The sequence below is a fragment of the Ctenopharyngodon idella genome, chromosome 17 (assembly GCF_019924925.1).
Source record: "Ctenopharyngodon idella isolate HZGC_01 chromosome 17, HZGC01, whole genome shotgun sequence".
NCBI classification, from domain to species: Eukaryota; Metazoa; Chordata; class Actinopteri; order Cypriniformes; family Xenocyprididae; genus Ctenopharyngodon; species Ctenopharyngodon idella.
In genome coordinates this window covers 29,564,540-29,636,628 of record NC_067236.1, presented here as the reverse complement: position 1 = coordinate 29,636,628, position 72,089 = coordinate 29,564,540, and the positions used below count along the sequence as shown (strand labels likewise).

At 36.9% G+C, this 72,089-nt stretch overlaps 4 protein-coding genes across 8 annotated transcripts in view; 2 read left to right on the top strand and 2 right to left on the bottom strand.

The window, feature by feature from the left end:
- The window catches only part of gnmt (glycine N-methyltransferase), a 12,874-nt gene extending 10,918 nt beyond the window's left edge, over positions 1-1,956 (bottom strand). The window contains exon 1 of the mRNA XM_051867862.1: positions 1,640-1,956. Coding sequence (XP_051723822.1) covers positions 1,640-1,845 — 206 coding nt within the window. The 5' untranslated portion in view covers positions 1,846-1,956. The remainder of the gene's footprint in view (positions 1-1,639) is intronic.
- A 131-nt stretch (positions 1,957-2,087) lies between these two features.
- On the top strand, positions 2,088-13,230 carry LOC127498491 (uncharacterized). Of its 3 annotated transcripts, none has more exons than XM_051867861.1 (9): positions 2,088-10,283; positions 10,475-10,569; positions 10,734-10,784; positions 11,046-11,403; positions 11,498-11,635; positions 11,848-11,931; positions 12,053-12,177; positions 12,444-12,529; positions 12,617-13,230. In XM_051867861.1, exons 1-7 carry the CDS (start codon positions 10,022-10,024, stop codon positions 12,088-12,090), a joined length of 1,026 nt encoding a protein of 341 aa, XP_051723821.1. In that variant the 5' UTR covers positions 2,088-10,021; the 3' UTR covers positions 12,091-12,177; positions 12,444-12,529; positions 12,617-13,230. The 3 variants fall into 3 exon arrangements, 2 of the variants coding, with proteins under 2 accessions (XP_051723821.1, XP_051723819.1); XM_051867859.1 differs by having other exon boundaries at positions 11,848-11,961; XR_007925904.1 differs by having other exon boundaries at positions 2,088-8,867; positions 10,092-11,403; positions 11,848-11,961.
- Positions 13,231-23,076: 9,846 nt separating this feature from the next.
- On the top strand, positions 23,077-28,255 carry khk (ketohexokinase). Of its 2 annotated transcripts, none has more exons than XM_051867726.1 (8): positions 23,077-23,318; positions 23,491-23,607; positions 23,926-24,060; positions 26,017-26,089; positions 26,227-26,373; positions 27,448-27,536; positions 27,679-27,836; positions 27,932-28,255. In XM_051867726.1, the coding sequence occupies exons 1-8, from the start codon at positions 23,227-23,229 to the stop codon at positions 28,018-28,020; spliced, it is 900 nt and encodes a 299-aa protein (XP_051723686.1). In that variant the 5' UTR covers positions 23,077-23,226; the 3' UTR covers positions 28,021-28,255. The 2 variants fall into 2 exon arrangements, with proteins under 2 accessions (XP_051723686.1, XP_051723685.1); XM_051867725.1 differs by lacking the exon at positions 23,926-24,060 and adding an exon at positions 24,295-24,429 and having other exon boundaries at positions 23,078-23,318.
- A 2,927-nt stretch (positions 28,256-31,182) lies between these two features.
- Positions 31,183-61,053, bottom strand: emilin1b (elastin microfibril interfacer 1b). Of its 2 annotated transcripts, none has more exons than XM_051867723.1 (8): positions 60,469-61,053; positions 41,211-41,333; positions 37,570-37,784; positions 35,158-37,305; positions 33,960-34,076; positions 33,636-33,653; positions 33,130-33,264; positions 31,183-33,031 (listed from the first exon to the last, which is right to left on the bottom strand). In XM_051867723.1, exons 1-8 carry the CDS (start codon positions 60,618-60,620, stop codon positions 32,709-32,711), a joined length of 3,231 nt encoding a protein of 1,076 aa, XP_051723683.1. In that variant the 5' UTR covers positions 60,621-61,053; the 3' UTR covers positions 31,183-32,708. The 2 variants fall into 2 exon arrangements, with proteins under 2 accessions (XP_051723683.1, XP_051723684.1); XM_051867724.1 differs by lacking the exon at positions 60,469-61,053 and adding an exon at positions 41,431-41,597.
- Positions 61,054-72,089: the final 11,036 nt, after the last annotated feature.

Here is a 72,089-nt window from a genome sequence, read left to right as displayed (position 1 = left end):
TTTTGTTCTACAACGAACTGATTTGGCTGTTCTTGTGACAGAACACTACTACTAAGTTACTCGTTCTATGATCACCCAGTTGTAACGAAACTTTAGGAAAGATGAAATACGGGACAAAACATGATTTTTTTCTTAATAAGTCGGGACACTAAAAATAGAGCTGAAATACGGGACTGTCCCAGGAAAAACAGGACGTCTGGTCACCCTATATTTGGAAGAATTTTAGTAACCAAGCAGGAAACCTTCCTTTGTGTTCAGCAGAACAAAGAAATGTATACAGGTTTGGAACAACTTGAGGGTGAGAAAATGATGACAGAATTTTCATTTTTGGGTGAACTATCCCTTTAATGTAGTAGCCTAGCCTATTTATTGCTTCCAAATGTTGTTTTAGAATATTGCAAGTTGTGTAGGAATTCCAGTGATAAAAAAAAAAGTCTACTTTTTCTACAGTCTACAGTAGTTCTACAACAGAACTACTGTATATAAAGTCTATTCATATGAGCACGTGTGAACTAAAGGGCTTATACTTTAATTAATTTGATACACTACTCCACATAGGAAGAATAGATATGCCAACTAGTTACTGACCTGATACAGACAGACACATAGCTGAAGCGGACTGATACCGTCTTGGTCTGGAGCGAGGTTTACGTGAGGTAACGTGAAAATAAGCGGGGCAGTCCCAATGGCTCTCAATTACAGCGCGCTACAGTGCCATTTTTCACCACAGATTTGCGTTGGCTCTGAGACCGGCTGCAGTGCCTGCCCATAATACATGACAGCCGAATCCATGCGCTTCATTTTAATATATCCTGCTCACTTTGCGACTTAAACAGTCTAGAAAATTCGAAAAATATTTGTTGTAGAATGCTGAACACATTTTTTTTTTTTTTTTTTATTAATTCAGTGTATATAGAGGTCTGGATGAACAGATGAGGCAATTGTCTTCCCAAAATACAGACTGGTCAGCAGCATTAGATATTATTAGACAAGTTAGCGTGTCAACTGGCAAGGAGCAGAAGTTCCAGTGGATCACATATTATTAATAATAATAAAAAAATATAAAAAAGAACAGAACCCTATTTTCATTACTTTGTATTACTTTGTTGGTGTCATGCAGATTTATCTGCATTCAAATTCAAATGTCACTTTTGTTAGAATCATCTTTCTAACTGTGGACTGCATCAGTTCAAAAGTATATATTAGACCATCTAAAAGAAGATTTAAAAATACACTGGCTTTGATATAACATCACTTAAAATACAGCAATACAGCTGCTAGTGATAGAAAGCACAAGCACTTTTTCATCTTTGGACTCTGTCTGCAAAACTGACTTTGTGTAGTTTGGCCAAAATGGCATTCCACTTATCAAAAAGCTTCAATGCAAAACCACATGACCCAGATTAGAAGGGGTGGAGCTGAGTAAACCAAGACAGTAACAAATCTATCACTATATCCATAAGGCTAAAAGCTTTGTGATTAAATCCGAAATGACTGCAGACAGATCAGTCGGACAGATGAGCAGAGTAAATAAGTACTACAGACAACCGCCCTGGCCTTGCACATCAGATATCATGTGAGGGAGATGTTTTATTAATTTTATTCATTTCTTAATTTGATAGTTTTTTTTAGGTCATACCCTGTGCCGCAGGCTACATCCAGCACCCTCTGAACCCCATGTTTTCTGAGCAGCGACAGCACCCAGCTCTTGTACTCCTCTGTCCTGCTCCGAGTGTCTCCGATGTACAGCTGCCACACTTTCGCTGCTTTACCGTCGGCATACTGATCAGGAAGACCGACTGCACCAACACCGAGAGAGCGTGTACGGTAAACACTGTCCACCATACTGAATTATCACACCACGTGAACTGTTCGTCTTCCGGATCTTAAATAACCTCCTGCCTGTTTTCTGTCGTCGGCTGTTTGCGTCTCTTTTTCATGCTTACAACGTCTATGTTGATATTTATATTGCGTCTGTGTTGAAACGGAAACTTTTGACCAATCGGACGCCCGTATACACTTACGCCTACATTGCTATTGGCCGAGACGCGTGACGACGTGGCCAGGCTGGAAGACACACACCCGGTCTGTGTTTCATCATATTTTTAACAGGTTAAAATTAGATGCCAGGAAGAGAGTGATTAATATGATAATGTTGTCGATATGTCGAAATGTGGGTCTTAGGAACTAAAAGATTTTTTTAGAACATTTTGCGTCTGAAATTGTGCTTATCAAAGTACAACCTGTTTCTGAGGGGTTTTAAAATGGATATTTATGGAAAGAAAAAAGTAATTAGCTGTTTTCTATGTCCACTGTTTTCATTCGTGAGTTTGTCTTATGTAAGATAATACAGTGAAAAGTAACATATGTTACTTGACATTTTGATGAAGGCTAATTGTCCAGTTACAGTCTTGATAAAGCTATGAAATATATAATCTAACTGTTTTTCGTAAATTAGTTTTGTTTAGTTGCAGCATAGACAAAGTCTGGACTCAGCACAATTGTTTTTTTTTTTGTTTTTTTTTGCCACTCACTTGCATTCTTGAACAGATAATCTCTTTACACCCCCTCACCTCTCTTGTACTCAGTGACACCAGATTGAGTGATTCAGTAGGAAATAGTAAATTAGCTGGAGTCACACCAAGCACAATAGCACTGGATGAAATATAACAGTTATGAAAACTGAACTGTCTGTACTGTCTGATTTATGTTGACTGTTCATGGAATCAGTCGATTCAAATTAAGTAATGCAAATTGCTTTGCAAATTATTGTTATAATCTAATACGTATTTAACCCCCAAATGGTATTTTTGAAATTACTTGATGAATCAAATATTTGATCAAATCTCTCCCTCAATTGAGTGGCCCTTGTAAAGTATTAATTTACAATGTGAAACATGTTATTTCTGACAAACAATTAAAAAAAGCTGTATGATATGACTTTATGATATAATATGATAGGAAATGATGTGATATGATATATTAGGATGTTCGGGATGCCCAAACAAATAGAACAAAAATTATTTTTCAAAAGAATCAACCTACAAATGACATCCTTATCGTTGTTTCTGTATTGTAAAATGGGATTAGAGAAATGCTTTAACATCAAAATTGCACACTTTACCTGTAAGGAACAAATAAATGAAAATTTCCAAATGGAAATGCCACATTGTTATCAAAACTGCTTATAAGCATGACCAGGTGTCTTTTTCATACATATCGAGATGTATGCTACAGGAGAAAAGAGAAAGACAAGCCATTCAGAAGACATTACACCATGTAAGGATATTCAGTTTACATTTTCTCTTTCCTCAATGGTGGGACATTCATACTGGACAAAACATTTGTTTTGTGTAATTAAATTATTAACTTAGCCATGGACAAACAGTAACATCATTTCAACCTTTGACCTCCTGCACTAAAAGAATGAGGTTAAAGAGTAGCTGAAATTAAATATTTGTTTTGATCAAGTGAGGATTGATAAATGTTATCTCTATACAAATGCACTGCATGTATCAACAGAAAAACAATACATTTATGTTTTATTTAAGACAGATAATACTTTTGCAACAGCCACAAGGTAAAGGTCTCAGTTGTTGTATTCAGCCATATGTTAAAAATCTAAACATTGATTTTCAATACTCATAGTTGCAAGAATAAGTTTTCAAACCCTTTGATTATCTGAATTTCTGCACTATTAACTCATAAAATGTGGTCTGATCTCAATTTACTAACAATTATAGACAAACACAATCTGACATAACTAATAACACACAAACAATTGAACTTATTTGGTGAATACAATAGGTAATTATTTACAGTGCAGGGGTGATGTAAGTGAACCAGTGAACCCTAGTAACTTCTACCATGTTTTCATGTCTGGTTTGGACTTTTGTTTTATTTCCTGTTTCTCTGCCATGTTGGTAGTCCTTTGTAGTTTTTCATGTTGATTGTTGAAGACACCTGTTAGTCTACAAAGCTGGAAAGAGTACTGAAAATACTCAAGTAAGTACCATTACTTTCCAAAAAATTTAGTGTGAGTAGAGTAAAAGCTTGTACAAAAAACTACTTAAGTAAAGTATTAGCTAATTTAAAAGTACTCATGTTCAATGTTCAATGTTCAGAAAAGTGCAAAGTATACAAGAATTAAAAAAAAAAAAAAAACAGAATTACCAATGATTTGCTCTTATCATCCGATTGTGATTGTATCTCTCTATTTGTGTTAGTGGATCTTAGTGCTGCATTTCATACTATCAACCACAACATTCTTTTGAATAGACTCAAATAAAGCAATAAGCCCCAAGAAGCCTTGGTTTACAGTGAATTTATAACAGCTAAGGGGCATTGTTAAAAACCCCTAAAACCCCCTTATCTGTTATAAATTCACTGTAAACCACAGCTTCACAGGGCTTATTGCTTTTATAAAACGGTGAACCCACAGCCTGAAGTCACAGAGAAGCAGAATGAATGTCCTTCATCTCTGCTTCACAGTCTGCTGGGACAGACCCTCTCTGATGCTTCAGTTACGCCACATCAGTCAGCCTGTGCCATAGCTGAAGAAGAGGTGACCTGTTGTTGCAGTACCCCACCACTCTCTCTATCTGAGGACCCCCTCAACTGGTGGCATGTCAACAAGGTGTCATTTCCTTTGCTCTCCAAAATGGCAGAGGTATTTATGCATTCCTGCAACCAGTGTCTCTGCAGAGAGAGTGTTTTCCACTGCAGGAGATATTGTCACAGCAGGGCGAAGCACACTTACTCCTGAGCATGTGGACCAACTGCTGTTCCTACACAAAAACTTAAACTTGACAGTATAATAATATTAATAGATAAACTATGGTAGGCCTAGATGTTGGATATTTAAGTTCTTATTTAATTTGTGGCATAATATTTTTTCTGCATTATGCTTTGTGAAAAGGCTCTAAACAAAAGAAGCTAAACATATTTTAAACTCTACAAAATTTATTTAGAATTTTTTTATTATTATTATTACAATTTTTGTTTTTAAAGAGATTTCTTTGTTAAAAGGTTCTAAACAAAAGAAACTGAAAAATACTCTGTTTGTTCTTAATAATTGTTCTTTGTATGGCTTTTCATGTTTTGTTCATCCTGAATATAACTTTGTTAATAAAATAAAAGTATTGAAAGAAATCTTCATCATAATTTTTAAGATGGCAATACTGTCATACAGAGATTCCAACTATAAACAAAAAGTATAGAAACTCCCAATTTTGGTTAAAATATAAAGTTGATGTATTTGCACAGCAGAAGAATTAATTAGGAAAAAATGTATATCAAGAATCGTTTTGGAATCGGATCGTGACCCCCAGAATCGGAATCGGATCGGATCGTGAGGTGACAAAAGATTCCCACCCCTAATAGAAACTAATAAATGTGTGAACAAATGACCAATTTCAGCCACAGCTTAGTGTTTAGTGTAGGAGGGGGGCAGGGACTGAAGTCTGTGGTGAAGTCATGAAAATCCATGATTCATTTTAGCGGAAGTGAGAGACTGTAAGTTTTGAATGTTTATATCTCTTAAATACAGATTTTGTCATTGTTTTGGAACACACCAGCGTATTCATAACCTTAAGGCTAACATATTCATACTAAAAGCTAAAAAACTTGATTTCACAGGGACTTTAATGTAAGGCTAACATTGACAGTACCATAATGTCATATTTCTACAGCTTTAGTAACTACATGGTAATTTTCTACAGCTTTATCTGCATGGTTTTATGGTGGTGTTGTATGTAGGCTATTGAAAAGACTTGATCGCTTTTTTCAAGGATGTCAATGCAGGCAGATCAAAACATTGTTGAATATCAAGTGTCCCCAACTAAGCAAGCCAAAGACGACAGCGGCAAGGAACCCAAACTCCAACAGGTGACATCAGGTGGCAAACAGGTGTTAAAATGGAGAAAAAAACCTAGGGAGAAACCAGGCTCAGTCAGGGGGGCAGATCTCCTCTGGCCGACAGCGAACAGTGCATGATTATGATTCAGGCAGCTATCATAAGTCCGATTGGGATCGCAACAGTCAAAGTATTTATTCCAGTTCCATCTAATTGAGGATCGTATTCATCACGCCGGTGTGGGACGGTTTGTTGAGGATCTGTGCCACTGGCTGTCGTGTCGATGAGGCCTTCACAGTGGATGATCTAGTTGACACAATCTCTGCTGACACTTCAGCGTTCTGCGTTGTCGCCGTGTCTAGGCGCACGTCCTCGATCTCACCTGGATACGGACCGGATCCGGCTGACTACAGTAAACCTGGGGATAAACAGAGAGACTAATATTAGCGTAGATGCCATTCTTCTTCTGATGTAACGAGTACGTCTGGTGTTATAGGAAGTGTTCCCAGTTCCGGCTGACCTAATTTATGCAGCCTATAACAATCCTTTAACAGATTTGAAAACATAAATTGATAATGTAATTAAGTGTATGCCAGGGTAAAGAGATGCGTTTTTAATCTAGATTTAAACTGACAGAGTGTGTCTGCTTCCCGAACAATGCTAGGAAGATTGTTCCAGAGTTTAGGTGCCCAATAGGAGACCTGCGGTTGATTTTGATATTCTAGGTATTATCAACTGGCCTGAATTCTGAGATCGCAATAGATGTGAAGGATTATAATGCATTAAGAGCTCGCTCAGGTACTGGGGAGCTAAACCATTTAGTGCTTTGTAAGTAATTAGCAAGATTTTAAAATCTATATGATGTTTAACAGGGAGCCAATGCAGTGTTGACAGAACTGGGCTAATATGGTCATACTTCCTAGTTCTAGTAAGAACTCTAGCTGCTGCATTTTGTACGAGCTGTAGTTTATTTATCAAGTGAGCAGGGCAACCACCCAGTAGAGCGTTACAGTAATCTAGCCTTGAGGTCATGAACGCATGAACTAACTGTTCTGCATTTGTCATTGAGAGCATATGTCGTAGTTTAGATATATTTTTAAGATGGAAGAATGCAGTTTTACAAATGCTAGAAATGTGGCTTTCAAATGAAAGATTTGTATCAAAGAGCACACCCAGGTTCCTAACTGACGGCGAAGACTTAACAGAGCAGCCATCAAGTGTAAGACAGTATTCAAGGTCAGTGATTCTCAAACGGGGGTACGCGTACCCCTGAGGGTACGTGAGGTGACAAGAGGGGGTACGCAAACAAAATGCTGAGTTTTGCCATTCATTTAATTCTACCCCACCTTAAAATAATTAAAACAGAGCATGTATTTCTAACAGGCAAAATGTCATAAATACATGAGATCCAATTTTTGCGGTCAAAACTGCATCCACACAAGAAGCGTGCAAATATGTTGCATGCAGAGTAGTGGCGAGGCCAGAAATCTTCAAGTGGGTGGACCTCTATTTTTTGTCTTTATATATATATATATATATTAGAATTAATAATTAAAAAAATGTTTGAATGAATGATTCAAGGATTCACTCATAAAGACTTATTGTGTCAATACTGGACGAATGAGCATTTTTGAATGAATCTCTTGAATAAATGATTAAATAAAAAAAAAATTTAACAGTTACTTGTCGCCACCTACTGGGGTAACAATAGGAATTGATACAATCTTTATTTGAAGCGTCTAGTTACTTTCAAAAAGATTTAGGCCTACTCAATTTTCGCTACTGTAGACATCAGTTTATATCTGAAATATAAACTTTTATCCAAGTATATTGTTCTATATTATATATCTAATAATTCGAGTGTTTGTTAGACAGAAATAATGTTGAGAAGACTTTGTGTTTTTATTTATTTCTATTTTGAATAAGCCTAAACAAGACACATTTAACTTATAGTAAATATAAATAATAATAATAAAAAAAAAACTAGAATATTTCTGTATATGGCCAAAATCATTCACAAAATTGTACTGAGGCTCAAAGCGTCTACGCCAATAAGATTTGCTGTCTTATAAACCAATGAAATTGTGCCCCGCCCCGCCCCGCCCCGCCCCGCCCCATCGTCTGGCTTGGAATCGAATGCACGCTCTGTGACGACACAGTGCGCACAGAAGATACATAACTCAGCCCAGCTATTATCGGCATTAGAAGCTGCTATGGTCACTGGCGATCGAAGTGTACAAGAGTACAAGTCTACCGCTATAACCAATAGGCAAACACAGTGTTCACACAGCTCGTTGAGATGCAGAATCTGACGGCTACAATGGACATCATGTTTGCTAACTTTCCACTGGAGTTGGAAAGTTGCAGCAGCTTTGGCTCGTTTGAGGACGCTCAAGTTGAACCGTTGAGCGGCGCTGTGATGCCGGCTGACAGGCCCAGCAGCAGCCGCCCAACGGAGGCGCCTCAGCCGCCACCGTCTCTCCCTAAGGTCGTTTGGGAGGACGACACAACCGGTAACTGACAACGTTAATAAATCAAAACTGACACACGCACAAATATATATATATATATAATGTAATTGTTCAAGTGTTCTTGTAAATTGGTCAGAAACTATGCAAAACCTGCTAATTATTCACATGAACTCAAAGCATTAGAACAGTTTTACTTGTAAGTCATTTAGCATATGTGTTAAATCAAAATATGTTTTATATTAAATATATTTTTTGTATATTGTTTTTTCTAATTTACTATCTGTTTCTTGTCAATGTCATTTTCGTATGTGTAAACAGCTCTTTCTGACTCTGATTTTGATTGTTTGCAGAAAAGCACACACAAGGGTGGAAATTTCTTGCTGGCCTCCGGAGAGTATGGAAGGCTATAAAAGGTTCCATCCATACCCAGGAAGAAACCCAAGTGTGTGCTTTTGTGCCTGAGGATCCATCGGATGAGCTTCCACACACATCCAGTATAGATCCGTCAGGCACAGATCCGCTTGAGTCCGAACCAACAGAAAGTGAGTCTCCAGATATTACCACTCTGGTTCATGTCCATGTCAGCCTGATGTTTCTGGGTTTAGTTTTCATTTTTCCTTCTCATCTGCTGGTTCCTCACCTAAAAGACCACCAAGGTCATTTTTGGTGTGTGGGTAAAGCCCTAATTACTAAAAACTAAAGTAGCCAATCAGATTTCTTTTTACCCATCCCACAGCCATGCACACACACACACATTTGACTTTACAAAACAGAAACACACACCTTTATTAAATATTGTTATTTCCTATTTATTCTATTTTTATTATCTGTGTCTTGTCACTGTCATTCTGTCTTGAATGCAGGGTTTCCGCCGATCCTTAAAAAGTATTAAATTAGATTTTTAAAATTTAAGGCCATAAAAAGTCATAAGTCTTATTTTTACTTATGAGAGGTCTTAAATTATAGATGACCCTTTGATTTGATATTTTGATATATATAAATCATTTACCAAATTAAAAATCTATTAGCATACACATTTTTTTTCTTTGTGGATTTACTTGACAATTTGCGGGCCTCGTGGCATTTACGACAGCGTATAATAAATATAACAAATCCACGTTTTGAACGAATCGGTTTAATTAATGATTCAATGACCCATTCAACAAAGACGGTCACTTGCTTCATTCCTGAATATATCAGTCATTTGAACAAATCGGTTGAATGAATGACTCACTCATTAAGACTTGCTTCCACCTACTGGCAGTTTAGTTTCATATTGAAAGTACATTTCAATTAAAAAGTTAAAATTAGAAATAATTTCATGTTTAAATATTGAATTCAATTTATTTAGAAAAATTGTAAATGCTGTGTAAATATATTAATGCCACTTCTCATAATGATTTCATTTGATTGGTAATAACAGCCCTATACTGTACTATTATTCTAATTGAATTTAATTTGAATTTTAGAATTTTGACATAAAAGGTGATGCATACATCTAATAAATTTAGAAAAATGCCCTTATGTAGGTAAAAATGCCCCTGGAAATCAATTTAAGGTGGCAAATATTGCTTTTGAAACAACTTTAAAAGTATTGAGATAAAAAAAAAATGTTGTCACTATTGCACACCCCTAATGTATAGTATTAATTTTTATTTCTTCAGGTCTTAAAAAGCCTCAAATTTGACTTTAAAAAATGTGCAGCAACCTGGAATGTGTAAACATATCTGGCATTAAAGCCTTTTCTGATTCTGATTTTTTTGCAGAAAAGCACACACGAGGGTGGAAATTCTGTGCTGGCCTCCGGAAAGCATGGAAGTCTAAGAAAGATTCCATCCAAACCCAGGAAGAAACCCAAGTGTGTGCTTTTGTGCCTGAGGATCCATCAGATGAGCTTCCACACACATCCAGTGTAGATCCGACAGGCACAGATCCTCTGGAGTCCGAGCCAACAGAAGGTGAGTCTCCAGATATTACCACTCTGATTCATGTCCATGTCAGCCTGATGTTTCTGGGTTTAGTTTTCATTTTTCCTTCTCTTCTGCTGGTTCCTCACCTGATCTGCACAGGTGTATTTCATCATAAGCAGCTGCTGCTGGAGTTTGTTCTCATGCTGTATATTATTAACATGTTGTTGTGCATTTTTCAGGATCCTTTGAATCTCTTTATGATGTGGGAAAGAAACTGAAATCGAGACAAGGTGTCAGTTATCATGTAGGATTTCGAAACTCCGATGACAAACGAGTATGTTGCTCTTTCTGTATACACCAAACCTTTTGCCTCTTGTTTCCTTCTGTCTTTAGTCTTTCAGTCCTGATGTAAACATCAGTGTTTACAGTTTTACCATGTACACAAACAAAAATAAATCAGTTTACTTTTTTTTTTTTTTTTTACTTTTTTTTTTTCAGGTGATCATCAAATTTATTAAGAAGAACCGGCCTGAGAAACTAGTGGAATTGGTAAGTTGAAAAGACTTTATTCTTCATAAAATGGTTTATTAAATTCTAATTTGGTAATTTGATAAATCTGTATGTAGACAGTATAAGATATAATTGAAATAGCCTAAAAACATCAGTTGTAAAGTACATTGCTTTCATCTAGCCCTAGAGTATACTTTGAAAGGAGCTAAACGTGGAAAATGAAGTATACTCGGGCCTTTAGTTAGGAAATTTGAGATTAGTTAGGAGTCAACAAACCTTTTGTCAATCTCTTTTCTTTAGCCTGGGTATTCCAAACCTTTAAGTCAAGAGGCAGCTGCAATGTTGATGGTGCAAAAGCCTCCAACTAGCGAGCATCTCGTACAATTATATGATCACTTTGTCATGGAAGATCGAGACATCTTGATTATGGAGTATTCACATTCCTACATCACCTTGTTTGAGTATGTCCTACGAAACAGAGGTAACCTGACTGAAACCGCGGTGAGACACATCATGCGGGAGCTCATTGTTGCTCTTCAGCACTGCGTGGGTCATGGTGTTTATCATGACACGCATATGAAAAGCATACTTGTCTGCACAAAAACCCTGCAAGTAAAGTTGATGGACTTTGGAGGCGCACTGATCGTCGAAGAAAGACGTGAGTTGGCTTTTTCAGCACAGTTCACTGATGACTTATTTACTACAGTTCACTGGAAATGTTTTACTAAACACTGAGAATGTATTGCTTACAGGAGAAGACGAACCTATATTAACCAGTGCAATCAGAAAGTACGCTGAATGGGCAACAACTGACGACATATGCAAAGTGCTGGATGTGCTGGTCCCAAGAATAAGTCGTTGGTTTTGGATAAGACCACGCGTGTCCAAAGGTGAGATCAATAACAAATATGCAATGGAAATGACATTGCTTGAAAAACATATAAAGCCCTGACATGAATGAATGACAGTAAAATTATTAGTGGGCATCCAGAGAAAGTCATAGTTAACAAATGCATTGTATTTCATGGTAACATTACCTTACATGAACTACATGTCTCAATCAAACATGACTAATCAGATCTCTTCTAAAAAACGTTTACAGAATGCCGGGATCTTTTTGAGCGCCTTCATGAGGAAGAGTCACGGATGACGTTACAGGCTATTTTGGATCATGACTGGTTTAAAGGTTTAAAAGAAAAACCGAAGCATAAGAAAAGTAAGCATAAGAAAAAGAGATGTTTTTTTTGATAGATTCAGGCCTTCTTGGCATCTCTTGATCTTAATACCATGCTCTCATTGCTTGCTAGGTTCCCCTGCGTCGGCAGCTCCTCCACAGGGCCTATAGCTCAGCTGCAGGGTCATCAGCTGGAGACCCCGGGGACGGTTCACGCCTTTAACCCCGGAACGTGGATAAGACCACGCGTGTCCAAAGGTGAGACCAATAACAAGTACAAAATGGAAATTGCTTGAAAAACATATAATGCCCTGACATGAGTGACAGTAAAATTGTTAGTGTCGAACCTTGATGAGTGTAAAACACGGGAGATTGACAATGAATGTTTAGCAATGAATAAATGTTCATGGGCATCCAGAGAAAGTCATAGTAACAAATGCAATGTATTTCATGGTAACATTTCCTTACATGGTCTACATATCTCAATCAAACATGACTAATCAGATCTGTTCTATCTTCTTAAGCGCCTTCATGATGGAGAGTCACGGATGATGTTACAGGCTATTTTGGATTATGACTGGTTTAAAAGAAAAACCGAAGCATAAGAAAAGTAAGCATAAAAAAAAGAGATGTTTTTTTGATAGATTCAGGCCTTCTTGGCATCTCTTGACTTTAATATCATGTTCTCATTTGGCAGGTTCCCCTGCTTCGGCAGCTATAGCCTATGGCCATGGCCTATAGCTCAGCTGCAGGGTCATCAGCCGGGGACGGTTCACGTCTTTAACCCCGGGATGTCTCCCTTGCACCCCTGCATGATGACACTGATGGCAACTGTCCTCTACTTGTATCCTGTCTGCGTGCCTCCAACGTCTCCACAAACCTATTCAGAACATTATCACGCCCCACCGATAGCGGCTTTGTGCAAGCCCCACCTTGCAGCCAGACAGGATGTGCTGGAGGCTTACATTTGGACTGCGTTCTTCCGGGCCAGACCACTGTGTTTTAGACAAGCATCGTGGCAAGCCCAGCCATTTTCTTGAATTACTGTGGACAGTGGATTTCACAATGATTCATTGTCCACACAATGTAAAACCATGCCTTATACTTGCCTGGAAGCTGGCTTTGGTCAATCCTTCCCTAGTGAAATAATAGCAAAGCACAATTTATTTCAATGTACTTAAGCATAACTAAAAGTATTTGTGGCACACTGTAAATTGGTATACTTAAAGTCTGTTAAATTGGAGCATTTTAGCAGTGCTGAAGTTCAACTAAAGTTGTATTACACACTTGTTTGTAAACTTGAAGTGTGCCAATGGCATCATTATTGTGTGCTTCTAATACAATAAACTTATTTTTATAAATAATGGCACAGCTTAGGAATTTGCCTTATATTTGTGGAAACTATGACTTTTCTTTTTATTATTTTCTGAATGTATAGACAATACAGCATAAACATGAGTTTTGGGGGGCTCTTATTTTTGGAATTGATGCAAAAACTTGAGATAATGAGATCCAGGCAGCCCAGCAATGATTATGTCAGAGATCAAATTTGAATAAGGAATAACAAATTTATTAATTAAAAATTATAGAGACAAACAAATAAATTAAGTAATCAATAGTTAATAATAAAATCTAGAGTATTGTATCTAATAGATGAAGATCAGAATATAGAGCAGAAAGAGCCATGGAAAATGCAAAGAAAAGCCAAACTATCAAAGACCCAGTCCGTTTTATACCATAAGCATAGGAAAACTTACATCACACCCTTCCAGGTCTGTTTGGATAGATAAGAGAGGTCAGCTTAAACCTTTCCATTGTTTTGAAGAATTTAAATAATTTATGACATTTTATGGTTTCCTACTATCAAAACACTGATTGGGTAATTTTATGGTCCTGTGACTGTTTACATTACCAGATAGAGTAAAAAATAGCACCGAAAGAGTGGGTTTAACACCTTTGTCGGAATGACAGAGCACATTTCAAATATCCCCTTTCATTTGAATACAAAATATTATTGCAGGAAAAGGTACATCATGTGCACCAGAACATCAGTTCTGCAGTACTTGGCAGGCGTCCAAAATCTAACCACAAACGTGTCAACATGACCTGTCACATTGGAACACTTTGAAGAACTATTGAATATAGCAAGCATACATACTCTTAAAGATAAAAGAAGAATAACCATAAAGGAGTGCATGAATATATGAAATCAAAAGTAATATTGATAAATCATAAGCCATAAATGATTAACATAAAATATAAATAAAATGCATGAATATGAATATTGACCATTTTGGATCCACCAGGAATACAACATCAAAATGTCCTGAAACAGTGTAGCTGACACTATGAAAAGATGTACTGTAATTTTGTAATTCAGCAGCAGACAGTGTCAAACTGTGAGGTGTACTATTATTTTCAGGTGACTTTGGCCTGTGAAATTTGTATTTATCTTTATTTATTTAGGCCTTTTTTCCATTTACTCGGGGAGACTTTTATTTTGGAATTCAGCATATCATGCAGTGACAGGCTGTGAGGTGTAATATCATTTTCAGGTGAAATTGGGCTGTAAAATATTTATTTATTTAGTTATTTTCATTTATTCAGACAGACTAACTTAATAAATGAATGTGAAATCGCTTCGACAGAAGATTACTTGTTTTCAGATCAGTTCTCTAACGGTCTTACCGTAATAGCCAGTGTATGCACTAACCGCAAAATATAGTGGCGGCTAGATTGACCGTGCATTTCGCAGTGGCGGCTGGCTTGACCGCAGTGTAAAACTGCGGATTTAGCACTTACTAGCATGAAGAACAAGAATGCATTTTCCCCTTAAATATCCACACAATTGCAAATGTGACATTGATTTTATATAGCAGTTCAATAAAAAAAGGGTAATATTAAGTGATAAACATTTTAAATGGAGTATTTTCAGTGTTGTTTGTTCAATTTTGCAATGAAATAATAGTTCCAACGAAAGCCACAGAAGAACTGCAACATGCAGCGGTGTTTCGTGGATGAATCTGCGACTCTGAACGAATCGTAAGAGTAAATGATTCAATGATCCATTCATAAATGCAGCCACTTGCTTCGTTACTGAAAGAATGAATGAATGAATGAATGAATGACTCATTAAGACAGTGATTTACCGCCACCTACTGGTGGTTTTAGTTTAATATTTAAAAGGATCACTTCGTTTCTACTATCATTGCATATTTCTCTATTGAACCTATTTATTTAAAACATTATTTATTTTAAAAGGGTATTTTTCTTCACTCAATCAAAAAACTATTTTCCCATAATGGAAAAGGTGTGACTGAGAGGGGAAAGATGTTAATAAATTCTTCAGGGGGTACTCCACTCTAAAAGAACCACTGTTCTAGGTTATTATGTGCAGAGGTTTTTGGTCCAATAATTAGAATCTCTGTTTTTTATGAATAGTAGTAGGAAATTACTGGTCATCCAATTTTTTATATCAGCTATGCATTCCGTTAATTTTGTGAATTGGTAAGTTTCGTCAGGGCGCGAAGAAATAGAGCTGAGTATCATCAGCGTAACAGTGAAAACTAACGTTATCCTAATGATATCTCCCAAGGGTAGCATGTACAGAGTGAAAAGTAACGGTCCTAGTACTGAGCCTTGTGGTACTCCACACTGAACTTGTGATCGATATGACATCTCTTTGTTTACTACTACAAACTGATAACGGTCAGATAAGTATGATTTGAACCATGCCAATGCAATTCCATTAATGCCAACATAATTTTCGAGTCTATTTAAAAGAATGTTGTGATTGCTAGTGTCAAATGCAGCACTAAGATCCAGTAACACTAATAGAGAGATACAACCACGATCTGATGATAAGAGCAAATCATTTGTAACTCTAATGAGAGCAGTCTCAGTACTATGGTACGGTCTAAGTCCTGACTGGAAATCCTCACAGATACCATTTCCTTCAAAAAAGGAACACAGTTGCGATGATACTGCCTTTTATAGTATTTTTGACAGAAAAGGTCAAGATTGGCCTTTAACTGACTAATTATGTAGGATCAAGTTGTGTTTTTTTAATAAGAGGTTTAATAATAGCCAGCTTAAAGGTTTTTGGTACGTATCCTAGTGATAAGGATGAATTAACGATTTTAAGAAGAGGATCTATGACCTCTGGAAGCATCTCTTTCAATAGCTTATGGGGCATTCACACCAGACGCGATTTCGCGCGTAGTTGGAGGCTTGAACATTTTGAGTTTACAGTTTACAATTGCTTCATTCGCACGTGAAATTCACTTCACAACAGACGCGAATTCGCGTCATGAGAGGGGCTTCTGCCAGGCGGCTCCAGTCTTGTTTCTGCACACTTCCTCTGAATAAACACATCAACTCATCAGCGGGAAAGTAGTTGTAAAATACGGCGAATAAGCCCAATTTGCCGGCTTTAGCTAGCTTGTAGTCTCAATATGTATATATATATATATATATATATATACAGCTCAAATTGAGTAAAGAGCATTTTTTACAACTTACCAGATTGTCCGACCTCCTCACTCCCTTTCTTCCAAGCAAGATCCTTTTTATTCCTGTTTCTATAAAAGTATGAAGATGTATCGTACAGCTCCGGGTATCCACATACAGTGATGATGATTTTGTCCTCCATTGTTGTTTCGGATTTCTGCCTCTGCTCGCTACGTCGTAATCTACTAGAGCAAGCTTCTGATTGGTTAACGCGGCGCGAATATTCGGATTTTTCAACTCGCGCGAATCACGCGTTACGCGCGTCAAACGCCGCCGCCTCATTCACGCGAATCACGCCGCAGGATGTCTATCGTGTCTTTGCATTGACTTAACATGTAAATCGCTGGCGCTTAGCGCTTCATTGGCGTCTGGTGTGAACGCACCATAAGTTGGTATAAGGTCTAACATACATGTTGTTGATTTTAATCATTTAACAAGTTTACACAATTCTTCCTCACCTATAGCAGTGAATAAATTGAATTTTTCCTCAGGGATACTACAATGTACTGTGTACAATGTGATGTGATACTGTAGTAGACAGTTGCATGGTTATAATTTTCTCTCTAATATTGTCAATCTTGCAAGTAAAGAAGTTTATAAAGTCATTACTGCTGTGCTGTTTGGAAACATCAGAAGTTGAAGCTTTATTTCTTGTTAATTTAGCCACTGTATCAAATAAATACCTAGGGTTGTGTTTATTTTCTTCTGAAAGATTTGAAAAATTAGCAGATTGAGCAGTTTTTAAGGCCTTTCTTCCAGCTGCGCTCCATTTTTCTGGCTGCTCTCTTAAGGGCAGATAGTCTGCTAAGTATGATAGATGATAGTCTGCTAAGTATCTCATCACTCTGATGAACAGGAAGAGGGCCAGAGCAAATTACATTATCTGACATTGTACTTGCGAGTTCACACACCTCTTTAATGTTAATTTTAGTGATCTCCAACTGGCGAAGTCGAACATCATTAGTGTGGACGTGAATAATAATCTTAGAGTATTTACGATTAGCATTAGCCAGCACTTTTAAATTTGCTTTGATGTCAGGCGCTCTGGCTCCCGGTAAATATGTGACTATGGTGGCTGGTGTCTCTATTTTCACATTCCGTGTAATAGAATCACCAATAACAAGGGCACTTTCAACAGGATTCTTAGTGGGTGCGTCACTGAGTGGTGAGAACCTGTTTGATGTTCCAATAGCGAAAATAGCGACAGAGATTCTAATATAAATCATACGAGTGGATTTTCACACTTCCTGGTGGCTTTGTGGACAGTGTGCTGGCATCTGGTGCAATTGCATCCAAAGGATCCTAGGTTTGAATCCAGGCTTGTGGATTTTTTCAGATCCCGTCTGCCTTCTCTCACCTATTTTGCTATTTAATATCATAATAAATGGCAAAAAGGCAAAAACATTTAAACTGATGTTAAAGTGTATGAAGTCCTTGAGAGTCATCTTTTCCTCAAAATGTTCCCTTCTCCTTCTCAGAGTGCTGTGGACTGTTGGTGATCTGTTTTCCCCAAAGCTATAATGCAGAAAACATCAGAAATTTAAAACCCACATAGAAAACCATCTATCTATCTATCTATCTATCTATCTATCTATCTATCTATCTATCTATCTATTTGTCTGTCTGTCTGTCAAAGAGTTTTATTATCTTACGGTTTTGGGGACAAAGCTGATGTCAGTCTTGTTGGTGCCACTTCGAATGGTGAACTTTGGGTTCTTAACTATGATATTGTCTCTCAGCTCTATTTTCACAGCTGCTGAAACTGATCGAATATCCTTCTACAGAAGACAAAGACAACTCATTAAACATTTCAACTATACCTAAATATAGGAAGAAATGCATTTTTTTTTCACATTTTCTTTTACTGAAGAAGCTGGTTTTGAAGCTGGTTTCAAATTTGGTTGTGGTTTCTTTTCATTTCCTTTCCCATTGTCTTTATTTTTTGGAAGAATGTTGGATTTGGCAAGGACCAACACAATGTGGAAAACTCTGGGTTTTCTGTTTCAGAAAGGGAGGTATGTCAAACCCAAGAAAGCAGGGTAAGTCAAGCCCGTTTCTAAAAGGGAGGTAACTCTTACTCTGAGTCAGTTACCACTTTTGGTAAACCCAGAGTTTCTTTCGGTCTCCTCCCCCTTTTTAAAGTGCAAGTGATGTTTAAATAGTTCATTCATTCATTCACGCTGCAAAAATGCTTTTCTTACTGAGTATTTTTTTTGTCCTATTTCAAGTACAAATATCTAAAAATTCTTAAATCAAGATGGATTTTGTATATAAGGAAATGATATAAGATATTTAGTCTTGTTTCCGGGGGGGATCTAAATTAAGTGCATTTTACTTAAATAAAATTATCAATATCCGCCAGTGTGGTAATAAAAATAATCTTAATGCAAACGGAAAACAAGATTATTCGGAGTGTCTATTACTAAGTGCAAATTTACAGCGGCTCCACTCAATAATGTCAGTGGTGTAGGTAGTAGTGTGTTGGGTGCGGGGAAATAACTTGTGATGCGATTGACGGGGTTCGAATCCGCGTTCTGCCGAGCTCGCTATTCTCCTTTATCACATCAGAAAGGCATTTATTTTCAATAAAAATGAAGAAAATGATCTAAAAGTGGAAGTAAATTGCCTAACGAGTGTTTAATAATGATAAAATCATTTACACTCTTATTAATGCATCCTGTTTAATTATTATTATTTTTTTCTTCTTCTTTTTTTGAAAATGAAAATGAATATTAGTTCAATAACTTACCATTCTGCCAGTTTTCACCTTTGATATTATAACAGTGATAAGAATTAAACTTGCATTGACTCAGAAGTATGTGGACGTCCTTTTGTCACGTGCTGTTGCCATGGTGAATCGTAATATCGGAGCTCCATTGATGATGGCTTTTCATAGTCGTGGTGCACGCGCTTACTACGAGTCAACCTACTCAGAGTCGATTGAACTAAAACTCAGAGTTTTCCATTTCAGGGTAAGTCAACTCAGAGTTCAAGTTTTAACTCAGAGTTGGTTGAACCTCCTTATTGAAACGGGCCCCAGGTCTAGTAATAAAAATAATCTTAATGCAAACGGAAAACAAGATTATTCTGAGTGCCTAATACATGTAATTAACGGGCCCCTGGTCTACTGCATTTGGATCAGCTCCTTTCTCCAATATGTTTATGCATAAGTCTTCACAGTCTTTTGCATTATCACAAGCGAACACGAGCAGTGGCTTCCCTGAGTTAGAAACATTGCTGACATTTGCATTGCTGCTGAGCGCCATCTGCAGGCAGAGAGCATGTTCTTTAGATGGAGAGATACAGTAGAACAGCACCCCTACAAATGAAACAACAGAAGTCACTGGAGTTTCTATGAAACATATTTTGCATCTAACTGAATGTAATATTTTAAATATATTGTTTTAAATGCAGAAATTAAGTGTATTAAAATTATTTTAAATGTAATTATTTGAAGCACATCTTAAGCACAGCTTTTTATGCAATTTCATAATTCTACTGTCTAAAATTGACTTAATTATAGACTTTCATTTATATTTAAGTCATGTATTTAAATACATTTGCAATCACATTTTTGTAATTTTGAATTTGCAATTTAGTACATTTAAAATATTTTACCTTTAATTGTAATGTCAAATAACACACTATAGTTAAAATTATAATCAAATTTTAACTTTTGTTTGTCCTTTTGTTAGTCAGCACATCAAATTAAGTGTACTTCTTTAAAGCATGACAAAAGACGTGATTTAAATGTACTCTAAAGAAAAATGTTTAATTTGACATGACAAAGTGCACTTTTTACATGTGTTACGAAACTTTTTACATGTGTTACACTTAAGAGGCCATATTTCGTTAATATTATTTTATTTGCAAGTACAGTTTTTTTTTTTTTAAACATACTTTTAAGATTTGAAGCAAGTGCACATTTAATACAATTAAGTGCATTTCTTTTTTACAAGGGATATTTTGACACTTCAGCGGTGCATAAAGACAAAATTAAGTGCAAGATCTATTAAAATTGTAGAGTAGGCTATATACATTTCAATGTTCTTACCTTTTCCCTCTTCATCTGTGAGTGTCACATTTGCATTATGTTTGACCAAAAGATACAGAATCTTGTAGTAGCCCAGCTGTGCAGCCAGCATCACTGGGGTGCAGCCCTTCTTGTCCTGTATGTCAGGATGGGCTTTCAGGGACAGAAGGAACTGTACGAGGTCTTCATCATGGTCCACAGATGCCTGATACAAGGCACCGAGTCCCTGTTTGGGTTCAGTCATATTTATCAGGTTGGACACACCCATTTGGACCATCTTTTTTATCTGTGGTTTGTTCTTCTCCCGAACATATTGCAGGAGTTTATAGATCTGGAGGACCTCCACATTGCCTTTCGCCACCATGCTGTTTGAAGTCATCTCCATTCTCTCATCTCAGTGTTTTCCTGGTCTTAAGAACTAATAAATAACATTAAAAAGCCAACTGAAATATCATGTGTGCATTCAAATATTAAGAAATGTCATGAAACTGTCATTCATATTTGAATATAACCATATATATGAAGCTTTTAAATGTAATAGCATATAAATGTAATAATGATAATAGCCTTTATAATTAAAAGAGAGGTATTCTGGAGTACAATAGTGCGCACACAAACACACGTAGAGTATGGTTAATAGGCCAAAGAATTTCTCTATCAAATTTTCTATCAAAGAAAAGTATCAAGTATCTGTTTCATGACCATATACATGTATTAAAAGAAATATGCTCATCAAAATCAAAAAATCAGTATCTCAAATTATTAGAATATTTAATTTCAAGTTCTATTAAATTACCATTCTCAGGGTATAAATACTGGGTTTAGGTCAGTAATCCTAACAGCAGTCATGGGGAAGTTTGCTGACTTGACAGTTGTCCAGAAGACGATCATCAAGACCCTCTACAATGAGGGTAAGCCACAGAGGGTCATTGCTGAAAGAGCTGGCTGTTCGCAGAGTGCTGTGCCAAAGCATCTTCATGGAAAGTTGACTGGAAGGAAAAAGTGTGGTAAGAAAAGGTGTACAAGTGAAAGGAATGACCGCAGGCTTGAGAAGATTGTCAGGCGAAGCCGATTTAAGAACTTAGGAGAGCTTCAAAAGGAGTGGACTGAAGCTGGAGTCAGTGCATCAAGAGCCACCGCACACAGACGTCTTCAGGAAATGGGCTACAACTGTTATATCCCACGTACCAAGCCACTTCTGAACCAAAGAAAACGTCAGAAGTGTCTTACCTGGGCTAAGGAGAAAAAGAACTGGACTGTTGCTCAGTGGTCCAAAGTCCTCTTTTCAGATAAAAGTAAATTTTGCATTTCATTTGGAAATCAAGGTCCCAGAGTCTGGAGGAAGAGTGGAGAGGCACAGAAACCATGTTGCTTGAAGTCCAGTGTAAAGTTTCCACAGTCAGTGATGATTTGGGCTGCCATGTCATCTGCTGGCGTTGGTCCACTGTGTTTTCTGAAGTCCACAGTCAACGCAGCCATCTACCAGGAAATTCATGCTTCCATCTGCTGACAAGCTTTATGGAGATGATGATTTCATTTTCCAGCAGGACTTGGCACCTGCCCACAATGCCAAAGGTACCAAAAGCTGGTTCAATGACCATGGTGTTACTGTGCTTGATTGGCCAGCAAACTCGCCTGACCTGAACCCCATAGAGAATCTATGGAGTATTGTCAAGAGGAAGATGAGAGACACCAGACCCGACAACTGATTGCCTCCATGCCACGCCGCATTGATGCAGTAATTCATGCAAAAGGAGGCCCAACCAAGTATTGAGTATATATACAGTAAATGAACATACTTTCCAGAAGGCCAACAATTCACTAAAAATGTTTTTTTTTATTGGTCTTATGAAGTATTCTAATTTATTGAGATAGTGAATTGGGTTTTTGTTAAATGTGAGCCAAAATCCTCACAATTAAAAGAACCAAAGACTTAAAGTACTTCAGTCTGTGTGCATTTAATTAATTTAATACACGAGTTCCACAATTTGAGTTGAATTACTGAAATAAATTAACTTTTCCACGACATTCTAATTTATTGAGATGCACCTGTATAGTAAAGTACTTTAATTAATTTGTTGTGGCAATTCTATAGTTGCTGTGATAATATAACATCGATAGTAATATAAACAAATTACTTTACCCAATACTGTACTAAGTTTACTACAACTATAGGGTATATTATACTACAATATACACTACAGTTTACTGTAGTAAAAACTAAAGTATACTACAGTATTTATTACAGTTTATCAGTTCACTAGTTAATACTACAGTATGCTGTAGCATTCATTAACAAAGTGTTGTAAATACTATAATATATACAGTATACTACAATTTACTATAGTATGGTTCAAAAACACTATAGTATTTACTATAGTATTTTTTTCACCTGGGTATGAGCAGTTTTATCTTACTTAAGGAATAATTACCTACTAAAATGCAGTTATATTCTTATATTTATAAAGATTAAAATGATTATTAACCAAAGAATATGTAATTTCTGTGTTTTTTAAATAGCAAAATGCATTTAAGAACTTATAACAAGCGTTCGGCTGCTCTCGATAAAAGTCGGGAATCGTCGTGTCCGCTCGCGCTGGCACTTTCGGCCACACTCGGCAAAAGCCGTTAGACTTCGTGTTCATGTTTACCGTGTCCCATTCAATTTGAAAGAGAAACGCTCTCCCGCTCCTCTTCGGAATATTGTGACGTTATGACCTTTCCTCTAAAGTCCACAGTCCAGGATTTCTTTCTGCAGGAAGAATATGGGAGACAAAAAGATACTCAGCATTGGTTTGGTGTGTCTGGATATCATAAATGTTGTGGATAAATACCCGGAAGAAGATACTGATACCAGGTAGGAAATTCTGATAACATTCTACAATTACTGTTGTATTGATGCACACGATGCACTTTTGTGTTAGCATTTCAAAAGCATAACCAGCCTGAACATATAGAGTATCCTGCCGCTATACCCTGCAGTTAATGTTGCATCACAGGTGCCATAAAATAACGCCAGTGGTTTGTAGGTGTTTGTCTCAGAGATGGCAGAGGGGAGGAAACGCATCAAACACGTGCACTGTTTTGTCTCTACTTGGGGCCCCGTGTGCATTTATGGGGTCTTTGGCTCCTGGACCAGTAGCTGAGTAAGTGTTTTCTACCTACTATTATGCAACAACATTTTTAGAGTAATACATTATATGATACAAATTAGAATGTATAAAGAATGACAGTGTGTGTGTGTGAGTAATACATTTATAACGTATATAACATACCAAGATATACTGATATTTGTACGCTGGATGCATTTTCATCTTTTCTTACTCCTGCAAGTTTTTATATAAGCAGAAATACACTACTCTATCTCTTACACATTTTCCAAAAGTCACATCTTTTCTTAGTTTACATTAGCTGCACACTTAAGTTCTGTATGCATACTTTTCCTTGCTAATTTGTTCTTCTAGCTTCATCTTGAATGATTTTCAAATGTACAAGATTGACATCTCTCTTCTTCTCGAGCATGCTGAATGCTCTTTTCCAGCCTCTGTAGTAATCAGCAGTGTGACGACAGGAAGCCGTACAATTCTGCATATGAACAGGTTTGTGTGTGAGAGTATATGTGTAAGTATTACGAAGCTCTTTCCTCACAGGACAGCTGACATATTCCTGACGCAAAACAACAAGTGAAAATGCTGCTTTTTCTGTTTTAAGGGGTGCACTGAAGGTGCATGGTTTGAAGCTGGCAAGCATTGGGAGCCGGCTAAATGTTTCCTGCTCAAATTAGTCAGTAGTGCATATGGGTCACTGCAATACCTCTCTGTTTGCTGTACTAGTTTCATCGTGGGGGATTTTGCACGACGTGGGGTGGACATATCTGCTGTGGCTTGGCAGCAGTGGGGTGAGACCCCGTGTGCCTGTTGTGTGGTGTGTCCTACCAATGGCTCTCGCACTGTCGTGCTCTCAGACACGTAAGAGTAGCATCCAAAGTCACAGTAATCATAACATAGTCAAAGTTCTTCCCATTCTCAAGCATAATCTGATAAAAGTCTTTCTGCAGTGGCACTGCCGTAATTGACAGTAATTTAGGGGCCGTTTACACAACAGCGTTTTCAACTAAAAACTGAAAACTTTTTATGCGTTTTGGCCATTCATTTACCTGACAATGGCATTTTGGGTGCCTGAAAATGCAAATTTTTGAAAACGATACCGATATTGTTTCCACGTAAGCTACAAAAATGTGAATTTGTGAAAATGGTGACGTCATGCGCATGCGTAGGCCTATTACATGTTCAGTCTATATTTTTCTTGACAAAGTGACATCGCCAACTACAGGCCTGGCATGAATAATGCAGCGTTTTTAGTCAATTTCGCAGATCTGTGTGAATGGCGATCGTATTGACAACGTTGTCTTTTGCATGCGAAAAACCCAATGGAAAAACTTTTCCGTTTTTAGTACATTGTTGTCGTGTAAACGGACCCTTAGTCTTAAAGTAGATTCTATTAACAAATCATGACAATTTGACATTGCATGCATTAATTTGAGTGCTTATTTTTTCAGAGATTTGTCATCGTCATTAATTTATTTTTCTATTAGATGTCTGTTTTGTCCCAGGTTATTTGAATCAATTGTTTTAAACAACACACAACAGCACACAATGTCAAAGCTTACTAGGTAACTAGCTAACTTATTCCACGGCTCTCTGAAATACTTGATCAGTTTCCACATTGTATGGCCAAATATTTGTGTATAATGACCACTAAACTATCTGGCCATTGTCCCTGGCAACTGATTTTACTACATAGCATAGCATACTATATACTACACACAATAAAAATAATTTCAGCTCAAATCATTATGTACTTGTATCTATTTATGTATTTGTACATATCTATTTATGTATATATTTGCTAAGTAGCCGTGTAATAAGTGAGATAATGTTCAATCATTCATTCATTATCACAAAATAAACCCCTGCAGAATGATATAAAACATCTCCACTTAATGTAAAGGTGCTGATCAGCCTGCTGAGGTTTATATTTGTGGTTAAGACTGGTTGACTGTACATTATCATTGCTTTGTTTGTAGCAAACTAATATATAAAACAACATTTATTTTCATCTCTGCCTTGAATAATATTTCTTGTCTCTAAAACCTGTTTTGAGAACTTTCAAAACCTTTTCCTTCTTTGCTGAGAAACAGACTTTGGTTTATAATCATAATAATCTTATAATAACAGCCCAAAACTGACTATTTCTCTGTGCTGAAGACTGTTATCAAATGTTTTACTGTATACAAACTGACCGGCATCTGGTCTAAGGGAATAATCTAGGGTTTTTCCATTATAAAGACCTTCACTGATTCAGTTTGTGATTGTAAACATTTTTGTTTTATATGATTACAGCAGATCATGTCACAATAATTGATAGTAATAGTGACTTATCATGTACACAAAGTACGGTCATTACTTATTATTTACTGATCTTTCTTTGAACACTGATTGTTGTAGTCCAACATACAAAAGAACTTTCATCAGCAATTTTCTCTGTTTAATCAGAAACTTGCCAGATGTTTCTGTAGAAGACTTTTCAAAGGTGGACTTGAGCCAGTACAAGTGGGTCCACTGGGAGGTGAGAGTGTCTGCCAAAATATCTTTGACTTTCTTCATAGTAACAGCCCAAGTTCAGACTAGTCACACTATTTAGTTCCTTCTGATCTGTGTTATTCCACAAGTAGAGAGCTGATTGTTTTATGAATGCATTGTCAGGGTCGTAATGCTGACGAACAAGTGAAGATGATCGAGAGGGTGAGAGAGTATAACAGCAAACAGGAAGAGAAGAACAGAATAACCATTTCTGTGGAAATCGAGAAGACCAGGGAACCCCTCTACCAGCTTTTCCCTCTTGGCGATTTGGTATGATTTCACTACAAGTTTTAGACATCAAACTGGACTGAATAAAACGCATTATTTGAACTTGGATAAACTTCAGTCAAGTCCTTATTGTAGAATGATTTTCTGATAACATAAAATATTAAAATTTTGTAATATTTTATTTAAATATATATATTTAAAAAAAAAAAAAAATATATATATATATATATATAAAATTTATTTAATATTATATATATATATATATATATATATATATATATATATATATATATATATAAAAATATTAAATAAAAATTTATACATACTACCATTTAAAATTTTGGAGTCAGTACAATTATTTTTCAGCAAGGATGCATTAAATTGATCAAAAGTGATAATAAATTTTACAAAAGATTTTTTATTAACATAAATGCTGTTCTTGTGAACTTTCTATTCATCAAAGTATTCAGAAAATAATGTATCACAGTCTTCACAAAAATATTAATCAGCACAACTGTTTTCAGTATTGATAATAATAAGAAATGTATCTTGAGCATCAAATCAGCATATAAGAATGATTTCTGAAGGATCATGTGACACTGAAGACTGGAGCAATGATGCTAAATATTAAGCTTCACTGTCACAGGAATAAATTAAATTGTAAAATTTATTAAAATAGAAAACTGTCCTTTTAAATTGTAATAATATTTCACAGTATTACTGTTTTTAATGTATTTTTAACACCAATTTTTTAACGTTTGTTTATAATGACATTTAAATTAAATTTAAATTATATATAGGATAAACTATTTAGTGTATTTTAAAATGTAAAAATATATGTCTGATTTTTTATTTCTTTTTCTCTTGTACAAATAGGTTACTACATATTTTAGGCAGTGATTGTGAAAAATCTTTAGTTAAACAGCTGAAAATACTGCACTGTTACTGGGAGCTGAAGTCAAAATATATAATAAATATGAATATATATATATATATATATATGAACATGCAAGGAACATAAGAGTTAAAGAAGCAGTGGAAGCTGATTCAGTGGAAATCTCAGTGTACTTGTTTGAACACTACACAACCTGTTTATTTGTGACTGCTTTCACTCAGGTCTTTGTAAGTAAGGATGTGGCACAGCACTTTGGGTTTGACTCAGCCTCTGCTGCATTAAAGGGTTTCAGCAGTCGTCTGAGGAAGGGGTGAGTAAAATAACCACTAGATGTCAGTAGTCTCCCAAAAACTGCTGACTGACCATATATATTCATAATAACTGCCTAAGGGTATGTTCTTTTCCAATATTAGCCATTTCATAAGTTTAGGTGAGTTTGGTTGTGTGTCTAGAGCTACCCTAATTTGTGCCTGGGCGGAAAAGGGAGCTGATGCCATGGGTCCCGACGGCGTAGTCATCCATTCAGATGCATTCCCACCTGAGAAGCTTGTGGACACACTTGGAGCAGGGGACACGTTCAATGCTTCTGTGATCTATTCCCTTTTGAACGGTAAGGATGAGGTCTGATTCTGAAACACAAAGGCTTAATGGGTTATTGTAAGTTGTGTAAATCAGTTCAAGCCGGTTTGATTCTCTTTTCTGCAGGGGGCAGCCTACAGGATGCTCTCACATTTGGCTGCCAGATTGCAGGCAAAAAATGCGGTGTCCATGGATATGATGGAATTTTACACTGAACATGGCGGAGAGGTGCACAGCTGGAATGTAGTGCAGACATGAAGCATGCTCTACTGAAACTTACCTAGTATTGTAAGCCACTAGTCATTGTCAAGGCATGATGATAGTACTGAATAATGTAGCTTCACATAGAAAAGACGAATGTAAATGCAAAGGATAAGACTAAATAATGTTGCTATATTCTACTGATTCCTCTGTATTAGCATGATTAAATTAATTGGAGTTTTAAACTTGTTTGACAACTCTTTACTGATGCTTTCAAAACAAACAAACAAAAAATATATGATATATAATGATATCAGAAAGAAAATAATAGTTGATTTTTTAAAAATTTCTTTGAAAGGAGTCTCTTATGCTCACCAAGGCTTCAAAATAAATACAGTAAAAACAGTAATATTGTGAAATATTATTACAATTTAAAATAACTATTTTCTATTTTAATATATTTTAAATAGTAATTTATTCCTGTGATCAAAGCTGAATTTTCAGCATCATTACTCCAGTCTTCAGTGTCACATGATCCTTTCTAGTATGCGAAATTGCTGCTCAAGAAACATCTCTTATTATTATCGATTTTGAAAACAGTTTTTGCTGCTTAATATTTTTGTTGAAACTATGATATGCTAGCATTCAAAAGTTTAGGGTAAGTTAAGAATTATTTTTATTAATACTTTTATTCAGAAAGGATGCGTAAAATTTATCAAAAGTAACAGCAAATATTTATAATGTTACAAAATAATTTTATTTCAAATAAATGCTGTTGTTTTAACTTTCTATTAATTAATGAATTCTGAAAAATTTTATTTGATAATTACGTAACATTTAAATAAGTAACACTGATAATAAAAACCATTATAAATAATTGAGCACCAATAATAATTGATAACGGAGTACCAAATCAATATCAAAGCCAAATCAATAATATTTACTGTTTTACAATAATTATTACTGTTTTTACTTTATTTTTGATCAAATAAAGGCAGCCTTGATGAGTAAAAAAGACTACTATATTATTATTATTTAATTATTCCGAACTTTTTGACTGGTATAATTTGAACTTAATTTCAAATACTTTGAGCCAAATAAGCAATTTATGCGGGCAATTTAGAACGATCAAATCACTACAAATGTTCTGTGTTGAAGAGTGAGTATACTATCCAGCAATGCTTTGATAATGCTTAAGTTATGAGGAATTCAGGAATATTGTTCCCCTGATTGATATTGAAGAGTTGGCAAGCATCTCTGCAGCAGTAGGGAGCACAGGCCTGTGTGTCTGCACTGTATGTAGAGAATAAGAGAAGGAGGAAGACATCTGAATAAAAGTGCACAAAGATGAAAGACAAACAGGATACGTGACATTTTCCCACCCAATCCCATTTAGACACAGCTGGCCAGCACTACACGGATTCTTTTACCACACCCAATATGCAATAATGACACCCTGTCTGTCAGACAATATCTGTCTGAAAGTTATAGGGAAAAAATTACACAAAACTTTTTTCATTCATGCGTCAAAATACTTATAGCAATTCTTTGCATATAAAATGTATTTATAAAATGTAAGTTTCTTCGGGGGAAGAAAAGTTTTGCGAGAGAATGCAAATTTTTTCCTCCCATCCCACATTTTTTCCACCACCATGTCCCTTTAGGGGCGTAATAATGCACCCTTTTCCAAATTTGTGGAAATATTTACTGTATCATATGCCTAGAAATCTGTAGCAATCACTGACATAGTCATGTGTAAATAATTTGATTGTTGTATAATTCTTACTTATCCAGCCTCAACATTGACTCCATTAGCAAAGATTCATCAGTGGACATTATTCCAAAGAAAAAAAAAAAGTCTAATATTTCATCAGAATGTAATAACTTACTATGCATTTGAACCAACTTTCCATTTTGACTTGGCTGCAAACATAAATATGAGCTGAGTAGACAAAAAATAACCAATAGCTAAATAGCAATAGGGAACATAGTTGTTAAAAGTTATGCATCTTTTTATGTTGACAATTGTTAGTCCAGTAAAATACTATAGATCTTAAAAAAATTAAAAAAAAATCATGATTTATCACATTTTTTCTTTTGTTAAATCAACTTAGATAATTAATGTGGTTCAGATAACATAATATTATGAGTTTCTGTTGATTAAACCAATCACCTTCACTGTATTAACTCAAAATTTTAAGGCAACCAGGTAACTTGCTTTTTTAAGTTAAACCAACAACTCTTTTTTTTTACAGTGCATGCCCTGGTAAAAAAGCTTATATTAATGTGCATCCCAATTCGTTTCATCCACTGTCACAATTCACATTCAGCTTTATCTCCATTCTGCACTTTGGATGATGCAATTCCTCATGTTTCATCCTACATAGTTTCATTTGGAAATATGTTACATTACAGAAGTAATATGGGTTGTGAATGCCGTTTTATGTTGACTTTAACAGAGAAAAGAAAAAAAGGACATGTTTGGCCTTCAGTACAGCCTGGATTTAGAGTTGTTAAAGTATTAAAAACAATACAGAAATACGATATTATGAAGAAATGGAAAAACATGGAAACTCCCCATAGTGGCACATATCAGAGAGAGGGCATGAGGTTCACTTACCAGCACTTTGTCTAGACACCAGTGACTTGACAAACGCAAGGTATTATTCATCGTAAACTACATCCCAGTATGACTACGGATGAACACCTAGAAATGTTTTTCTTTCCATTAAATCACAATCCAAACGACTTCTCTGGCTTGCGACGTGGAAAACTAAATGCATTGTGCACTCCTTTCCTTATTCACGCTGTTTCTCTGCACATGCCTCTAAAAATAATTTTTAGAAACAGAAACAGTGGTTCTTTTCTATTTGAGAACATGTTTTCAATCACATTTTGCTTTGACAAATGAGCTAAATATAAGTATTTTCCATGTTGAATAGAAAAATAAAAGTCACAGACAGTCTCAAAACCTGCACCATCAATCACTGACTGGAATTCTATTTAACAGAATCACAGTTCTTGAGTACCAGAACGCTCTCCATTGTGTTTGAGTCAATGAACAGTGGTTTGCTTAGTGTTTTGCACAATGCTGGTGCTAAATTAAATGGAATGTCTCCCAGTAATTCAATATACCTGACAGACCCCTATAATACTGAGCTCAGCAGAGATTAAAATGTGTAAAATTAAATATCTTTATTTGAAACACACGTGTTGCCAATGTACACATTCAAGGTAACAGGTTAAACCATGAGAGGGAACTATAAAATCTTAGATCTGGTCTCTTTTATATGTAAGTAGATGTTTTAATGCTTACATTGCTGCCGTAACGTCCATTTTATGAGCTGGGGAATCTTTTTATAACTAAAAATAATAAATGAAACATAGCACATAAAAGATAGCAGCCTAAATTTTCGACATTCTTGACAATATGAAGTCTGAAAATTCATAGTGTTACACAATGATCTTTCCTCCCAATGATCTGTGAAATTGCACAAGCATGTTTCAAACAAAAAAAAGCAAAAGCCGCGTAGTTCAAAATTCTTTGGGCTGTTGTACAGTAAACAAGCGAGACCACACAGAATCGGTTGATGAATCCTCAGTGTTGTTATTCTTCAAAGGCACTTTGTTGAACCACATTAAGGACAGACTCTGTTTGATAGTAATCTCCATTGAAAGCTCAGGCTGTGAGCTTTGAAAATATGAAGCTGTGGAAATATGAATATGGAGCGAAATGCAACGGTCCACCACTCCAATAGAACTGATGTTTTTGTAAACGCTTCAACAGGATCACAAAATGCATAATGATGCATGTTCAAAAAGCCTTTTTCTTGTTGATTAGAAACCATTGAAGAAACCGTGTGCCTGAGGTTCGAAGATTTCATTGCATTCATCTCTTTTGCGGTTTTCCAGAGGCACTTGTAGAGTTTGCATGGAAAGCAACGATATACATCACTGATTGTCAGGTTGGATAACATTGCATGTTTCCTGAAATCATTAACTACCAACCACATATTTAATTAATTAAAAGCATCTTTGGTAAGAGCAGGATGTTATTCCTGGAAAACTTGGCGCTTGCAATATAGCAAAATAGAAAGAATTGAAATTAAGTCACGTATTGTAGATTTAAAAGTCATCCCTTGACTCTAAGCAGGAAAAAAGGAGCACAGGATTTAAACATTCACAGCAAAAATATGAATTCCTTTCATCAAATCTCTCAAATTCCACACCCATCAGCCTAACCTTTAACCCTGACTGTGAGTCAAGCTCTTTGGCAGAAGAGTATTTACTGTGCACTTGCATACATGGGAAGTCGAATAGACCTCACGGTCATCTTCGGTGCATGAGAAATTATTCATAACTCATGTCTGTGATTCATATATCATGGAAATATCTCAATAAGAACATTGTCAACAACGGTCGCACAAACCTGCAGTAGTATTTGTTACAACACTTCTCCAAAAATGCGGGTTAGGATTACATATCAAGGGCAACAGTTCCTCCATTTAAAACTATATTCTCTGTTCAAGGAGTTCATAAGAGGTCTAACAATATTGGAAACAATTCCGAAGGAAAATCAATGCACGGCGCGTGCATCGCCATCCCAGGCGGATAAAGTCATTTAGAGTGTCTCTTTCTAGCCCCGTCGTTTTGCTGGTTCTTTGAGTCTGATTAGTCTCAGTGCTAATCAGATAAAAGACCCCTACACATCTTCATATAGAAGCATACCACTGAAGATAGTTAGAGGCTCCACTGAATGGGCCAGTTTGCCCATGACCAGGTCTATGCAGACTGTGTCGCCCACCTGAAGGGGCAGGATTATGTTAAAGACAGCCAGAGAACCTGGTGTTGGTTTGGCTTCGACCATTGGTTTGTTTTCCAACCCTTCTGGTTGGTAACCCGCCGAGTCTACCCGAGCCATGCCATAGTTAGACTTGGACAACACAGCTTCGATCTTCTCATTTTTGTGGCCCGTCAGGATAGCACTAAAGAAGTAGCGTCCATCCAGTGGTGCAGTAAAGATACCTGTATATAAGAGAAGACAGAGATATATTATGCATTATTTTTGCTCCGTACAAAATTGTAAATGCAAATAGACTGTTTATAGGCAGTGCCAAGATTACCTGTTCGTGGATTATAAAAGTCTCCTTCATTTACAAGGATCTTATCAAAAATGATCGTTCCAGATGTAACCATGGGATTTGTGAGAGCTGCTGAGAAGGAAAGTCGTGGTATGTTGGCATCAGCACCGGCCATACCTGAAATGAAGATAACAACAGTATATTTTTAAAAGAAGCCCTAAAATGCATTTTCAAATTGTTGACATCAATGATTTCTAACCCTAAATGTATCCCTATATTCTTAGTCTAATATAGACATGCTTTACACAACCAGTTTTAGTGATCAGCTGCTGACCTTTGGCTCAACTACTGAACCAGTACTGACAATAACAACTGAACACATGCTGCAACACTCAAGACAGAAAAAAAATCGCTGACTCTCATTGAAACAGACACTTTACACATATCTCAGTGAATTCCTGCCTTCATTCTAGACACACATCAAAATAACCTCAGTGTTTGACTAAAATATGGCTACTACAAAAATTAAAAGCAAATTGAATACACACCTCGCTCTCCTCTGAGACCTAAAATAGGAGAAAGTAAAATGTAAGTCACATGCAATTGTCATATAATATGAAATGTGTGTAGTTCACCCAGAAATATAAAAAAATGGCATTTTGAAATTTACTCATCCTCATGTCATTCCAATCTTATAAACAAAAGAGATCATGCATAAAATCTGAGGTTCTGCTTTCCATATAAGAAAAATACAGTATACAACTGACGTCCAAATAAGTAAATAAAGTATGATGACAATTTTTTTGTGTGTGTTATTACCCACATGACACAAATGAATGGACAAAAAAATAAAGATGAAACAGATTTCTTACCAGGAGGTCCTTTTGGCCCTGGTAATCCTTGAATACCTGGTGGTCCATCATTACCTGGAGGCCCCTGTGGACCAGGGAGCCCCATTTCTCCCTGAGGACCTGGTGGTCCAGGTAAACCTATAATCAGAAGTATTTTACAGATTTATTCCTCTTTCCATATCAATCAGGGTTGTGCAGAATTCAATAATGGCTATTTACTAAGTGTAAATAGCAATTAGATGCTATTTACACTAAGTGAAAATAGCATATTTTCTTAGCGATAGATGGTATTTACACTAAGTGCAAATGACTAGATTATATTTACAATTAGTGACAATAGCAGCATTTTCTTAGCATATGCTATTTACACTATGTGAAAACAGTGATAGATTCTATTTACAGTATTGGTTTACAGTAAAAAGTTTACAGTAAAACTATTTAGAGTAAAAAGTATTAGTTCTTTGCAATAAGAGTAAATAGTACTTAGATGCTATCTATACTTTATATTGGCAGATACTATTTGAACCTCAGTATTTTTGTACTAAAGGTTTTTTGTATTAAAGGTTAACAGGATGCAATAATATGTAAATCATTATATTTATTAAAATTATTAAATGGACACTTTTAATATTATTAAACACTCGTTAGCACTTTTAGATTATTATTTTCATTTTTATTAAATGCGAGTTCAGCAAAAGGCAGATTCGAACCCTCATAAATCAAGTTAAAAGCCGGGTCTGTGAGCCTTACTCGCTACTGCTGCCTCTTTTTTAAAACTTGAGTGGCCCAACCAGACAATGTTGGGCGGAGCTAGTGTAAATAGCATTTGCCAACAAGGGAAGCTATTTACACTTAGTGTAAATACACACTTCGTTCAATAATTGCCCCACTTTTCAAGTCATGAGTTTGAATTTTAATTGAGTTTGTCATGCACACCCCATAGGAAGTTGAATTGGAATTTAAATTGGAACGTTAGGAAGAGACATTTACTGAATTGCAATTCAAAGACATTCAACACAAAGTAATGCATTCTGGAAAATGCATTCTGAGTAAAATGAACTGGAATCCATTTTCAGATTCTCAGAATAATGTACAACCATGATATCCATTAAAATACAAAAAAATGTTCTTAGATGCTGTCAAATTGACTTTTAAGATGTTAGCAAATAAAAATAAAATAAAATAAAAATAGACTTTCTTCAAGCACTTAAAGTCAGACCTGTTAAGTCATTCTCAGTTAAGCTCTGGAACTCCTTGAGGACATGGACCATTGAGGAATTGAGTCTCTTGATCTTGCCGTGGATATCATCCAGATGTGTGTTCTGGAAGATCTCAATGAACTCGCTATGTGAAATCACTGTGTTGTTTAGCCCACTGACACAGTTCCACAGGCTAGACACGTGTTTGTTTAGGCCTTCTTTGATCTTCTGGATATTGTCTGAGACTGAGTCAAACCGGCCACAAACCACTTCGAGTTTAGAGAGCCTCTTATCCAGACCATCACCAGTCCTCTTGCAGTCACCCATCTCAACCACAAAGTTGTTCCCAAAGCGGCGTACATCCTGATCAATGTTATCAAAGCGCACCCTACTATCTTCTATATGCTCTGTCATTTCCTGCTGGATCTTGTCTATTTCAGAAATGATTTTGTCTTTGGTGTTTCCAAGGTCGGTGATAACGCTGTCATGTTTCTGGACCACATGTTCCAGACCTTTTAGTGTGTCATTGATGGAGCTGAAGGTTAAGATGACCTCAGACAGCTCTCCTTGGATTGACCTGAGGTCACCGGTATTACTGCCGATGACACTGTGTCCATCCAGTGGTTTTTGTGGGTCATCCAGAGGACCTGTTCCTGATTCCGTTCCTGTAGGAGTATTCAGGGTGATCTTGCATTGACCACTGCATTTCTGTACCTCCTCTCTCAACTGATCCATCTCGCCCTGTAAACTGGAACACACATCCACACAACCCGTCTGACCAGAGTCAAATTTCCCTTTTATGTAGTTCATTTCCTTCTGCCATCTGTCCATGGCATGGCTTGTGATATTCTTGAGTTTCTTCAGATCATCTTCCACTGTGCTGCACACGTCACAGTTCTCAATCTCCATAACAATCCTGTTAAAGTGTTCCCCATTGTCTCCAGTTAGAGCTTTGATCTTGCGAACGTCATGGCTGAGGTTGATGACCTTATCCTCAAGAGAGTCACCGGACACAGAGAGATCCTTGAGTCGTGTGTCAAACCTCTTGATCTCATCTTCATTTGCAACAACTCTCCACTCCAAAGACTTCACCGTGTCACCAGGGCTCGAATTACCACTGCCTGGACTTGAACCAGAACTTGACCCTGAGCACCCAGAGCATTCACTTAACCTCCTGTCTATAAATGATGTTGTATTCTCGAGTCGAGACAGACGCTTATCAAGATCAAATACAGTTTCTTTCACAATTCCAATATCGAGGTCCATGTCATTAATTTTGGATTCCTGGTCAAGAATACGATTATTGAATTCATTGCGAAGATTTCTGAGTTCCTGCTGGAACGAGTCCTGTATGTTAGTCTCCATATAAGCACAGTTTTCCTCTGCCCTCTGGACAGTGTTGTTGAGCCTTCTCTCCAGGTCTTTTAGATTATCAATGAAAAGATCTGGCATTATAGGAACTTTTCCTGGTTCACCTGTTTCTTCTTCAAAACTTCTACAACCTCCAGTTCCTTCTAGTTCCCTGTTCAGACAATCCTGAAGCTTGTCATAGGCTTCTGATGTGGAGCTTATCTTCCTGTCCATGTCATTAAGTCGTCCTCTGAGGTCCGTTACAGTGTCACAGCAGCCTTGAGAACGGCTGAGGTCTCGGCGCAAAACATCAAGAGTCTGGCGGTGACGTTGGTCCATGGCATTAATTTGCTTTTCTAGAGCCAAGATCCTCTCCCGATCTTGTTGCTGTTGCCGTCTCAGGTCTTCCACTCCAGACTGACAGGCAGAACAAGAAAGCGTCACTCGACGTTCAAGCTCTCTGAGGATTTCCTCCTTCATGGTGTTGAACTTGTTTCCTCCTACTCCCTCAATGTCTAGATCATTGCTTCCTCCTTTCCCATTCACAAGATGGTTATTGATGCTGACTAGAGTCTTGTCATGAGCTTGAGTACGGTTGTCCAACTGATCAAGCTTGGCCTGAATATTATGGATGGTCTCTTTCATTTCAGGCGGGGCTGCATCAGCTGGTGTTTTGCCGCTATTAAAACCGGGTTTGCGCATTTCCTCCTGGAATTTCTCATTCATTCCACGTAGAGTCGACTGCAGGTCATTTAGGTCTTTGGTCAACCTCTGGATTTTGTCTTCGAGTTGTTTCATCTTGTCAGTGTCACCTCTCCCTAGGCAAAGATCAAACACAATTATCTTTTTGGACAGTAAGTAGTTAATCAGATAGTACAAATAGTTTGGGAGACCCAGAATTCACAGTTCTGTCAACTCCGACAATGAAAACATTGCTCTAATAAAGTTTTCCTCTGCTCACAGTTTTAATGTGTCGGATGATTTCCATAAAGCCTCAGTTATATTTGACTATTATCGAGTGTTTGAAAGATGCAGAAGATGCAGATACAAAAGTAAAGAGAACATCGAAGACATTGACTTACCATTCCCTCCACTCTGTCCATGACCAGTACCAGTTCCAGTTTGTCCTGGCTGTGAAGGTCTAGGCCAAGGTCTGCTTGTTGAGATCTGAGTATCAGATCCTCCGTTTGGTCCATCATTACAGTCTTCTCCACTGTATCCATGGCAACACTTCCACTCCATTTCTGTTACCATTTTGTAAGCCACCTTGTATCTGGGCCTCATGTATGTCCTGTACCTGTAAGACACATAAAAAACCATATAAATAAAAACTTGACATTTTCTAGTTTGGACATGGCTTTAAAAAATGTAGCCATGTCTCAGTATTTCAACTTGCAATGTTTAGTTTGAATTGTGAAATACATGGGACTGAGAAACAAACAAACAAGACAAATTATATGCTAATATGAACTACAAAGAAAGAATACAATCAATACAATCTAAAACAACAAAAACTATCCAGGCCTAGTACACACATTACCTTACAAGTCACCATTCTGTATATTGTTTAATATATTCCACATTAAACAGACCTCTCACTTTAAACAAACCGATCCCTTCTGGGATGTTGTATTGCAACACTTTCTACTCAACAAATTAGTTTCTGCCCATTGCTGCTCGAGCGAGACCCACACATACAGACAAACACTTGAAAAATTGCATATTGCATTGCAATATGCAAAAATTGAATTGCATACAATTTTTGGCCTAAGAATGGAGGAAGACATATATATTTCAAAATTACGTCTCCGCACATTCATATGACTTCAGCTAGTTTATGCACAGACATATGCTGGCCAGCTGTATAAACGTCTTGTTCAATGAAGGGCTGGGTGAGTAGCAATGGTAGAAACAGTGTGCATCTTTAGATATGGCATGGGCCACTCCTTTAAGCTATGGGATCTTTTTGTATGTTTTATCATCCAGAAAACATAAATCTACTTGTGGAAGTGTAATACTTATGGTTAGGGTTTTTAAAAACCATTTCTAATAGAGAATTAATAAGTATGGTATAAGACCATCTCATCATAGCCATTTTATTTACATCATAATTCTGACCAGTTGTCTAGGTCTGAAGTTCACTGTGTCATTCAAATAAACTAAAATATCGAGTAAAACATTATGGTTAGCCTTGAACACGTACATCAGCACCATAAAAAGGTGGAATAGCGTTTCTTTTTTTCCCCAGGACTTTTGGTTATAGTTCTTAAGCCACTGAATTCTTGTCTCCATGCTCTGTTTGTTCCATGACCCCCGTGAGAAGAAAAAGAGGAGAAAAAGGGGTCACCCTACTCTACAGTGTGAGTGCAAAAATAAGTGGTGGTATTTTAGTAGGTTTTAAGCCTAATTCCTGTGGTGCACTGGTTGTAGAGTTTGGAATGACATGCCACCTCATTCCATACATAGTGTGTGTGTGTGTGTGTGTGTGTGTGTGTGTGTGTGTGTGTGTGTGTGTGTGTGTGTGTGTGTGTGTGTGTGTGTGTGTGTGTGTTGAATCTAAAGGAGTAGGATTAAGCTTTTCCAGCTGGAGTTCAGTATGTTGCCAACAACTGGAAACCACCTCACAACTGCGCAAACCTTCTAATACAGGCGTCCTCAAACCACATTCTGTTTATCTCTCCATTTGTTTATATTAGGTTTACTATGTAAACACAATGTTTTTAGTGTTTCTTATGTTTTAATGACTCAGATTTCCAGTAAAATGTGATGAGGTATATATGCTGGTGTCTATGAATGTTATGATGATGTGATAGCTTTCAACATCTGTTTCCTGTCTGAAGTTAGCTGATGTAGTACATAATGGTTCCACTTATTTAAAGTGTACTAAATAAAGGCCAAAAAAACAGGCTTGCTTTCACTTTAAATGCTCTGACTGATTTGAAGTCCGATAGGTGCATGTTTATATCAAATTGATACATAACACAGATGTGCTATAGTGACATGGTAAAGTAATATACAACTAGCATTAAGCTAAATAACATTCAAAAAATAGTAGACAACTTTTGGGTCTGTTTCATGGCACAAAAGCAGACTATTTATTGCCGTCTACATTAGCAAGTTTCATCATTCATATTGTGTGATTAAACCTTAAATAGGGTTGCAACTGCTGTTCGTAAATTCTTACTTAAATTAGAACATAGAGTCCACACTACAGCCTTAGTAACTACTAGCTAGTTTGTAACTAATGCTGTATTTAATTTGATTGCACCATTTGTTCTTAAGGCAGAATGAAGCTAGTAGGTCATAAGCTCTCCGTAAACAAAGGCATAGTTGCGTAAAATGATGTTACCTTCAATTATCCAATAGCAGCTTTCAAATTCATGTTCAAATGTTATGTTGAAACGCAGTAAATTTCAGTTTATTCTGTGAAAGGGGACCTATAATGCCCCTTTTATAAGATTTAATATAAGTCTCTGATGTCCCCAGAATGTGTCTGTGAAGTTTCAGCTCAAAATACCCCACAGATCATTTATTATAGCTTGTCAAATTTGCCCCTATTTGTGTGTGACCAAAAACACCCCATTTTTGTGTGTCCCTTTAAATGCAAATGAGCTGCTGCTCCTGGCCGCTTACCAAAAGTGAGCGGAGCTTTAACAGCTCACACTTCGGTTGCTTAACATCAACAAAGCTGGAGAATCTCACACAGCCAAAATGATGATCGTCAGTAACGGTGTTCACCAAAGCTCCAAAAATAGGCGAAAATTTTTAATACAAGACTCACACGGATATATTATTATATTATATAATTTTTATATTAAAAATTTTCACCTATTTTTGGAGCTTTGGTGTGCTGACTTTTTCTTTTACTCATTTTAATAATCCCCGCCCATGGGAATACGCAAAGAAAAAAAAAAAAGAAAAAAAGCTGCATTAGAGAAGACAGTGAAGAAAGTTTTCTACAGAAAAAAGAAAGTTTTTTACAGAAAGGCTTCAGTAAATATATAGTTTATACGTAGAGTTACTTTACAACTAAGTAGTTGTAACTCAAGAACAGCTGGTGCAACCGGCCAGAGGTGAATAGCAGAAGCATAGAGACAACGGTTTCACATGGTGTACCAGCTTAACTAACTAATTATCATTTTGGACCAGCTAAAAACCAGCTACCATGTTATTCAAAACATAGCTAACATGGATTTTTAGCTATAAGCCTTTTATGATGCAACATAAAACGGAGCAAATTACTCATTGTTTGGAAAAAGACATCTGTTTGGCCTGATGCTCTGACAGGCACACAAACAACAATTTCTATTCAGTAAATCCATACTGAATATACTGATAATCATTTTATAATTTAGGGAAGTTGTTAAAAATTAAACATTTTAAAAAGACGGAAAAAGTCCAATACGGACAAAAGGTGTCAGGCGAGGTAGTTTTATACAAAGTGCACAATGAAGGAACGGTCTTTATTAATCCACCAACAGAAAACGCATGAGTTCACAGAAGAAATAATTTAAAACAACTACTTAACATCGAAGAGATCGGACAATGGAACACAGGGAACTGAGAGCTTAAATACACTGGGGATGATTAACTAAAACAGAACAGGTGTTAACTAATTAACAACCATGGAAACTAACTTCCAAATCTGGCAGACAAAACAGGAACAGAACACAGAGAAAATGAAACCAAACAAGCTATACATGACAAAAGGACATGTACTTACGCTACAACACGGGCACACTGAATGCCCCATGAACATGGCTGATAGTCAGGCTTCACATAAGTCTCCACTCCGTCTTCCACCACACAGCTCACTGTCTTGGTCACCACATATGCACACCAGTTTCTGTAAGAAAAAAAAATACACATGTAGTTACTGTAACATTCTTGTAGAAATGGAACTTTAAAAATGAAATATGAAAAATTCCACAACTGCGACTCACAGCTGTACTCCATTTAAAACATGAACTAATGGAGGTCTCCAAAGTAGCAAATTTAAAGCGCATCTCCCCTTATGTGAGCTCAAACTAGCGCCTGTGTTAGATTTACAGTAATTCCTCCCAGTCTGAGCGGTCCTTATGTCCTCTGGCCTCATAAATTAGTAGAAATCTGCAAATCTCTCGCTTCTCTTAGTGGACACTGTCCCTCACACCAATGTCAACAAGCTCAGGAATAAAGCTGATACAATCTCTCTGCTGCATGCAATGGGAATTCAAACATCTGTTGGGCTCCACGCTGACTGCAGTAAAAGCAGGTTGGTTGCATCACTTATCTCATCTTTGGTTTCACCACTGTTTTGTTTTAGTCTACTAGTAAGGGCAACAAACTACGTGATTGTCTGCTGTGTGTAATGCAGAAGCAGTTTGTCTTTTGTGGTTATTCGCTAAGCCCTCATGAATTAAGCTTAAGTTACACCTCAGACTGTTGCAATAAATATTGCCATCAGTGCACACTGGACTCATGCTGTGTCTCTTCAAAAAAAAAAAAATCTTTTCAGAGGCCAACTAAACATGATTTCCAATGCATCTGAATCATGTTAAACCAGACAACCATGAGTGCAGCTGCAAAAAAGAAAAAAGTCAATGAATATCATTTCTTCCCATTAGGATTACACTCAGCATGGATTCCCACAAATGTAGCCCTATGCAAAATTTTAATTTTATTTTCATAATGTTCATTAATGTTGTGCATTGTGTCCATCACTTGGTTTCTATTTCAGAGGTGTTACCCAGATCTCATTAGTCCACAACCAGATCCTCATGTAAGCCAAGGCAAGTTTATGTAAATAGCATATTTCATTCAGTGGTAATTCAAAGTGCCAAACAAAAACCTGATAAAGATAAATAAATAAAATGATTTAATAATTTTACCAAATTAAAATTATTTTTATGAACATAAATATATAAATATATACAAATATATTCTTTTAAATAATAATGAAAGCAATTTAAAAAATAGATGGAAATTGATAAAAAAAGAAAGAAAAAACATTCAAAAAAATCTAAATGAATTAGTCCTTAAATAATTTAAAAAAATAATGCATTGAATATCTTCAACGTCAAAAATATATGCATCAAATATCAACTATCTTTTTTAATGGCTGTTTCACGACACACAGAAGTTTCATGTTCATTGTGGACAAACAACTACAGATTTGTCACATACAAATGTGTCTGTGCAAACGTATCAATGCAACTTTCATGAAGTAAACTTTCACTAAAAGCCTTCCTTCCACCGGAAAAAATAGTCCCTGACCGTGAACAGCAACAGAAGTTACATTATTACGCCATTAGATGGCGGCAAAGACTGTCTTTATGAGTGCGTCAGTCAGTAGCGAAGACTTTTACATTGAAAAGACTGAATTGTTGTGAACACAGAACAAGATGCAACTGACAAATGCTTTGACTAGCGCTGTCAGTCATGGGAAAACCCCTTAACTGTTAAAAGGACAAGATATTGCAGCGGACATTTAAACAGATTTTTTATTATGAACATAGGACTGACCTGAAGGAAAATGCTAAATCTGAATGCAGGTAATAAACTCGCTCAATCGATCTCTTTCTCACAACACATAATACAGTAGGTTTCAATGAACAATATCAATTCAGAACAAACAGTTTACGTTGCTAAGAGTGGTTGCTAAGGGTGTTGTGTAGTGATACACAGGACTGTTGGGTGAAGCAGTCAAAGCCGTGTTTTATCGTGAATAAAACACAGCTATTGACCAATCAGAATCAAGGATATATATATATATATATTATATATAAAAACAATCCTACTCTTTAGCAGTTTGACAGTTGATCCTAACAGGTCTTTTCAAAGCAGTGATCAACAGATGACCCATTCTGTTTGCAAATGCATTACGTAATAATAAAAGGAAGTTGCCCAATAAATGGCTTGTCATGGAAAAAACACTTAATTTTCCCAAGACATGTGGACGCATTTGACCATTACCACCTGACTCCTGCTTTGATTGCGCATGGTTCATCAGTGTCCTATGGTGGATTTCCTGCCTCCACAGCTGCTTGAGACACTCGCACATATTGCCAGCACAATTTCATGTTTTGGCCTTCAATATTTAACACAGATGGTGCTAGATCAGAGTAATGACATCACAATATAATCCGTGCTGGATAAATGAAAAGATGTTTATAATGAATTACAAGAGAAAATGCAGTGTTTTGACAAATCAGAATTACATTTCAAAGAACAAAATGACAGTTTTGTGGCTTTTAGTCCATATCTGTTAGCTTTGAGGTCACCTATATATGATAGTGTGCTCCTAAAGTTGAGAAAATGAGCTTTTAATAGATATACACAAGGAAAACAGATCATCCATGACTTATGTTGAACTACACAGATTTTTGTCCAATCAAATGCTCTCTAGAATAAGAAAGCTCCTCCCTTAACAGCACGTGCAAATAACTAGGAAGTAACTAATCCTAAATGCCTATTGGCTTTTTTTAAAAGAAAGATCCCTTTAATATGTCCCATCTTAAACTTAATGTCTCCACAGGGAGTTTAAACAGAAATGCTAGCTTTTATATCTCCATTACTGCTAATATCCTCCACAACTGTTTAAAAAAATAAAATCTTCTTCCATCCTTAATTGTAACATGACAAGGTTCATTGACCCTTATCTAATTTATGGTGTTAAGTGTGGGCAATCCATCACTTAATATGGAGCATAATAATACCACATGTAATGCTAGCTGTTTTTGCGAGGAACTTTCTAGGTTTAAAGATTTCGCAAAGTTGTCAGGCTGCTTCAGCCCACTAGTATTTGTTTTTCAACTGTTGATTGGAGTGAACCCGACCACAGTATTTCCAGGCTTCTACAGCCAGCCGTGAATGATCCACATTCTTAGCAGATTTGTCATGCAGAATTTTCATTTCAGGCTCGCTTTCATCGAACACTCATGCAGCTCGTGACTTTACAGAGACTCTCAACATGTTTCAGCTCCAAAAAGAATGGAAAATATGAGAGAATACAGAAAAAAAGCAGACAAAATAAAGTGCATTTGGCAGCTTTACATGTATCCTGGTGTGTGTAGCCTCCCTTTGAACCAACGAGAGATTATTCCAATACCCAAAAAGTGATATTAATTCATGTCATGAGGATGTTTTCATATTGTTCCATTACATCATTTCTGCTTTCCAAAATAAATGACTTTACAGTCAAAAGCGATGCAAATGAATGGGTTTAGTAAGAGTAAAATAAAAATGTAGTCATGCAGAAACGTCATGACTTAAAAACTGTCTGTGTAATCGCTTGAGATCAAAAGCGTGACAAAATAAATGAAATATGCTAAAACAGAAGCACATTTCAGAGTAAGAAAGTAATGTTATCCTGATGTTATGATTATGTCACCTACTTGGATCTAAAAACTCATTGCAGCACAGTGAAAGACTCAAAAGTCAAATATAAGACTGTGAAGAAGTATCACTCTCTTCTTGCAGAGCCTTTCAATGGTGTAAATGCCACTTGGAACTTACTATCTCTCTGTCCCTATCTCTCTGACACACACACTATTCTCTTAATTATCTGTCATAAAAGTGACATAATCCAAGGGTCTCTGGCATAAAGATACAGTCATCTCTTTGTTCCCCAGCACTGCTGAAAACAGTCCTCTCCGATCATTCCCTCAATAAAGGCCGTAATTGCTTCTCCCATGACAGAAATTACATCAGATGAATGTAGCGTTTTGGAGGAACATTCAACCAAAGAATATCCGCCTTCTCACATTTTAAATCGATGAACCTCCCTTGGGATTCACAATATGGACATAAAAATTTGTCCAACTGCACATTTGGCACGTTTAACCATGGTCTATTTCATCTATGTGTTAAAATGTGTCTTAAATAAATGAGTACATGAATATACATGTGGCAACAGGCTCCAGAATCCTATGATATCACTTCCTGGACCTTCTCCAGTAAACCTACAACAATGGAGCAGAACGGATTGCAGAAATTGTCCATTATCTAGGGAGCAATTTAACCATGGAAGAAACTAATTTAAGTCATTTAAAATGTATTTAACTGTATCAAAACCAAGCAGTATTCTCATACATGTATGATCATATGGTTTTTGCATTATATACACTGATGGATATCTTGTTCATATCTTTGTCACTAAAGTTTGTTCATAAAATCTGTTAAACTGACACTTTATGCCTATGACTGTAACAAAGCACTATTGTTCAAAACTTTGGGGTCTACAAGATTTTTTTTTTTTTATATGTTTTTAAAAGAAGTCTCGTTACTTTATCAAAAATACAATAAAAATAGTAATATTGTGAAATATTATTACAATTTAAAATATCTGTTTTCTATTTGAATATATGTTAAAACTTTATTCCTGTTATGGCAAAGCTGAATTTTCAGCATCATTACTCCAGTCTTCAGTGCCACAAGATCCTTCAGAAATCATTCTAATATGATGATTTGCTGCTCAAGAAACATTTCTTATTATGAATGTTGAAAACAGTTGTGCTGCCTATTTTTGTGATACATTTTTTTTTTTCAGGATTCTTTAATGAATAGAAAGTACAGCATTTATTTTAAATAGAAGGTTTATTCTCACTTGTGATCAATTTAACTCATCCTTGTAGGATAAATGTATTCATTTATTTTTTTTAAAAAATCCCAAACTTTTGAACAGTAGTGTTTACTAGTATGCAATAACTTTTCAAACTCTCTATGAGTGCTTCTCTATATGATCACCTTCAGCTTTGGCCGGTTTCATGGAAAGTCTTATATACTCATGTCACCTCAGATATTCCTCAATTCAGGGTCTTAACGGTTCTTATATGAACTGTAATCCTGGATCTAGCGCCAAGACGATGTCCCCCACCCATTTAGAAACCATGAGGCCTCCTCTCCCACCCGGCCTACTGATTGATACTGATATGTTTACATAGAGCCATAGAGTCAAAGAGCAAAGTGTCAATGATTAACACGTGTAGAGGCTAGTGGCTACCAATAGAGGCTGGACGGTTACTCCCATGGTGTTTGAGATGCAATATAGGTGACATCATGCAAAATTAGCTGCCTCATGTTTTTAGGAATGACTTCAGCTTCTGATTGTCCTCACATGCTTGGAATCTGTACACCAAATCACCTTTTGGCTTCATGGAAAAGTCACAAGAACAACAACAACAATAATGGCCTATACTAAAAGTCTTTTCATGAGACTCCAAGTTTAAAGAAGTAGTTTACCCCAAAATTAAAATAAAACACTCTCATGTTGTTCCGAACCTGTTTGATTTCTTGTCTGAGGAAAACACAAGGGGAAAACTGCTGAAGAATCTTTACATAGCTCTTTTTAATACACAAACAGTTTGGTGACCACTTATTTTAAGCTCCAAAAAAAAAAAAAACCTCCATGAAAGCAACTTAAGTAGTCCATACAGCTTATGTGCAATATTTCATGTCTTCTTATGCTGCATGCTAGCTTTGTGTGAGGACCAGACCTCACAGAAGCAGTTTTTCCAACATTGGCTCATTGGAAAAAAAACCTTTACATCTATTTCACTGCAGTTTATAGCTGAAATGAATACTAGTGACAGTAAAACATCAACAACTTTTATTCCTTTCACACAAATTATGAATATGGGGACAGATTATTGAATAATAAAGACTTATTTTCATGAGGTTCCCTGCACAATACTGTGTTATGATCTCAGAAACTTTTACCAGTGCATGATTTGTAAACTAATACATTTTGACGTTTACATCACTTAATCAGCTCCATATGTGTGGCTTTTCTGATGCAGTAAACTTGCTCGGTAACTCACCTGGTACAGCATTACATTTGTGACGTGGTGGTGTCCTGTGAAACATGAGTCACAATAAAAGAGCTCAAAGCAAGCAAAAATGGCATGCTTGTTAACACAATCGATTAAGTTTAGGGTTGGGTTTAGTGTAGGTGGTACGTTATTTTCATACGTGAAAGAGCATTAACCTTTCAGCGGCACTCTTTGGACATTTCATTTCTGAGCTGCTGCGATACATACAACAACCATCGTAATAAAACATTGCCAGATTTACATTCTTGTGTTTTGGATAAAACTGAACATGCTTTTAGCGCAACTCACTGCACATTTCACTTTGAAAGTGTCGCAAAACGTGCAAGAAGCAATGTAATTTTGCAAAAATGTCACTACAGGCACGTTTTTTCAATGAAACCGGGGTTGGGTTTTCCATCTGCTGTAGCTCTGAAATCTATGGAAGCTTGTTTTTACCACCGAATAAAAAATAAAAAAGGTAATTGCTTTTTATCTCACAATTCTATTTCAGATATAAACTTGCAATTGCGGGTTATAAAGTCAGAATTGTGATATAAAATTTGCAAATGTGAGTTATGAAGTCAAAATTGTGTGACAAACTCGCAATTGCGAGTTATAAAGTCAGAATTGTGATATAAATTTGCAAATGTGAGTTGTATGAAGTCAAAATTGTGAGATTTTGTGAGATATAAACTCAAAATTTAGAGTTATAAAGTCAGAATTGCATGATATAAAGTCAAAATTGCGAGGTATAAACTCACAATTCTGAGAAAAAAGTCAGAATTCACTCGCAATTCTGACTTTAAAACATGCAACTGCAAATATATATTACGCAATTCTGACTTTTAATTTGCAAATGTGAGTTATGAAGTCAAAATTGTGTGACCTAAACTCGCAATTGTGAGTTATAAAGTCAGAATTGTGTGATATAAACTCACAATTCTGACTTTTTTTCTCGCAATTGCGAGTTTATATCTCACAATTCAGACTTTTTTCTCTCAATTCTCACATTTTTCTCACAATTGTGAGTTTACATCTTGCAATTCTGACATCTTTTCTCGCAATTGCGAGTATCTTGCAACTCTGACTTTATAACTCGCAATTCTGACATCTTTTCTCGCAATTGCAATTTATATCTCGCAATTCTGACTTTTGTGAGATATAAACTCGCAATTGAGAGTTATAAAGTTAGAATTGCGTGATATAAAGTTGAAATTGCGAGATATAAACTCACAACTCAGAAAAAAGTCAGAATTCACTCGCAATTCTGACTTTAAAACATGCAACTGCGAATATATATTACGCAATTCTGACTTTATAACTTGCAATTGCGACTATCGCAATTAACTTTTTCATTTTTTATTCAGTGGTGGAAACAAGCTTCTATAGAAATCATTTGTGTCTGTATTCAGAATAAAAAGCAGATGGGAAATTTTCAGTAAAAAACTTCTTAACATCTGTTTTTCAAACAGCTATGATATGACTTCAGAAGACGTATAAACTACTTTTATAGTGTATTTTTGGAGCTCAACAGACACTATGAAATGTCATACAAGTTAAAATTACATGAGGGTGAGTAAATTATTACATAATTTTTATCTGTGGGTGAACTACTCCTTTAAGAAATGATAATTGTGGTTTTGGAGATTATACAATGCAATTACACATCCATCAGTAATGTGCCTCTGCATACTTGAGATTGAATGCATAATGAAACACACTATCAAGTTACACAAATAAAGAAAGAGACAGTGTATGTGCGACAGAGTGAACACAGAACGAGAAAATACGATTCTCAGCGAAGAAGTTCTTTTGATATTGAACTCCATAAAAACACACGATGACATAAAACTCCCTCTTGTTTTACTTAATAGCCTGGCCATTTTCACTTCCTGTGCTCCAGCGCTTCACACAAAGGCTTAATCATAATGCGCTTTGCTTTTCTTCAGTTCTTCTTTCTTTTCTGTCTCTACCCACACATCTTCCCCTCTGAGCGACCCTGCATGCTGCCCAGGCAGTGCACCGCACACCGTGACCTTTGACCTATGCAACAGGAAGTGGTCAGAGCAGCTGTGGCTGCACGGGCAGCCTGTTTTTACAGCCTTGCTTATTTGTATCTCCCTAGGAGGGGACACATGCTTGTCTGACTGTCCGAGAGGGCAACGGGCTGAGACGCATGTCCACTCCCAGTTCCACCCCAACTGTGTCCACACTAAAACACTGATACAGAGATACAATATCAAAACTGACCCACAGGCACAATACTGATATTGTTAGGCATAGCATGAATTTGCACCATGTAGTTGTTGCCAATGGTTTCCACCTCCGTTTACAAACATTACCAAAATGCAATCATGCCGTATCATGTGGAAACAGCCCTCATTATGGCTGTTTTTGCAAACAGTGAGGCAGTTCTTTCCAACACGGCAATTTAAGATTAGACTGCTGCCTGTACACAGACACATCTGTTAGCAAACACTACACTTATGCAAACTAAAAACTAACTAAACTTTTTATACTTTCTTGGAAGTATAAATATACACAGAGTATAAAATTAGACTATATAAACATACACTACTGTTCAAATATTTGGGGTCTTTATTATATATATTTTTTTCCTGTTTTTAAAAGTCTCTTATGCTCGCCAAGGCTGCATTTACTTAATTAAAAATACTGTACAAACAGTAATATTATTACATTTTTATTCTGTCAGTTCTGGTTGCAGTAGAGATGATACTTCAGGATCAAAACACTCAGAGGAGACTTGGGCTGTTTCTCAATATGCATTCTTAAGCGGTCTTACGTCCTTGTGTTCTCGCTTTACGTCATCATCAACCGTCGAAGTTCAATTCCAATAGAGTACCTCAGAGATGACGTGTTTTTGTAGGCCAACCCGGAAGTTAGCGGCGCACGGGTTCCCTCGATCGAAAGCCTATGCATTTTTCCCATAGACTTTTGGAAAATCGCAAACAATAAGCTCTGTGTTTAACAAAGTGTTATGACACTTACACGTTTTGTCTATCAAGATAATCTTTACAAGTTAACACAAAATTTATACATTTTGAAGCCTAAATAAAGTCGTCAGATATAAAAAGCTAACAGTAGGCTATAAACGGACTACAGCACCACCACCAAGCTTCCTCAAACTTTATTTAAAAAACAACTTTATTTAAAAACATGGTCGTTGATCTGCGCTGTGTATGAATACTTATCCACTTTTTCATGAGAAATGCTGTCCAAATGTCCTGTTTGTCATGATGACGTCTAAAGTCCCCGCCAAAGGAAGTAGTCCCTTTTAGCAACCGCCGTTTTTAAGACACAATAAACAAAATAAAAAAATAAAAATAAAAAAAAATCACAAGCTGGTTATAACTGGTGTATTTTATGTCATAGATCAAAACGTGAAAATATTTAGAGGCTTTGTTAACCACAGACCTTATTTCAGGCGATTTAGCAAAAACCCATTAAAAAAACTCATAGACTTTAGGGCGATGGAACCGGAAGATCTAAAATGCTAACTCTCTTCCAGGTTTTGCATACAAAAACACATAATCTCTGATGTACTCTATACTCAAGAACAGAGGACGCATGAAAGTACCCGGATGTGTTCTTGATATTGAGGATGCATCGAATGCAGACTTGACAGAATCGGACCGTTAAAAAAAAAATCCCAGAAGATGCTGCAAGCGGCCGATGTACGGAAGCCTGCAAGCTTTAAAGGTCTCGTTCTCACTTATAAGATTCCCGCTACAAGCTTGAAAATACACAAGTATGACGGCTCGTGAAAGTAAACATTTGTCCATTTGTTTTGCTTAATTTTAATAAAGTGATAACCTGAAGAAAGCCTGCAGTATTTTTATTGGCATATAATAAAAAAAAAATCTTAACATTGACAAAGCATAGGTAAGACAAAGGATACTCATTTGAATAGGTATGCGGTAAAATAAAAAGATATAAAATGATATGAAAACAATGCCTATAATAACATAGGTTATTACATTTGTTTGTGATGTTATGTTGCATTTATTGTGCATTAGCCGTTACTTATGCTGGGACGGTCAGTTGAGCAACAAGATCACAGCACATCTCAATTCTCACAAGGATGCGTTCTGTGTCCTCGCGTCCTTCCGAGTTCGTTCTTTCAAGGTCGCCTGGCAAGACCGGACTCCACGAGAACGCAAGTCCATTCTCTGCATTCTTTGAATTGAGAAACAGCTTTGGAGATAGGAACAGAACAACCAGGCAAAAGCAATTATAACTACAGACAACTGAACATGACAAAACACAGGATTTAAATACTTAGGCAAACAGGGAAGCTAACAAAATAATTAGACACAGCTGGGACAAATTTACTAATAATAATGGTAACCATAGGAACAAAGGAGTGGCGGGAAACAAAGGAACTGATCAAAATACAAACAGAAAGTCCAAACACAAACTGAAATGTGACATTACCTCCCCCTCCCGGAAGTCGCGTCCTAGCGCCAAAAAAAACGGTCTAGTGGGGCGGGAGCGTGGGCACCCTGGAGGCTGGCTAAGAGTGTCTTGGGCAGGACAGGAAGCCTCCAGGGCGGTACACACAGTACAGGGATCCAGGGTGGTGCTGGCAGCTCAGGGGACCAGGGCAGAGCCGGCAACTCAGGAGACCAGGGCACAGCAAAATAATAAAGTAAAATCCAATAAAAGCTATGTCTTAAGATAAGATTTAAATATACTGTCCTATAAGGCCAAAGGGAGTCGTTATCATTTTCATTAATAGCGTATAACACTGATGCGGCTTGTACAGTAGATCACATGACAATGCCACTTTTCAGGGAAATCGACCTTGAAAGAGCTTAATTGTCTCTGCATATTAAACTGGGATAAAAGAAAGCATGAGAAGCTACAAAACGCACTTTATCTTTATGAAACAGCTATTATAGCCATAATCATGTGCTATAGGAAGGAAAGAGTCAGGCTTTATTTGATCGGGAGTACACAAAGAAGACTGATGTCTACAAGACCATTTTGCGACTCAAATCTTCCAGAATGTATTAAATATCTGGAGCTAAATGCTTTTTTCATGACCTCCTTAAATAAAGCAGAGGTAGGAAAAATCACACACTGTGCCAGAATAAGCAACAAGACTTCAGCCTCCACAACATCCAACACCACCACTAACAGATGTCCTATTAACCCCACTCTTATCTGCTCAGGACAATATTTAGATATTCTTGGTGTTCACATCCAATTTTATTTCTCATTCTGATTTCCAGATAAGCCGCACTGTTTTGATTACCCTTATAAGTAATGCACTAGTAAATGTCAGGGCTCTCTTTTACCGAACGAGCCACATATTTGATGCTGGAAGGGCAGGCTCGTGGGAAAAATGTTTCCTTGTGGTTATACTGTAACTTGCTCCCGTTACAGGAAAGCGGTTTCTGCAGGGGTTTGACCGCAGCAGCACATCTGTGGCGTCTCAGCTTGGAACTCCACTAAAGCAAAAGGAGAAGGAACATGCCTTATGAGCAGAAGTACCACAGATGTGGCTTACACAAGCCAGGAGAGAAGCCTTCTCTAAGGACATTTATACATTCATGCCATTCTTGGATTGAATCTGTTCTCTGGTTACTCAAACTTATGATATACTCTCACATTTCAGGGCTAGCTAAACTAATTTAATCATTATTGTAACACTTCACATATAAGATCTTATTGTACTCAATGTTTTCAAACAGCAAGTTTGACCTTTCATTCTTTTTTGTCATAATTGACATTTCAGTCAGATGCTCACTTATAAATGAATTCCACCGAGGATATGAATGGATTTAACATCCATCTTCACATCATCATCGTAAAAACACTTTTCACAGGAATTACATGATATCAGATTATCCGAATCTGCTAAAAATCAGCATGGAATTTACTCCCATTTCAGTTATTTGAACCAAATCTGCATGGAATTTACTCCCATTTTACCTCTATACTGCAGAAACTTCTTGAGACTTGAGGTTTTAATTAGTATTTTTGACTTGTTTTTAACTAGTCCTTTAAACAAAATTTAAATTTGCTTGAGAAGCAGAACTGCAGAAAATGTTGAGACTTTTCAGAGAATATAAATTATCATTCAATGGTTTGGGGTCGGTAAGATTTTTAAAATGTTTTTGTTTGAAGTCTCTTCTGCTCACCAAGGCTGCATTTATTTGATCAAAAATACACTATAATCAGTAATATTCTGAAATATTTTAAAATTTAAAAAAATTGTTGGCTAAGCTGAATTTTCAGCATCATTACTCCAGTCTTCTACGAAGCCCCTAAAGGAACGTTGTGTTGGTAATAAAATTGAGATATAAGGGAAAAATATATTTCAATGCATAGCATTCTTTAATACGTGAACAGTGTAGGAGACTGACAGGGAAGAGAAGAATTTGTTGAATAAAGTTGTTATTTTTGTTTTGTTTTTGCGCACAAAAGGTCGCACTCTTGTCGCTTCATAACATTAAGGTTGAACCACTGTAGCCACATGGACTATTTTTACAATGTCTTTATTACCTTTCTGGACCTTGAAATTTGAAATAACATTGCTTTGTATAGGGAGACCAGAAAACTCCTAGATTTCATCAAAAATAACTTAATTTGTGTTCCAAAGATGAACGAAGGTGCTACGAGTTTGGAATGTAATAAGGGTGAGTAATTAATGACAGAAATTTCATTTTTGGGCAAACTAACCCTTTAAGCATGATCGAACTGTCTTATCTGAAAGCAATTTGTACTGACATATCTTAAAATAAGTCAGTGCCATTGTTTTGTCTCAAGATGCACACCAGCTTTTTTTCTAAGCATGTTTATAAAAGCTACTAAAATGTCCTAATTTAAAGGTGCAATAGGTGATTCTCTACAGAAAAATTTTTTGTTATACTGGTTGAAAGTCTCCTCATATCCTGATAGCAATCACTATGTTAAACGGTCTAAATGTATTTTTATAAATATATATCATTTGTGGAAGGCGTAGGACCATAAAATGTTCATCCAATTATTATATTCGGTCCGAATGAAATAATATGATGTCCTACATGCCTGTCAACGTATGTTTTTACGCGCACCCTGTTCGCGCAGACATCATACGTCATCAGCGTGTTTCATGCTATGCAGAGTTTATGTAGACAGACATCAGTCACGGAGCAGCGCAAACAAACAGCAGCCACCTTTTACATTTTCTACTGAATCAAAACAACCAGCTGCTGCGGTCACGCCATAACTACTGTAATTAAGAGATGGAAACCCATGAAGTTCTGTTCAGTCAGACTCGGAATTATGCGTTTCTATGTCAACAGTATCAACACTGAAATTAATCTGCAGCAGTACGGTACAAGATAAGTTGTTTACGTTCGTTTTTATGTGCTTTTTGTCACATGAGGTAGTTTAACGCCGTCTCTTGTGATGCTTTGCCGAGAGCAGATGTGAATGTGTGTCTTCTTCATGTGTTTTGGAGGAGGTGTGGCTTTGGGTGGAATCGTATGCTTTCAATGCTAGCAGGCTAATGTTAGCATTTCCCAGATCACCAACTGCACCTTTAACTAAAGCTTACTCCTGGCTTAATGTCTGTGAATCCAGGCCATAGACAGGCTAGTTCTTTTGACTTGGGTAAGTAAGCAATCACCAAGCAACACTCTAGCAACCACCAAGCATTTATGTTCATGGCACAAACAGTGCAGTGCAACATGCTAATAACCAATCGAAACTGCACAGCAACGGCCTGGTAACTACCCATAACACTCATACAAAAGACTGTGTGTCTGATATTGCTTGTGTTAAGTTGCTGTAATCACAATTCCAGCTATCATAAGCTATTAAATAATGTTTAGATAGGCTATGTATTTGTACAAGTACTGCTCCATCATCCCAGCTAACAGGGTCTGTTCTCAGGATATTGGCTAATGTTCTGAGACGGTTCTTTCATAGTTATGAATAAATGTTCCGGCAGTAACAATAACAGAATGTTTGTTCAAAGTTTTCTGGTAATAATGATAATTAATTCTGGTAAAAATAAAGCAAAACATTCTCAGAACATATTTTTGTTAGATGACATATTAGCAAGAAGCAAGGCGTTAATAAAGATAACTAAACTGGAATCCCTGCTTTAAACCTAACCACTCACAGCAAGCAAAGCTAAAGGATATGATACAATCCCATTCAAGCTTGTCTTCCAGAAGCAATCATTCATGACAGACATTTTGGCATGTCTGAACATCCATTAATATTCACTAACTGCTTCCCTTGTATAACACAAACTTGTTCACAGGAAGCACTTTGCATATCAGAGGTGTTTTTCAGAACGAGGCCAGAGTCCTGATCATCCACTACAGGAAGTTCCTCTTGGTGTGAAGGGGCCGCTGTATGACCGAGGGCTTCCTGTCAGTGTGTGACGGCGTGGGGTGGTCTGGATGAGGCCCGAGACTGACAGGCACCGTCACAGGCAGCTCTTGGCTTCACAACCACTGCCACATCTTCAAAAAGCCCAGGTCAAGGGCCAAGAGCTTTCCTTTCACAGAGGGCTTTGCTTAAACCCTCTTGACATACCAGGACAAAAGGCAAAAAGAAACAGCTACAAAATACTAAGCATGAAACAGCATCAAATAAGACCTGACAGAATAAAAAGAAAAAAAAAACGATGGGCACTTCAAAAATGAGCATGGATGCATGAATGAGATTTACAGATGACAAAGACATTGGATGGGTCTGAATTTTGGCAATTGGGTTGGAAGAGAAATTCTTCTGAAATGTAGATGGGTGGCAAAGTTAAATTAGATCTTACAAAATAAGGCCAAATGTTAGAACTCGTAAAATGGCTAATGAACAGTCTTTTATTTAAAGACCCCATTTGTCTGCTATATTGCAAAAATAGATCAAACGAAAACCTCTTTTCCATTATCCTGTTAAGAGGGCTCTTTACTTCTCTCCGTATCTAATCAGCCTTTGGGGCATAGTGATACAAACAGAGCTTTGAACACCATCTCTTTACAGAGGGCAAACTGATAACTGCAAACCTGGACCTGACTGACCACAGTACAATCTTTAGACGGGACGCCCACAGACTGTCTGATGTAGATTGCGTGGTAAAAATATCAGCAGTGCTAATCGCTATCTAATTGGCTGGATTCTTGCATCCTCCATTAGATAGCGTGCACAGGCTTTTGGGTGAGAAATGTCCAGGTTAAGAAATTACATTTTGTATAAAGAAAACAAAACCTATTTTTAAAACTATTGTGACTTTTTGCATTGATGTTTTATTATAGTTAATAAAGCACATTTCCTCCTTCAAATTATCATTAAAGTGTTAGTTCACCCAAAAATGAAAATTCTGTCATTAATTACTCACCCTCATGTCGTTCCACACCCGTAAGAACTTCCTTCATCTTCAGAACACAAATTAAGATATTTTTGATAAAATCCGATGGCTCAGTGAGGCCTGCATTGACAGCAAGACAATTTCAGATGCAGAAAGCTACTAAAGACGTATTTAAAACAGTTCATGTGACTACAGTGGTTCAACCTTAATGTTATGAAGCGACGAGAATACTTTTTGTGTGCCAAAAAAACAAAATAACGACTTTGTTCAACAATATCTAGTGATGGGCGATTTCAAAACACTGCTTCATGAAGCTTCAAAGCGTTACGAATCTTTTGTTTTGAATCAGTGGTTCGGAGCGTGTATCAAAGTCACGCCCCCCAGTGGTGAACCATTGAAATTTCGAAACACTTATGACATAACGAAGCCTCGTTTACTGAAATCACGTGACTTTGGCAGTTTGATACACGCTCCGAACCACTGATTCAAAACAAAAGTTTCGTAAAGCTTCGAAGCTTCATGAAGCAGTGTTTTGAAATTGCCCATCACTAGATATTGTTGAATAAAGTCTTTGTTTTAGTTTTTTGGCACACAAAAAGTATTCTCGTCGCTTTAAAACATTAAGGTTGCACCACTGTACTCACATGAACTGTTTTAAATATGTCTTTAGTAGCTTTCGGGGCATCTGAAAGTGTTAATGATCTTGCTGGCAATGCAAGCCTCACTGAGCCATTGGATTTTATCAAAAATATCTTATATATCTCTTTTTCTTATATCTGTGTCCTGAAGATGAAGGAAGGTCTTACGGGTGTAAAACGACATGAGGGTGAGTAATTAATGACAGAATTTAAATTTTTTGGTGAACTAAACCTTTAATGCAAAGCTAAAATAAAATAAAATAATATATTTAATCTTAATTTTTCATAACCCTTTTTTCCTTTTTTTATTTTGGGGTGACTATTGAAGATTCACCCTTTTATAAGTCCAGTACTCTAAATGAACATGCTGAGAGTGTAGAAACTTATGAATGATGGCTGGTCCAATTTTGCGAAAATTTGAGGAATTACTATTCACTGGACCTTACCCTCGGTAGAGGTAAACTATTCCTAATAAGTCACATATAAAGGAGCCAATCCAAGACTATGCCATATTTTATTATTCAGACACCATGCAGTTTAATAGTCACCCTCTGAAGAGCTGCATGCCAGCACTGTCTGTTTGTCTGTCAGCATAAATGTCTTCAGGAAATAAATGAAAGATGGCAAACATGAACATGGGCGTACAGTCTTCAGGGCATTCATCAAAGCTTGTCCAGCATGATTTCCTGAATAGCAGTGGACACAACATTCAGGCTTGGACTTTTGACTTCTGGTTTGGCAGAAAAGGGCCCAATTTTATGGCTGTATATGTGCAAATTAGCATAGCTCATTTCCAAAACGCTGTGACAACACAGCACAACCCAAACCATTTTATGTCTCTGCTACAAACACATTACTTCTTCTTACTCAAGAAATAGTTGTATATATAATAAAAAGGTGTGTAATTCAATAAGCTCACAGGTTGGTAGAACAAGTTCAAAGTTCATGTCTCACAATACTGTACACCATAGAGTACATTCAGCACTGCAAGGCAACATTCTCACACTTAAAAAAGAGAACTGGACGTAAAATGTGAGATTTGATGAAAGTATATGCTACTTAAATGTTAGTATGCAAAATATGAGTCGAAAATGAGATTACTTTCAAAGCTGATTAGCTTCAACCATTCCCTTTTTAGATGCAGTGCAAAGTTCAAGTCTGAACAAAGTTGGATTCTGTGAGTGAGTTTCATTTCAAAATATGACATGTTTTTGAAACTGATTTCTGTGAAACTACAACTTCAGAAATAAGCAGAAAAGTTAACACATTATAAGATAATTGTAAGTATCCAGTGGCCGTTTTAGCTTAGCTAGCATGCTAAACAGCTAATGGCATGCCCAAAAGAATGATGTACACATAAATCAGGGATGATAAAATCCACAATGGATAAAAATAACTATACAAGATCACTTGAAGACCGTAGTTGGAGTCAAGACCGCACCCTCCAAGATCCAGACCAAGACCAGATCCCTCAAAGCCCAGATCCAGACCAAAACTTTACTGAAAAGGTGAGCTAATCCATAGTTTCAATTAGATTTGACACATTAAACTTACTGGAGCATATCAGTACCCTATTTTCTGAATATGAACCAGAATTTCCTTTTCATATGACAATCACTAATTCCACATATTTTGCTAGATTTTCAAAGACGATGTATCCTCTTATGTTAGGACATGTATTCCAACACGCAAAATCCTGGCAGCATTCCTTACCAAATGCCTACAATTTAGAGTAAAGAGGTGATTTAGGTGTTCACATATTTGGCAGCTGCAGATCCAGTTCTTGCAAAGTTCATCTTTCAGAATCTTTTAGCATAAAATTGCTGCTAAATTTGAGGCACACATTCCTTAATAAATTTGATTAGGGGTTGCGGTTTTCCCTGGAAATACACATTTGATGCAAGCAACACGAGTCAAAATCTATCAATCAGTTCATTTAGAAGACTAAAGGAGAAAAAGCCACAAGAGAGAAGATGAGTTCTCCACATTAAGAGAAAAAGAACAACTTCTTCCCTTGATTTCAGTCACTTTTTCACTTTTCCATAAAATAAATACACAAAATGAATATTTTTTACATCTGTTGTAACTAAAAGTTCAAACAGGCTTCTAATCCCCAGTAACTCGTCTCAGATTTCTCAAGCAGGCAGTACATACTTCACTACATACTTCATACCGCTGGCACTGAGGGTTCTCACATCATAGACATCACCCTTCACTACCTCACTACACTGACCGTGAAGGGGAATGCATTATATTTGAGAGCTATTCATAAGTCCAAACGGGCTAAAATAGCTGTATACTAATAATTTCTATGACTGATCTTTATTTACTACTTCATTACACAGATATAATGCCACAATTCATGACTCTAAGCTCTGACCATCACCATCTGGCCTGCGTGTCCGTCCACCCTTAAAAAAGCATTGCGTCAGATGAAGGGGGAAGCCCCAGTCTGCACGTCAGAGCTGGGACAACCTCTCCCGTTCACACCCCAACAATAACAGACAAAACAACAATGTCAGAGTGGGTGTGTGTGGCTGAGAGTGAGCATTGCATTGTAAAACCACCTGATTGACAGATAAAGGAAGGTGCTTTTAGTGTAATTATTGAGGTGGCGACAAGTATAACCATATTCTGAAAAGCTTTGGAAATCACAGGGGTGCCACAAAAGTTCTTTTTAAGCAGAGCCTTGCATTGGGTAAGTGATAATTAGCTGTTTGGATGGACAGCAATGCACCTCCTGTCGATTCACTGTAGGATAAAGAGAGGCTTTTCCTTTCATGTAGTCATCTGTGCCACACATTTAAAAGCACATTTGCTTTTTAAAGTCCCCTCAGGTTATGTTTCCCTCAATAAATGGATTACAGAAAAATGCATAACATCTGTAACTGCCCTAATGGGACTTATAAAACTTTTAGTCTGTCTATTTGTCTGTCTGTCTGTCTATCAACTGTCCCTCAGAGTAATGCAAAGTTTGATTAGTCTGAAAATGTCATGTCTAATTTAACAAAAAAAAACTGATTTTGCTAGATTTGCTAAAAGATGATGATCTTGATGGTATGATGGTATCATCATAATGTAACACTATGGCAATATACAGCATATATATATATATATATATATATATATATATATATATATATATATACAGACATACTTTTTCACTATTTGTTTCTTTCATCATTTCTTTCATCATATTAGTGGATGAAATGAAAGTGTCATTACCTGTGTCTGCTTGCTGCCCTCGCCCCGTTTAAAGGCTGAGTCTGAGTCTGGGTCCCTGCGTACAGGTTATACCGCTGAGGATACGACGCGCTCCAAACATCTCCAGAAAAAACCAACACCAGCATCGATATCAAAAGAACTGCTCCATCCATCACAGCGCACGTCGGTCTGTAACAATGTCTAACACTATATAACTAACGAATTCTCTCTAATTAACTTTTATTCCACCAAAAATAGCGTTTTCGCGGTGTCTAGAGGAGCTTCTTTACACTCCCAGAAGTTCGTACTATCGATCCATTACGCGCGTCTTGAGCGCTGCTTCCAGAAGTGTCGGATAAATCTCTCAAATCGACGCGTAACGGCGCTTTCCCTCCTTTCGCGCTGATAAAACAACCTAAACTCCCTCTATCCTTCTTTTGAATGGTTTGTAATATTTGTCGGTACATCCAAACAAAGCAATCCGGAAAACTGGAGGAGTTTTCTTGGAAAGGAGATGCAGTGAGTTTGGATTGAGGGGAGCCAGTGCGCTCTGACGCACTCCAACGTCCCCAGTACACACACACACACTCTCTCAACATCTCCCTCCCCTCTAGAAACCCTCCCTCCAGTGCACTGATGACAGAATCACAGCAAACTATGCTTAAAAAACCAACAGGACCACGTGTGTGAATACTGGGTGATTATGAAATCTCAGTGACATACATTGGTGAACAGCAGTGATTGAAACCATATGGCCTCTTGATAGAATGGCTGATGTCCCACATCTGATCTTTATTGTGGTTACCTTAGGTGAAGAGAGCAGCTTTTGTACTTATGAGAGCCCACTTCAGAAAGTTTAACTCCTTTGTGCAGTTTGTTCTAGTAATAATTCTTAGTTTTATTAAAGTTCGGTTAGATTACATGAGTGAATCTCACAAAATCTGTCAAGATCATTACCAGGTGATATTTCACCCAAAAGTTAAAAGAAAGAAAAATAAGAAATTATATTTTCATTCAGTATTTAGTGTATTTTATTTATGTTTTTAAGTAAGCAATAAGGTACGAGATTCCGCTTCGCGTCGTGCCTAACAATGCCCTTCAGCCGTGACTTATTCATGATACAGCACTAGCCTCGAGTACCTTATTGCTTTTATAAAATGGTTACCACACAATACAAATATTAAAGCCAAAAATACGTATCAATGCAACTTTCATGAAGTAAACTTTGACTAAAAGCCTTCCTTCCACCGGAAAAAATAGTCCCTTACCGTGAACAGCAACAGAAGTTACATTATTACGCCATTAGATGGTGGCAAAGACTGTCTTTATGAGTGTGTCAGTCAATAGCAAAAACTTTTATATTGAAAAGACTGAATTGCTGTGAACACGGAACAAGACGCAAATGACAAATGCTTTGACTAGCGCTGTCAGTCACGGGAAAACCCCTTAACTGTTAAAAGGACAAGATATCGCAGCAGACATTTAAACATATGTTTTATTATGAACATAGGACTGACCTGAAGGAAAATGCTAAATCTGAAGGCAGGTAATAAACTCGCTCACTCGATCTCTTTCTCACAATACTCTTCTAAACTTCAATGAACAATATCAATTCAGAACAAATATGTTGCTAAGACTGGTTGCTAAGGGTGTTGTGTAGTGATACACAGAACCGTTGGGTGAAGCGGTCATAGCCGTGTTTTATCGTGAATAAAACACAGCTATTGACCAATCTGAATCAAGGACAGGAACCAACCGTTTTATAATATAATTTAATTATATTTCAGTGACCATTAAGATTTTTTTTTTCAATAACAATATTTTCATGAAAATTAAGCACTTTCTCATTACTGTAAAACATTTAAATGGTAAACTATTTATATGTCATGTTGGTATTGTTGTACTGTAATTTGTGCTGATTAAAAATTAGTAAAATATTGAATTACACTAATAAGGAATGCTACTGAGAATCATGGGTATTACAAAAAACAACTTAACATTAAACAATGAGAATTTTTGGAAAAAAATAGTCATGAAAATATATATTACAATATTGCTACGAAAAACAAAAAACACTATTTTCTTAAACTAAAATATTATGTATGAAATATTAACAAGAAATTAGATTCTTCCATTTGCTCTCTAAGTTTTAAGAAAGACTATGTGGAAAAGTGGCGTTTTTATTTATTTATTTTTTTAAACCTATTTTACCCCCCCCCCCCCCCCCCCCTTTTTTGTCTTATCTGTAATGTTTATGCAGATTAGAGGATTTGCATAGACAAATCAAAAATAGTTCTCATTTGCCGTAAATGTCAGCCAACTGTGTGCTATTTTAAAAAATGTTAATGGCCTCTATTTTAAAACAGATCTCAGATGAATGTTTAAAGAATGTTTCTCACTGGTTTATCTCTGAAAGATCTATCTTTTCCACTCCTTTGAAGCCCTACAGCTGTGAAAAACTATTTGTTACACTTTCCAAAAGTGGGATGGCTTTGGGGCGAAAAAAGCGAGAGAAAATAGCAAAGCAGCCTGCTGTTCTTCAATAGAGGAATGTAAACCAAACATCTGTGGTTTTGTAGACAATGGTAAACTGCATTAAAAAGGATGAAAATGAATATACCCACACAGAGGAGTGAACTATAACGCCTGTAACCGTATGTGTGAAAGAAAAAGACACAGACAGAGGAAAGGGCAGCGCAGCAGGCCGTAAGCAGAGCTTTTCTGCTGTCACTCACAGATTGTGCAGACAGTATAAGGCGGAGATGTGAAGCATTTCAGTAATGCTCTCTGTTCCGCCACAACCACCTGTAACGGTGCCCTGGTTTGACCTCAGGCACCAGACAGACCCCAGACCCGTCTAATTTACCACCTCCCAGTTCAGTCATGCATGTTCAGGCATGAAGTGCTAGTAGATCTAGACTTATTAGATAAATAAATGAAGTTTAAAATGCATTTAGGAAATCCTGACTGTCTTTGTACCAGCGTTACATCCACTTCAGCATGAATCCATAGTCAGTCTTTTGTGCTCATCTGTCAGAATAATTCGACAGGCTTTTCACCAATAAAAAAAAAAAAAGAGCTCTGCCTCAGGCTGGGTAGCAGCAGTGTGGCAGAGGGTCACTGAAGTGTCAATAAGGAAAGGCTCAGCCTGTTAAACTTAGTCAGGGAGCTCTGGTGAGCGAGAGATGCTGTGTGGTGGCAGCTCACAGTTAAACACTGTAATCATTAAACAGAAACACATGTTTCTTAAAGAGCAAAATTATACTTGCTGAGCTCTTTTATTTTCCCAATAAAAGTATACAATTACATGGCTTTTCAATTAAAAAATAAATACCTTGATCCAAAAGATCACTACCTCCAGCAGCACTACTGAAATTTATCATGTCAATTAAAATATTCTTATGCAAATAGAATAAAATTACATGTATAACATGTAATAAATAAATAAATATAAAATAGTATATAACTTTAAAATGCAAGTACAAATATACTCAATTTAAATTAAAATTAAATCTAAATAAAATTATATTATACATAATTATTAAATTTATATGCATAAATGCGTAATAATACTAATAATGCTACTAATAATAATGGTAAATATTACCATGTATTCATACATAAATGAATATATATAGTTATGTGAAAAAGTTAGGACACCCTATTGAATTGAATTCCATGTTTTTCCATATCAGGACATAATAAAAAATCATCTGGTCCTTGTCAGGTCCTAAAATTTGGAAAATAAAACCTCAGATGAACAACAACACATGACATATCACACCGTATCATTAAAAGGGACAAATCCATGTGTGACAAACTAAGGACACCCTTAGGGTCCTATGGCGCAGATGCACTTAGGATGTGTCTAAAAGTGTTGTCCCTATTCTCTTAATGAATAATGGGTGTGTTTTGGGCATGACATGCAATAAACCAATCAGGGTCTCATCTCCCATTCCCTTTAAAAGCCAGTTGCACTCGCGCCATTGCGGATTCGCTATTTACATGGCGGAATTTCAGACTGTCCTACAAAAAACGTCCTCCAAAAAACGTTTTTCAAGCACATTATTATGACCTATATTTACGTTTTAAAGTCATGCGCCCTCTAGTTGGCATAAAATAATGACAGTGTCGTGTTACGTCTGTCATTACCAATCAAAATGCGTGTTCATTTAAATGCAATGTGTAGACTTTTTACACCATTTGTCAAACCTCATTTTTTTTTTTTTTTTTATTAACGACTACAACCACCCCACCCCTAAACCTACCCTTAGTGATTTATAGTGCATATACACTTTATGAGCACATACGTTCCCTGGGATCGAACCCACGATCGCATGATTACATGATTGCATATTGTTATATATTGCAAAGCTCTGCCAATTGAGCTACACAAAACCAAAATATGAAGCAGATAAAAGGGATCAATGCATTAAAATGAAAGTGTCCTGCTGTCGATAGGGGTGCAACTTTAGCAAACGCTCCTATGGGTCGTATTTCAGGGAAGTGACAAACGACCTATATAGGCATATTGGTTGGAGAACATGTTGCGGAATTTGCAAGCGGAAAAACTGAACGCTTCTCTAGGGAGGAAATGGACCTGCTCGTGTGTGAAGTTAAAGCGCGAGTAGACCATCTATGGGAAAAGCCGGATTCCACCAAAGCATTTTTATCTTTATGCACACAATAATAATCTTTTACATTGTAATCCTTTTATTTGGCATGTTTGTGTGTGTAATAAGCAGAGTGTACACGCATTGTGCACCTGCATATAGGCACATATTACTAACGCGCTCTTTAAATAACAAAACAAATATTGCGCCATTGACTTTAGACCAGGTTTCAGGTGGTCAATGGCGCAGTCTATTTTTAGTTGCCTCAAAATAGCAACACGCCAACAATGCACCTGAACACACCTCGTTTTCAGACCATCACGCCCAGGGGCGCACAAATGGGCACAAATGCACTTGCTATTTAAACAACAAGACACAGGACATGAAAATGATAACTGCGTCGGGCTGAAACTAGCAAAAAACACTTGCGTCGGCCCTGGCACCACATTGTGCCGGGTGTGTGATAGGGCCCTTACTGTTAACATAAGAATTAAGAGGGTAAGTAACAGTCAGGCACTGCTAATCAAATGCCTTTGATTAATTGATCATCAGCAACTGTGAGCACCTCTATAAAAACTTTAGTTCTAGCAGTTTGCTGGTCTGGAGCATTCAGGTGTGTGTTAACATAATGCCAAGGAGGAAAGACATCAGCAATGAGAGAAGCAATTGTTGCTGCCATCAATTTGGGAAGGATTATACAGCCATTTCCCAACAATTTGAAGTCCATCATTCTACAGGGAGGAAAATTATTCACACGTGGAAGACATTCAAGACAGCTGCCAATCTTCCCAGGAGTGGACGTCCAAGCAAATTCAACCCAAGATCAGACTGTGTAATGCTCAGAGAAATTGCAGACAACCCAAGAACTACACCTCAGACTCTACAATCCTCAGTTAACATGTTAAATGATAAAGTTCAAGACAGTACAATTAGTAAAAGACAGGACACGTATGGCATGTTTGGAAGGGTTTCCAGGAGAAAGCCTTTTCTCTCTAAAAAAAAAACATGGCAGCACGGCTTAGGTTTGCAAAGTTGCATCTGAAGGAACCACAAGACTTCTGGAGCAAAGTCCTTTGAACAGACAAGACCAAAGTGGAGATGTTTGGCCATAATGCACAGCACCAAGTTTGGTGAAATCTAAAAACAGCATATCAGAACAAACACCTCATACCAAAAGTCAAGCATGCTGGTGGAGGGGTGATGATTTGGGGCTTGTTTTGTAGCCACAGGTCCTTGGCATCTCACAGTCTTTGAGTCGACCATGAACTCTGTATACCAAAGTATTCTAGAGTTAAATGTGGCCAAAATTGGGAAATGCAACTGGACAATGATCTGAAGATCACCAGCAAATCTACAACAGAATGGCTGAAAAAGAAAAGAATAAAGGTGTTGCAATGGCCTAGTCAAGTCCAGACCTCATCCTGACTGAAAGCTGCAGCGAGAGCTGTGCACAGACAAATGCTCACAAACCCTTAATAAACTGGAGCAATGTTGTAAAGAAGAGCAGGCCAAAATTCCTCCAGAACGATGTAAGAGACTGATAAAGTCATACAGAAAATTATTACTTCAGGTTATTGCTGCTAAAAGTAGATCTATAAGCAATTAAATCATAGGGTGTGCTTAGTTTGTCCCCCATGGCTTTTCCATCTTGGATTTATTTTTGTTAAATAAATAATGATACGGTGTGATATGTCATGTGCTGTTGTTCATCTAAGGTTTTATTTTCCAAATTTTAAGACCTACCAAGGACCAGATTTTTATTATTTCCTGATATGGAAAACCATGGAATTCATAAGGATTGTCCTAAATTTTTCACATGACTGTTTGTAGTTTAGTATAACAATAATAAAATGGATCATTTAAATGATTATAAATTATATAATTTTCATTTTATATATGTAAGTTAGGATGCCTTTAATGTGGTTTATATTTTATATTTAAGTACTAGGAAATAGTTTAGGTTAAACATATATCAAAGTCCCTTTAAGACAAGTCATTTCACTCGGCGGCCATCTTTGAAACGCCTCTTGTGCATGCAAGTGCAGCTCCTATCTCTTTGAATTGGGAAACATCAAATTCTCCAAAGCTGTTTGCCAAGCTTTCGATTAAATTTCATATTTGAAATGACCAATGAAATCTGACAACTCTCTCATACATTTTGTTTCTAAACGCTCAAATCATCATCACAAGAAAACAGTATTTTCCAGGCTGGATCAAGCTCATGCGCATGTGCAATCCTAAATGCGCGTCTCTTGTGTCTCATTTCGGAGGCGCGCGTCTAATTGTTTCTATAGGAACTGGAGCTTCTAACGGCCGCTGCAGTGGCGCGATGACTTTACCAATCGGCGATTGGCTCTTATTTAGAAGGCGGGACTTATTCCGCCATATTGCGCGTTGCACTTTCTCCCATTCATAATAGCTAATACGAGTGAAGCGTCTTGTGTTATTCTATAGTCTTTGACATTTAATCACAATGGATACCAGTAGTTTAGTATAAAACCATGTGCTATAGACATTAGTCAGGGTAGTATTATTAATATTCATACAAATATTTTTCTACTGTTGTTTAACAACATGCCAATTGTTCAGCTGACGAAACATCTTTCTAAAAACTTTCAGTAGACAAAAACCTTCATTAGATGCGCTTTAGGAACTTTATACAGTGCATGTGGCAATATGGCGTCAACCCTGACTAAAATCTACAAGCTACAAACAACCTGCCAGTTACACCAGTTATTGATTGCACTTTAAGTTAAGTACCACCAAAAACCTCAAGTATGCCCGTAATTGGTAAGGATTCATAGAACTTTTAGTCTATGGTGTAACGATCAAACTGCGTCACACCAAAACACTTGACCAAAACATTTTTGAGAGCAACCAGCTGTGCTAGACGACCAGGCATATGTGGAAAATGATCGCTGCCCTACACTTACAGTTACATCAACAGCTGTGTTTACAGTGTAATTAGGGGGTCTCCCTCCACCATCATCCCCTGCACCCTACCATTCCCTCTGTTTCCCCCAGTCCTTAACCGCTGTGGGCTATTCATCTGGCTGCTGCCTCTGGTCTCCTCCACAGCCAGTCACCGCACAACCCAGCATCGGTTGATACACTAAACCACAGATGGGGACGAGTGCCTGCTGTACTGTAATCGCTATCACATAAGATTCTCAGTTCTGCTATTTGAATCAGAAAATAACCGGCTACTGCTGGAGCAATAGCCTCAGTGCACTGCTGAGATATTGAACAGTGATGCTTATTCAGACAATGTGAGAGCAAAGGCTCTTACACGCCACAAAATAAATGCAAAAGAGACAGCACTAGAAGCACATGGCTACCTAATAGTGTGCTCACCTCTACATTTTGGGTTCCACTGTTCCAAATAAGGGGGTATCTCTGAGGTCCAAAAGAGGGGTCATGGAGGGCCAAAAAAGATCTGTCACTTTTCTGATGCTTCTCATACATTTGCTGAAGAGAAATATAAATAGACACAAATTAAACTGTTGTTGACACTACTGTTCAAAACTTTGAGCTCTGTAAGATTTTTTTTTTTAAGAAGTCTCTTTTCACCAATCTCTCTGCATATTTTACATTTTATAAAAGCTAAAAATACTGGCACCTCTTCTTAAACTATGTGTAAAGGATTTGAGATTTGCATTGAATCTGTTCCTCTATATTATAATGACTCGAATATTAGTGAAATATCTCAACATTTATTTAATCTAGCCAGACAATCCATCATTTTTTATTTATCAGAATAAAATGGTATAAAATGGTTATGGTGTAAAATCACCATAAACTACAGTATGTCACGAACACTGAGTTCCTTTTCACCCCCTTATGAATCATCCATCACCCTGAAAAGTAATTTTACACAGAATTATTTCCAAGAATTTTAATATGCAGAAGTGTGTATGGAAACTGTATCCTGTGTATGTGGGGTTGCCACACCACAAAATCACCACAGCAACAACACAAGGAGAAACGTAAAAGTGAAAATACAAAACAGATCATTAGTGTAAAATAATGCCAATGAGCTTTTTTTCCCTCCTTAGACAAGTGAAACCAAATGAATGTACTTCCTCAGGACTTCCTAGAAAATATAGATAAGCTTACAGTGGAAAACTGTGCAGATTCTCCTTTCTGGGGTTCTGCTTTATTTCAGTTTATTGCACACACACACACAACCTGTACATCAGAATGCATATATGCTATATGGCCAAAAGTATGTGCTGTAGATAATAATAATCTTTAAAAGAAGCTGTTCAAAGAGCTTTACATAGAAAAAAACAGCCTTTGCAATACAAACAATTAAAACACACAAACCTGCATAAATATTAAAAATATGCACTGTACTAAATGTACAGTGCATATATGTACTAAATGTACTCTAAATCAACTAAAAGCCAACCTCAAAAAAAAAATATTTTTTTAGGTAAGACTAAGGGTGTGATCACACTTGTGGTTCGATTCTCTTGGTTTTTTTGTTCATGGACCAAAAATCTAATGATACATAAATTCTTAGTGTTCACACTTTTAACATTAGCATTCATCATTTTTAACACTGAACCTAAATATGTAAAACAGATTTTATGACGTATATATTTTGTGATGTGCACATATGGTGGTATTTTGACCAGCTGAGAACTCATGAATATGTGTAAAGGAATCAAAACAGTGGCAGGATTTTCATAAAGATCTGCTGTGAGGAGACGGTATTTCTGACACAACTGTGAACGAGAAGAACCAGGTACTCTTCAGCATTCTGTCCTTTTTAGGGTTGCATCTTGTGACATCATATCCTGTTTTAGGTTCATTTAGATGTCATTGGTCCAAGTTGCATTCATATTTCACAGTGTGTTCACACTTGTAGTTTGGTTCTCTTGGTTCTTTTGGTCTGGACCAAAAAAGAAAATGATACATTTAGTCTTGGTTCACTAAGTGTTCACACTGGCATTTTTAACACTGAACCTAAAGTGTGCTGGGCTAAATGCACTCGCTGTATGATGGAGCTGAGAACTCGTGAAGAGTTTATAAAATGTGTAAAGGAGTCAAAACAACGACAGGAATCCCTCCGTCACACACACAAACAAAGATCCCCTGTGTATTCAAATGAACCGCACTAACAGTGCAATCGCACCAGGGTTCGTTTTAATCAAACCAAACCTGCCAAGTGTGAACACACCCTCAGTCAAACTGAACTAGAGTTCGTTTGGAAGCGAAAATTTTGTCGAACTGCAAAAGAGTTCATTTGACAGTGGACCGAGACCCACCTTTTCAGGGGTCTTGATCCACTTGTTTGGTGCGTACCAGTGTTCGAATGGCAGCGTTCATTATTCAAATGAACCGCACTAACAGAGCAATCGCACCAGGGTTCGTTTTAATCAAACCAAACCTGCCAAATGTGAGCACACCCTCATTCAAACTGCACTAGAGTTCGTTTGGAAGCGAAAATTTGGGTCTCGTTCTGCTTATTCAACACTCATTCAAATTAACAGCATTAAAAGACCAATCACACCAGAGTTTGTTTTAATCGAACCAAACCTGCCAAGTCAATACACCCTTAAAGATATTAATTACCTCACAGATCTCAACTAGAGGTAAATTCCACAACTTAGGGGCATAAGTTGAAAAATCCCATGGAGTGTAAACGTGTTGGATGGTCATGATAGAAGGAGCAAAGATTATGCGTGTTAAAAGATAGGATATACCACACCTACATGTGCTTGTTGAACATTTAATTATGAGCATTAATAGGCAGTCAGTCCTCCCTAACAGTTTCCACCCATCTAGGTTTTCATATAATACTAGGTTTTATATATTCATATAATAACACTTTGATCAGATACTTCCTTCCAAATTCCTACAACAGCAAAACACAGAATAAAAGATCCCAAAACAGCAGCGTCAACAAGTCACACTCAGTGTGGACTGGAGTTTAGAGCCACACAAAAATATGTTCGAGAGCAGTTGGGAATGCTACAGAAGGTTCAGATTTAGGCTGTGTTTTTAGTATACAGACAGCATGAGATTTGCAAACAGTTAACCATGTGCTCGCTTGCTCTTTCAAATCTCTCTGTAATTCAGCTTGTGCATTTGTGAAAGTATAATGAAGGCCCACCCGTGCATTGCAATTAAAGCTAACCATTGTTTTATAGCTGCGCCTCTAGGATCAGGCCACACATTTAACAGTGTGTGTCACTTCCACATGGGCTGTGCCCAGGTAAATAAAAGACTAAATGCTTGGAAACTGATTATAGAGCACAAATTACAGACAATAAGCACTGCAGTAGCCAAGACATACTGTGGATCCCAGAGGAAAATGGGTTTTATTCAAGCATCTACATTGTCTCTGATGTAGCTCCTAAAATGGACATAAATATAGATACAAAAGAGGCAATTGTTGACATACAGTAAGATTACAGAGCTACAAAGTTTAAGTTAATAACATAGTCCACATATTTTATTTTATTTTTTATTTTTGGAAGAATTGGTTTATATTGAAATATCTCTGACTTTTGATTTCTTTTGATTTTGTGGTGAATTCTGAGTCGGACATGTTTTCGTGTATATATATAGGCTATCCCATCTGGTCCGAGCCAACAGAAGGTCTACTGTGGCGCAAGTCACACAAAATTTTAATGCTGTTTTATTAACAAAGTTAGGGGAGAGGCACTTTCAAAAGATCTATCCAATCATCACGTCATTCCAACCAGCAGACAGCAATCAGTAATCAACATGTCTACCCAATCAGCATAAGTGGAGGACTACATAAATACGCAGTCAACTCACCTATGTTCCTCAACAGTTTTTCAGCATCTCTCCTCACACTCGCCTGGTTACCTTCCTAACCAGAATACGGGGGGATTACTCTGGGTTTATATACCAAATACCGAGCTCAAAGACCTCTCCTCGGACAGCACGCCTAATACGCATACCATTAACTTATCTGACTTATTTGTAAGTGTGAACTTGTGAAATGATGATTATGGAAGAAATGTGTCACAACACACAGTGCATCACACTCTG

Coding starts and splice junctions, on each gene's coding strand:
- LOC127498491 (XM_051867859.1), top strand. CDS start 10,022: ATGTGCAGCAACCTGGAATGTGTAAACATATCTGGCATTAAAGCCTTT. Junction 10,284..10,474: donor GGAGTCCGAGCCAACAGAAG/GTGAGTCTCCAG, acceptor TGCATTTTTCAG/GATCCTTTGAATCTCTTTAT. Junction 11,404..11,497: donor ACTGATCGTCGAAGAAAGAC/GTGAGTTGGCTT, acceptor TATTGCTTACAG/GAGAAGACGAACCTATATTA.
- emilin1b (XM_051867723.1), bottom strand. CDS start 60,620: ATGGATGGAGCAGTTCTTTTGATATCGATGCTGGTGTTGGTTTTTTCT. Junction 37,306..37,569: donor TGGACAGAGTGGAGGGAATG/GTAAGTCAATGT, acceptor ATCTTTGCCTAG/GGAGAGGTGACACTGACAAG. Junction 34,077..35,157: donor AACTGAGAATGACTTAACAG/GTCTGACTTTAA, acceptor TTCTGATTATAG/GTTTACCTGGACCACCAGGT.
- khk (XM_051867726.1), top strand. CDS start 23,227: ATGGGAGACAAAAAGATACTCAGCATTGGTTTGGTGTGTCTGGATATC. Junction 26,374..27,447: donor TTTTCCCTCTTGGCGATTTG/GTATGATTTCAC, acceptor GCTTTCACTCAG/GTCTTTGTAAGTAAGGATGT. Junction 27,837..27,931: donor GATCTATTCCCTTTTGAACG/GTAAGGATGAGG, acceptor TCTTTTCTGCAG/GGGGCAGCCTACAGGATGCT.